The sequence below is a fragment of the Homarus americanus genome, unplaced genomic scaffold (assembly GCF_018991925.1).
Source record: "Homarus americanus isolate GMGI-L3 unplaced genomic scaffold, GMGI_Hamer_2.0 scaffold39155, whole genome shotgun sequence".
Taxonomy (NCBI): domain Eukaryota; kingdom Metazoa; phylum Arthropoda; class Malacostraca; order Decapoda; family Nephropidae; genus Homarus; species Homarus americanus.
The window spans coordinates 11,883,752-11,939,835 of NW_024737042.1; the positions used below are offsets into that span (position 1 = coordinate 11,883,752).

General features: G+C 39.2%; 1 protein-coding gene across 1 annotated transcript; it reads left to right on the forward strand.

Annotated features, from left to right (window-relative positions):
• The first annotated feature begins 15,729 nt into the window (after positions 1 to 15,729).
• On the forward strand, positions 15,730 to 52,795 carry LOC121872725 (2-oxoisovalerate dehydrogenase subunit alpha, mitochondrial-like). The gene is made up of 9 exons (XM_042375739.1): positions 15,730 to 15,910; positions 21,314 to 21,478; positions 22,887 to 23,082; positions 30,080 to 30,241; positions 34,760 to 34,904; positions 38,369 to 38,572; positions 43,480 to 43,651; positions 49,384 to 49,478; positions 52,100 to 52,795. Exons 1-9 carry the CDS (start codon positions 15,806 to 15,808, stop codon positions 52,182 to 52,184), a joined length of 1,329 nt encoding a protein of 442 aa, XP_042231673.1. The 5' UTR covers positions 15,730 to 15,805; the 3' UTR covers positions 52,185 to 52,795.
• Positions 52,796 to 56,084: the final 3,289 nt, after the last annotated feature.

Sequence of the window (56,084 nt, forward strand, 5' to 3'; positions counted from 1 at the left end):
ACGAAATTCTCAGAGCTTCATATCCTTGAAGTGAAGGGACTTCTGACACAGAAGCGTATGCAAGGAATAGATGAAGAGTGTGACAAATTCTGTGATGAAGTAGATAATCTGTACAGCAGGTGCTTAGAGTATTTGGATAAATGGATTCAACCCCTGGAAGACTTCTCTTGTTTTAAATGGATGACCCTGAGTGAAACACCGAACTGGACTGATGTGGAATCATGTATCAAATATCTGATTGATAAGGGAGTACCAGTTTATGACGTGAAATGCTTTGATCAAGTTAACAATCTGAAGAAACTTACAGAAAGTCACAAGAGTGATGAAGAATTCACTTTATTGCTCGCACATCAGAAGTGGACCAAATATTTAGAAAAGTTTAAAAACATTGATTACCATTCAGAGCTGTTGAAACTTGCACAGTGTTTCTTTGCTATACCTGCTCATAATGAAAATGTAGAGAGGATTTTTTCACTAATGCAAAGCCAGTGGACAAAGGAGAGAAATAAGTTGACAGTTGAGTCACTGAAAGGACTTCTGCTTGTACAGTACAACTTAAGAGAAATTTCCTGCAAAGACTTCCATGCCTTCTTAATGAGCAATCAACCACTGCTGAGAATGATGCGATCTACAGAGAAATATACATGGCTCATCAAGGAAAAGAAAATTAATGCTCAATCTGCACTAAACATAACGTAAGCTACAGAAATTTTTGAGTAATTACTATATACCCGGTAATAATTTTTTGCTGTTTCTTTTCGGTGATAAGCAAGGAATAATTTCTGACAAGAGCCTCGATTTTAGTATGATCCAGAAAATTTAAGCCTGGCGCGAAATCACAAAATTGTTCAATGCATCTGGCATGGGTGTGCAGTAAACGGAGAAGCAACTCAGGAATACAGAAAAATACACAAACACATATCTAAAACCAGTCTTATTACTTCTTGGCGTCTTATATTTCCCACAACATTCCTATTACCAAAAGCTTCTGGTCGTGGAGATGATGGCCACAGTACAGCCCAGTACTCCTGGCATTCCACGAATTGACATGATATCTTGTTTGATTCTGTTGATATGAGCTCAAGAAGGGAATTTTATATATTTGTTGCTTAGTCCTCCAAACAGCCTAGCTATCTCTTGAAAGACATGCTGGCAAATGCTTGGGACACCTCTTAACAGTCAGAGATGCTGATTTGGTGGCTTCCACTTAGTATATATCACAATGCTATCAGAACATGAAGGTGTGGTGGTATTGAACAACCTGTACAGGAGATATTAACCTAATTACTTTGCAAAGAAAGAAACAAAAATAAGTAAATATTGTCAGAACCACAAAGAGGGTAAAAGTTTGTGTGAGGTCAAGTACTGTAACAAAGGAATGTCTGACAATAACATGTCCTTAGCATTGAACAGACTAGACACTTCATATTTACTTTTTTCTAATGAAACAATGGTTTCTATATTATTCAAAATTCAGGCTACAATATAAAAATTATGATTACCTCTCGGCTAAGAAAACATTAAAAAATAAGACAAACATTATACGTCCATAATTTTCATCATCAAGTGGACCCATAAATACTACTACTACTACTACAACAGCCACACCTTCGCCGCCATTTTATTACCTTAATATTAAATATTATAATACATAAGTAGCTCTCCTATCTGTGTTGAATTAGTTGAGCCGCAGATCTATGGGGCATTCAGTGATCGTTGCCTCATAGTCAATATCTGCAGCTGTTGTCGGCGTTGGGGCCGAAGCTCTCGTTCCCCTAAGGCAGAGCAAAGCCGGCCGAAGGAGAGAGAAGGACAGTCGACATCTCATCCAGGCTGTAACATAACTTCTGGGCTGCTGCTTCTGTTCGGAGATCACCTCCGCGAGTCTGGCGTAGAAACATCTTGCACTTGGTCCCATCCCACCAGAGGTTGTGAACACTAAAGGAGTGAAGCTGCCTTGATCAACGTTTTGAATTCTCTCCCCATATGCCCTTATCTTGTCGTTCTCGTTCCTACTGCATGCAGCATCGAGAGCTAAGTTACGGTGACACGCGGCCATGGGATCAAAAATCCTGATGTCGAAGAAAGCTCGCTGTCCCCGCGTCCAGAATCCTCGAGCGCTGACGTCAACACGGGCTTCGTTAGATGTGTTTGAAGTCCTATGTTGGAAGATCTCACCGTCCAAAGGAAGGAGGGTCGGTTCTACCATGACATCCCGGCAGATTTCCTTCAACATATTTGCTGTGAGATCCCTTACTTCGTCATGCCTCATGCATATGAAGCCCCCTTTCTTGCACACCATGGCGTGATCGACGTCATAGAAAGAGCCACACACGCATTGGGAGGGCAAACCCTCTACTGGCCTACCGTACCTTAGAGCAATGGCATCTGTAAATTCTTGTTTATTGAGACTGAAACCATTTGCCTTTATCGGTAACGTAGTTAACCAGTTCGAGGCGCCCACCTCCTGCGCTATAGCTACTTTTTTTCAAATTCTACTACTACTACTACTACTTTTTTTTTTTTTTTTTTTTAATAAATGGCCTCCAGCCTCCCCCAATAGCCACACCTTCGCCACCATTTATTTACCTTAATATTAAATATCCTAATACATAAGCAACTATCCTATCTGTGTTAAATTAGTTGAGCCGCAGATCGATGCGGCATTCGGTGACTGTAGCCTCATAGTCGATATCTGCAACAGTTGACGGAGTAGGGGCAGAAGCTCTCGTTCCCCTGAGGCAGAGCAAAGCCGACCGAAGGAGAGAGAAGGACAGTCGACATCTCATCCAGGCTGTGACATAACTTCTGGGCTGCTGCTTCTGTTCGGAGATCAGCTCCGCGAGTCTGGCGTAGAAACATCTTGCGCTTGGGCCCATCCCACCAGAGGTTGTGAACACTAGCGGAGTGAAGCTGCCTTGATCGACATTTTGAATTCTCTCCCCATATGCCCTTCTCTTGTCGTTCTCGTTCCTCCTATGTGCAGCATCGAGAGCTAGGTTACGGTGACAAACGGCCATGGGATCAAAAATCCTGATGTCGAAGAAGGCTCGCTGTCCCCGCGTCCAGAATCCTCGAGCACTGACGTCCACACGGGCTTCGTTAGATGTGTTTGAAGTCCTGTGTTGGAGGATCTCGCCATCCAGTGGAAGGAGGGTCGGTTCTACCATGACGTCCCGGCAGGTTTCCTTCAACATATTTGCTGTGAGATCCCTTACCTCGTCATGCCTCATGCATATGAAGCCCCCCTTCTTGCAAACCATGGCGTGATCGCCATCATAGGAATAGCCACACACGCATTGGGAGGGCAAACCATCTACTGGCCAACCGTACCTTAGAGCAATGGCATCTGTAAATTCTTGTTTGTTAAGGCTGAAACCATTTGCCCTTATCGGTAACGTAGTTAACCAGTTCGAGGCGCCCACCTCCTGCGCTATAGCTACTTTTTTTGTCAGATTTTCTGGAACCTGCAGCAATAGTTGCTGCAACATGTCATTTTGGCAGTGCTGCCGATCTGTTGTAATGGATCTACGGATCTTATTAACTTCGCTGGTGTCCACTTCCCCTGTTGCATTCTGGGCTATTATGTGGTCAGTGAGGGCTGCCGTGAGCTTAAGTGAATTTTGATGTTCAGAGTCAGCAATCTCCTCTGGATTAGTTAGTCCCATCCCTCCCAGTCTTGGTGGAAGTGCAAGAAGTGTTCTTTCTACTGGGGTTAAGTCGTGGTGTTTCACTAGTTTGGGAATGAACTTGACACTGATTGCTTCTTCCAAAGGGTGGAGGAGGGGTCGGATCTCAGGGATGGTACGCATCAGGTAGTTCCAACGATGCTTGACTCCATGTGTGAATGCTGCAAAGGCCGCATGTGGCTCTGTGTTAGCAATCTCCGATAGAGCATGGATTTCGCTAACCCACTCGTTCACCTTTCCCCCTACGTACTGGGTCTTGAAGTCCGTAGTGCCAATTACTGCGCCTAGATGTCTTTGGCCGTCCTTAGTTATTTTGACCTCACTTTCGCCGAAAACCTCCACAGCCCGATCATAATGATCTGGCTTCACGATGAGGAAGGATTTGCTGGCGTTTGGGTGGTACCCTATTTGTGGACCTCGCGATGTTACCAGGTCCCACCACTTTTTGATGTCCTCCACTTTTCCTGCTCCTGTGAGGTCATCAGCATATGCCACTTGTTTGACCCCAGTTGTTTCATACTTTATTTCTTGTTGGAGCACTGATAGGCCTATTGCATACATTGCCATTGCAACGGGGTCCCCCTGTGTTGTTCCCTCGGTCGACTGTAGGATGGTATCACCTCGTAGAGCCTTGTTGTTTACTACGTAGAGGTCTGAAGGATTCCTATACGAATTTTCAACATACATCGCAAAGCTAGGACACTTGATCTTGATGTTGTGCAGTGCCGCCTTGCGGTTAAGTATGTTGAATGCGTTTGAAGCATCCACCAGGAGAACGGCCTCACAATCACGCTGCTCAAATATCAATCTCATGGCGTGAATGGCCGCCTCCCCACCAGCCTGGTGGCCAGCACACACTTGTAGGTTCCCTGCTGCTGCCCTGACATCATCCTTTACCACCTCCATTATACACTTTCCGATGATCCGCCTCAGCACTTCCCCCACCCCTATAGGTCTACATCCTGGTTTCTTTTCCAGAGGAATAAGGCGGCAGGCCGTCAGAGCCTGGAGGTGATGGCAGCAAGAGGATGCAAGCTTTCTTGCAAGGGTGGCAATGGCAGTGCAGAGATCGCTTGCTACAGGGCCAAACTTGTTTGTGCTGAGGATGACTCTCCAACCGTTTGCATCCAGACCTGAAGGGCCGGCTCCGCCTCGAGTCTTCAGTGCCTTTTTCCACACCATCTCTCCTGTTATTTTCTCGAACAGGACAGCGTTTGGTGGGATATAAGCACCCTGGAGCCTGATGCCTTCATCTTCGCTTGCAGGGGGATGTTTCTCTTTCAATAGTTTTAATGTCGCTCTGTTTATTGGCATCACTCCACCGGAGGATTCATGTGTGAGAGATCTTACCGCGAGAGACACTTTTCCCACACGCATTTTGTTTCCAAATTGTCTTGCCACGTCATCGGTGTTTTGCTTTCCGTCACCCGTAGATTTTAGTCTCTCCTGCAGTGTTCTTGCTTCACATAGGAGATCATCTAGGGCCCCAGTCTGCCACATTGTCAACCTTCTCTTCATTGCTGCCACATTTTCTTTGTGCTTAGCCTTTGTGTGTGTCCTCTGACAAAATAGATGTGGTATTATTGCCAGTATTTGAAGAGCTAGGGGGGCGAGGAAGCGGTCCTGAGTGTAATCAGTCATGAAGTGAGTCATCTCCCGAATCATTTCTTTGGTGGCCGCACACTTGGGTGGTTCAAATAAGTTAGCGGGCGACCACTTGACAATTTCTGAGTAGGTTTCTTTGACCCATACGCCTGCATTTTCCATCGACATGCCATTCCACTGAGGCGGCTGTCTCTCATTCTCCTCGTGGACACCTGCTACTGAGGGAGCAGCATTTATTAGTACTACATTATCGGGTTGAGTAGACTCACTGCTATCATTTCGGATATCATCGGGTAGTTGGGTCCCGGCGATATCCACTGTGGCCGCCTGTGTCGGCTCCCTGCGACGTGGGTTCCGACACTGGTCTAGCTTCCTGCAATTCACACATGGTCGGTTATTTCTCGCACAAACACAATTTGTGCAGTTTTGGTTCGGGCTAGCACAGACGCAGCAAGGAATGTTACCAGGCATAGTGACCAGCACCTTGGGCGACGGTAACGTCCGCCTCCGGACATCTGATTTAGTCCCAGGCACAAGATTATACTGGTTCTTATGAGGGAAGGGCGGAGAGGTGACAGGCTGGACTGGTGTGTCCAGGTAGTAGGGGCATACGTGCGCGCGTGGGTGTGTAGGTTACCCCCCCTAATAGCGACCATCCATACATCAGAATGATACACTATGGACAAGAGTTTGTCACACCAGGCACTAGTTTATATTTCCTTGGCACAAATAACCACTATTTATATGGTCTCACTGGTGTAATATCAGTTATGTATACTCACTAGGTTCGTCGAGACCCTACATTAAGAGTCCGTTACTATGGTGGTGGGGGGGTGGGGGCGACCGCATGGGCAGCACTCTCGGCCCCATAGGGGCGATAGTCTCGGGACCACCCCTGTCACAGTAGGCCTAACGACACTGACCTTGGCGCCGAGCCTTCTCATTATCCTACCACTGACCCAGCACAGGTCACCACTCACTTGGTGAACGCCGGTGAACACACGGAATATTTACAATTTATGCCGTAAGGGATGAGGAGAAACCTTGGGTGGCAATGCTTAGGGTGACATCCGATATTCACGGACACATTGTCAAATTCCCGCTCCCACACAACGAGTATGTCCCCACCAATAACACTTTAGATCAGGAGGGACGGTCCACGACACCCACGCCGCGCTGGCCGCCTACTACTACTACTACTACTACTACTACTACTACTACTACTACTACTACTACTACTACTACTACTACTACTAATAATAATAATAATAATAATAATAATAATAATAGTAATAATAATAATAATAATAATACAGTAATACTAAAATCTGCTAGGATAGTGCCATTAATGCTGACTTTCTGTTTCCTGCCCTCTAACCACGCTCTAATCCTTTTCAGAATATCTCCTCCAATTCCATGAGCCTTCGCTTTACTTATTAGTCTTTCATGGGGGAACTTGTCGAAGGTTTTGCTAAAGTCGAGGTTAACCACATTATAATCGTGTCCGTCATCCACTGATTCGAAAACAGTTGAAAAGAATGATAATAGATTTGTGAAGTAATGCTGGGAATCATTGATCAATTGATGTTAAACTAACTGGACGGTATTACAGCGCTATCTTCCAGGATTTTGACATGTTCTTGCTATGATTCTTTAAGCTAAATAAGATACTCTGTTGCATCCTGTATATTTTCAAAACACGCCTGCTATCATATAATAATTATTATAATATACTATGTTAGATATTTCGTCGTTAGTTAAAAATATGAATCGAGTGTAAAATTATTTCAAGGATTGTCTGTCAGCTTACTCTACGGCGGCCAAGCAGTGTACAGCTTCCCAAATCCCGGAGGATAAACTTGTGATCAATAAATAACAATAATAATAATAATAATAATAATAATAATAATAATAATAATAATAATAAATCGCCCAATATTCAGGGATTCAACATATTTTCTACACTTCTCGCAAATTAGTCCCACATTTTCCAATGCTATTTCTTGTGTCCCGTGCCGTGGGGGGCGACAATTTTATCTTTATTTTTTTATTATTATTACAGCTCAGAGGTCGGAGATGGTGGAGCGGACCACCCCACTTTTATCTTTAATAATATGGCCAAAACGGCCAAATCTTAGCTCTCTATCTTCATAACTGTGGAAATACATAAGGAACGAACACACACACACACACACACACACACACACACACAGGAGTGATAAGACCAGACAAAAAATTCTTATCTTAATACTAATTACCAAAAGTTATCTTTTAAAAAAAAAATTGGTCAAAGGTTGGTTGTAAGGAGTGATGGCGTGACGGGTGGTGTATGAAACCCAGTGACGCTCTCTCTCTCTCTCTCTTAGTACTGCTGGAGTTTTATTTCATGCTGTGGTTGAGGGTCTTATTTATTATAAAACATTTTTGCAATAACTCTGCCTTTACTTATTAAATGAATGTGTGTGTAAATAACCCTGTCATTATACTGCACATGCATCTAGTTATTATGATGTGTGAACAAGGTTGCTTAACTTAACAGTTTTCCTCAGGTAGCGAATAACACCGGGATCTGAACTTATTTTACCTTTATTTATTTCTGCGTATGTATACTTGTGTATGTGCGCGAATATATGTAGACATTAATGTACATATACATATATGTATTTGTATATAGGTGTGTATTTTACACAGTCGCGAACAAAAGTCCTGTCGCCTCTTATGTTACTCCACTAACCCCGAGATTCAGACTCGTGAACCCCGAAGCAATAAACACTGAGGCATTAATTATTCTCTCCATAAATTCACGATCTCGGGGTTCATGGAGTAACATAAGAGGCGACAGAACTTTTTGTTCGCGACTGTATATATGCTGGAAAATATGTATGTCTGTATGTATGTATGTATGTATGTATGTATGTGTTTATGTATGTATGTATGTATCCTATCCATTGTCTTGCGGATTAACCTCGGTAGGCATAAGACTATAGGAGTAAATCCCGAACGAAAAAATTGCGGTGGAGCCCCACATCAGGCAGACATATTTACAGAGCTCCAGTAAGATCTCAAGGGCAGAATAGGCACTATTTCTCTGTAACCTTTCGCTTTGTTTACCAGCGCTCACTTCATCCTCCTCAATTCCCGTGCCCACATGTTCCCCTACCGATTTAAAGACTCCGACATCTTTTAAACAGCCCTCTCGAGAGAGCCAGCCAAGGTTGCCACCCCAGCTCTAGATAAATATATAGTCCCTCTCACTAGTTCGTTTACAGGAGCACGTCAAGTTTTGTGCGGTGTAGCAGCACTGTATTTGGTTATAGAAAACACGCAATAGTAAACACAGCGTTATGTCGAGGCATAATTTCGTATTACAGTTTTGTAAACTAGGTGTTTGATTGTTTTCTGTCCCATGCAGTAATGAATTATTTTGGAAAATTTAGTAAAATTTCCGTGTATATATATATATATATATATATATATATATATATATATATATATATATATATATATATATATATATATATATATATATATATATATATATATATATATATATATATATATATATATAGGTGTAGTGATGTATTAGTTATGTAAGGATATTCTAAAATGTATTGCATTATTTTTGTTCTGATTTACTTATTATTGTAAGCCTCGATCAGAGTAGAACGTTCTAGAACTCCCAGACGTCTCTGGTTGATTCTGGGATGTTCGAGAAGCATCTGACGAGGCGTATATAAGCAAGACCCTTCACCGCCAAAGCCAGCCAGCCAGCCTTTGTCCTAAACTGTTGACGACCGTTGGAACGCAAGCGACCATTACTTGACGCCATTAACCACAACCCAAACATTCGGGAAGCTTGCTCCAGACAACGCTCTCTCTGTGTCTCCCCACTGATCAGGGGAGTCTCCTGATCAGAGACGGCCCAGATTGGGTGCTCTGTAACGGGTTCCTTCAGCGGAGTTGGGCCGCGATCCTACTGGTGTTACTTGCACCAGTGGCTATTCTTCCTTTGATCTTCCTTCTATCTCCCTCTGGCCTGGGGACCTGCATCCTAGAGGTGTATTCGTCCTTGGGTCCTCCCTGTGACTGTTCACCTCCCTCCCAGGAGTTTGTGAACACGAAAGGGAGAAGGAGCAGAACCCATCCCCCCCGCCGAGCCTTCCTGGGTAACCGTGATAGTACAGGTCCACCCGAGAAGGGGGTCGCATATTCCGCATCCCCCCCCAATGTAGGTCCACTAGGGCTCACGCCTATAAGTGAGCAGGTAATATAATCACTAGGGAAGTAGACTCCACTGACGGGGCTCTAGGAGAGAGACACAGGAACCACCTTTCGACCATTCTACCGACAAGAGGCGGTGGAAGGTGTTGTAATTCCTGTGGTAGGTTAACTCACCCAGACTAGGTAGGTGATCTATTATATTTCAAAAGGTGGCTTGTCCACCTTGCCCCCTCCACAATGAGGGCACATCGGGTAAGGATACTCTCCCTTGACAGAGGTGTAGCTGAATCACGAAAAAACTCACGAGCCGAACTGCTCGGAGCAACACTACTCATAAAGATCACGAGCCTCTTTACCACTAAGGATTCATTCATCGCCCTCTGCCTGATTGAGGGAGACGTTGACGCCCTGCTATCGAACGACAGCATAAAGCAACTGAAGAAGCAGCGATTCGAAGTCGTAATTCCACCACAACTAAGAGCCAGGAAGACCGTGGTAGTTAAAAGACTGGACAGGACCAGCACAGAAGAAACTAGTGAACAACAACTGAAATTAGACCTGGAACAAAGAAACCGATGGGCCAAAGTAGAGGAGGTAGTTAGACTACCTAAACTACCATCTATGCTGAAAATTAGGTTTCAGGACATGGGAATGGCACAAAAGGCAATACAGGGGGGATTCTGTCTCTCCTACTACCAAGTTGAACAGGAAGAATTTTTTCCCATCACGCCTTGCTGGAACTATTACAAATATACACACTTAGTCACGGACTGCCCTAACAAAAACACTAAATACTGCTCCGAATGCGGGGAAGTGGGATATACATTTCGGGAGGCCAAGAGTAGAGAAATTCCTAGGTGCCTGAACTAACAAGGAGACCACAGAACACTGGCAACACGCTGTCCAGTAAGAAAAGAGTTAGTAAAAGAAAGGAAGGAAATTGAAAAGGAAAGGGCACAGGAAAAGCAAAACAGGACCTACTCGACGGTAGCTAAATTGACAAAGGAAACAACTAAAGTCCTTGAAAAGGTAGCCTCACAATCCCTAGCCCAATAACCTATAGTGCTCAACCTGGGAAGTCAACTGTCGATTAAAATCATGACGGCAATAAGACACGCCCACCTCTTGAATATAGCCAAACCAGGATGTTTTACTAAAAAGGCAAAGGAAATGTTCGCGGCAAATATCCTCCCAGACATGGAATTCCCCAACGACGTTCCCTCCTCAGAAATCTTCAACCTGATCTACAAACCAGCTGAAACCACCAGTCAGGCGCAAGCCACCCAATCATAAGCCACTTCCGACATAATCACCCAACCTGAACAAGCGATCATATATAGCACCCCTATAAAGAACAAAATGGGAAACGTGGCTCCACCGCCGTCACCAAGAAAGATTACTGAGAATCAGGACCTCAGTGAGGAAACCGGTATTAGGTTTTACACGTGCTCAGCCCCCCAAATAGTCTCAACCGAGAGACTACCGACAAAGATATGGGAAGGAAGAGTAAAATATACATATGAGATAAAAATCTGGAAGATCACCACATAGAAAAATTATTTAAGAGAGGGAGAATCCTGGCCAAATATAACAATAGAAAAGGTGGAGCAATCCAAGTACAGAAAAATCATATTAAATTCTCACGGCAAGGGTAATTTAAATAAAATCAAGATATTCAATTACACAGTATACCCAAAAAAAAAAACCCAGCCCAAATCCATTACATGATGGAATAGCCATAGCAATTAAAAGAAGCATAAAATATAAAATCCATGATACATTTCAAGAAAACTTTCTGCCAATTGAAATTAACAGCACCACGGGTCCAGTCATAATCGGTCCCTGCTACCTCCCTCCAAGAAGACCTATTTTTCCAATAGCGGACATGCTCAGAGTGATGAGGAGGAATATACCTGCTTACTTTCTGGGTGATCTCAACGCTAGACACCGCATACTTGGACACCACACCAACAACGCAGTAGGCCAGGTGCTGAACACACTAGTGAGCCACGGCAACGTAGTACACCTCGGACCGGAATTCCCCACGTACATCAGAGCAGGCCACACAGGATACCCAGACATCGTGTTAACAAATCAACACCACCACTTAAACATTCGAACCCGGCCCAATATCCACTAGTGATTATCTCCCTATCATAGCCACACTCTCCACAGCCCCAATACAGATCCCGGCCAGGCTAAGATTCAACTATAACCGGGCTAACTGGGAAAACTTCAAACAAGAATTAAACTACCCGCAACCCATACAATTACACAACAGGAAAACTTCTCTAATAGACCGATCACTGGACACATGGTACGAGCACGTCAGCCAGGCCATGGAACACAACATACCCAAGACCACTTACCGAACATTACCACACCCTCAATACTCATACCAATCAAGAATCATAGACACAATTTAGCAACCTAGTTAAACTAATCACACAACAAGGATGGACACCAGAACACAGACGGCTATACAACATAATACACGAACAGCTAAAAAACATTTCAAAAGAAGTATACAACAGGAACTGGCAGAAGCTGATTTCAGAAACGGAAGAAAACTACCATAAACCGAAGCAGTTCTGGCAGAAAATAAAGGATTTAATGGGAATAATAATAAAAATTAATAATAATAATAATAATAATAATAATAATAATAATAATAATAAAAATAATGATAAAGGCTAACGTGACGAGCACTCATTAACATAACAGGAAAAACATTTTACAACTTCAAAAATGATTTTGACAGCAATTATATATATATATATATATATATATATATATATATATATATATATATATATATATATATATATATATATATATATATATAATAGAGAGAGAGAGATAGACAGCATTGTAAAAGATATTAATATGAATAATTAATAGTTCGTAAGCAAGGAAAAAATGGAATAAGTGAATGAAAAATTGAAGGACGGAATTAGGAATGATAGTGGGTTGACACCATCTCATATGTAGTTAGGTAGATAAGGAAAAAGAGAAGAGGGTGATGACACGAGGTGCAGGTCAACAGCAGATTGGGTCAGGCAGAAATAACAACCATCTTGAGGTTGGTGTATAATAGGGAGCGTAAATATACAGATAGGGAGGTTGGTGATATGACATTGCCATAGTCTGATAAGTACGTGAATGAGTTTTGTTGATAAGTATAAGTAGACAAGATGTCTAATTAGTATGTAGACGTGAGTTATAGAAGTAGGTTCATCAGTTACGTTAAGAAGGCAGAGACAACTTTTGTTAATTTAGTAGGTAGACAAGTTATGTTAAGTATAGGTAGGTAGACGAGTTATGTTAAGTATAGATAGGTAGACGAGTTATGTTAAGTATAGGTAGGTAGACGAGTTATGTTAAGTATAGGTAGGTAGACGAGTTATGTTAAGTATAGGTAGGTAGGTAGACGAGTTATGCTAAGTATAGGTAGGTAGACGAGTTATGTTAAGTGTTGGTAGGTAGAGGAGTTATGTTAAGTGTTGGTAGGTAAACGAGTTATGTTAAGTATAGGTAAGTAGACGAGTTATGTTAAGTGTTGGCAGGTAGACGAGTTATGTTAAGTATAGGTAGGTAGACGAGTTATGTTAAGCATCGGTAGGTAGACGAGTTATGTTAAGTATAGGTAGGTAGACGAGTTATGTTAAGTATAGGTAGGTACACGAGTTATGTTAAGTATAGGTAGGTACACGAGTTATGTTAAGTATGGGTAGGTAGACGAGTTATGTTAAGTATGGGTAGGTAGACGAGTTATGTTAAGTGTTGGTAGGTAGACGAGTTATGTTAAGTGTTGGTAGGTAGACGAGTTATGTTAAGTGTTGGTAGGTAGACGAGTTATGTTAAGTGTTGGTAGATAGACGAGTTATGTTAAGTGTTGGTAGGTAGACGAGTTATGTTAAGTATAGGTAGGTAGACGAGTTATGTTAAGTATAGGTAGGTACACGAGTTATGTTAAGTATAGGTAGGTAGACGAATTATGTTAAGTATGGGTAGGTAGACGAGTTATGTTAAGTATAGGTAGGTAGACGAGTTATGTTAAGTGTTGGTAGGTAGACGAGTTATGTTGGTAGGTAGACGAGTTATGTTAAGTATAGGTAGGTAGACGAGTTATGTTAAGTATAGGTAGGTAGACGAGTTATGTTAAGTATGGGTAGGTAGACGAGTTATGTTAAGTATATGGGTGTAGACGAGTTATGTTAAGTGTTGGTAGGTAGACAGTTATGTTAAGTGTTGGTGTAGACGAGTTATGTTAGTGTTTACGAGTTATGTTAAGTGTTGGTAGGTAGACGAGTTATGTTAGACGAGTGTTGGTAGGTAGACGAGTTATGTTAAGTGTTGGTAGGTAGACGAGTTATGTTAAGTGTTGGTAGGTAGACGAGTTATGTTAAGTGTTGGTAGGTAGACGAGTTATGTTAAGTGTTGGTAGGTAGACGAGTTATGTTAAGTGTTGGTAGGTAGACGAGTTATGTTAAGTGTTGGTAGGTAGACGAGTTATGCTAAGTGTTGGTAGGTAGACGAGTTATGTTAAGTATAGGTAGGTAGACGAGTTATGTTAAGTATAGGTAGGTAGATGAGTTATGTTAATTAACACAATTGACAAGTTATTTTAATTTATAAGGTAGATAAGTTGTGTTAATTTATGAGGTAGACAAATCAAGTCAATATACAACTTGAGATGTGGATGAGGGCGGCCAGACTGGACTGTATGTTGTGTCGTTCTCCAGGGTGATCTTGACTTCCCGTCCATCACATGCGCACCTCTCGATAACAGTTATCAGCAGCTGCTATCATCCTCACCTGGTTATAACATGACCACCATTATGTCACTCGTAACGTCACTCGTAACGATTCATTGCCAGCTCATGGAAGAACTCTGTGTTTAGCATGATAAAGGCACTCAGCTTCTTAACACACACACACACCCACACACACTACTACTACTACTATTACTTTTTTTTTACGTGGCCTCCATCCTCCCCCAATAGTCACACCTTCGCCGCCATTTTATTACCTTAAAATTAAATATCCTAATACTACTACTACAACTACTACTACTACTTTGCTGTCACCAGTGCCGGATTTATACCTGTGGAGGCCCCCTTCATTATAACTACCCAAGAGGGTGGGGTGGCGAGTGAAGCGAGCCTAAACATCTGGGAGTTCCGGAATTCTAAATATATTATTAGCAACACAAACAATAGCATTCATTTAAAATATACCGTTCATAGGAAAACCAGGTATTCATGAATTTCAAGGAGTAGCTAGCCTAATTTCTATCATGCTTCTTGCTGAACATAGTTTTACGTGATGGAATAGATAAACATGAATTTTAAAGAATGAAAATAAAAATAATCCAAATGAATAAACAAATAAATAAAATATTGTAATATGTGGAGGCCCCTGGGCAGCTGTCCACTTAGCCCACTCCTAAACCCGGCCCTGGCTGTCACTCGGAATCGTGTATGATGATCATCCAGCCCATCGTTTGACCTAACCCAAGCTTTGAATTTCTGGGTTTTCTTCTTTGTCGACCGCCACATGGTGCATGTGTAGTGGTCTCCTTGTATATATTTCTCGATCAAATGGTCCACTTTATAACCCCAGTTAATACAATTAAAAAAAAATGTTGAGCCCAAATAAACTCTTGTCCCACTATTCAAAATCAATGAACACCATTAGTAATCGATCATGTGAGGGCAAACTTTTCGGAGTGAGAATTGTGAACTCTTGGAACAATTTGCCAGAAAGTGTTGTGGCGGCACCGAGTGTGAGTTCTTTCAAGACCAGACTTGACCAACACTGGAGCGGGTTCAGGAGCCGGTGCATGCCCAGTACAGTACCTGCCAACAGTGCGTAACAGAGTGCCAGTACATGTCTAGTACTTGTAAACAGTGCTTGACAGAGACGTGATCGATCGCCCAATCGGTTAACTGGCCAATCATTGGTGAAGAGGATAAAAGTGAAAGTAAAAATGTCCCGTAAATATTGTTTCCTCCATTTTTTTGTGGATTTACACTCGAGTTCCATCACAACTAAAGTTTATAGGGGGTTTAAATATAAAATATAAAAGTTGCTCATGAAAACAATACCCAAATCACTAAATTTTTTTCTTCAACTTCAAATGAAAATGGATCCAGGCACTTGACTATGATGAAATAAATTTATAGTTGATGGTAACATTGTGTGCCGGTAACTGTGATCGGCAACACAGGACTGGAGGTGTTGACGGTGATCAGCTGTGTTGCTCCTGCCCGCCTGCAGCTGACTACATGGCGACGGTGGCCAAAATGAGTTACCGGTCTGCAATGAATTTTGTCCGACGAGGTTTATTGGGCCAGTTTCAAAGGAATTCTCATAGATTTTTAAACTTAAGAGTAAGTAATGAAACTTATACATGAACAAGTTTAATGTTGAAATTCAACTTTTCCAATATTATCCTCTGAAAGCTTGGTTGTAATATTTAGTTAAAGTGTTATTAGGTAGCTAGGCACCTATTCAGTTAGATTGCTACATAATATAAGTTTAATTTGATTCAGCATGTATATAGGCAATGCTGGTATATAATATAGCATAAGTGAAGGCATACAATGGTAAACAAGTTGATTTGACCAAGGATAGCTAATAACGTCACCATATGCCTATTTCCAGTAGGGCACTTTGCTAAAGTAACTGGTTGTTTAGGCCTTTAAGGCCTAAACCTCGTAAGGCGAAAACGACCATTGTATTCATAATAATAATAATCATAATAACGTAGTGGATATTTTGCTGTGACCGGGCAAGTTCCTATACTAATGCCAATTTAACGTGAGTGCAATCTGATTGGCTAAGTACTTTTTGTTTAATAGGAGAAGCTAGGAAGTTAGGTAAGGTTAGGTAAGTTTCTATGGTTAGTTAGGTTAGGTAAGTTTCTATGGTTAGTTAGGTTAGGTTCTATTAGGTTCTAGTAAATGTCTCCTTTTTTATGATGATACAAACATCTGTGGAAAAAATTAATAAAATAAACAACTCCTTCTGGTTAGATATGTTTATAGCTACACAATGATCTACTCGCGGCAAAATAAATGCCAAATGCCTCCAGAGTCACGATCAATTATAGTTCTTGCGTTGTTCGCCAGTAATACTTATACTTTTTTTACTTTTATCCTCCTCACCACTGATCGGCTTGTTAGCCGTTTGCAGGGGTAGAAATTCACATGTGCCCTCTCGCTCGTAGGCGACCAAAATATCATAAGCGCGACAAGATTTTACTATTTTGTTGGTCTGGGATCGCCCGATGGGTAAGTGGGCTTATGGCAGTGGTAAGACACATTCAATGTTTATAAGAGCTTCATATAGAGAATACACTATTAATGCTAGTTATCTTAATTGTATCACTGGTATTGCAAGCAGAAGGGATACCCATTTTTTGTTTATAACATTTTATATGAAAATGAAAATAAAATATATACACTCTATGATATAATGTAGTGATAAAACTGGACAAATGAGTTGGTGCAATGCCACCTAGAACACCAGGCCGGTTCAGGGATTGTACGATGTCACATACAGATACTACCGCTATTCACGTCGGTGTATGGAAACCGTGCATTGTAATGAATAAACGCAGTCTAATTATGTAGATATACAGTTATTATTGAGGAATTAATTTCTATACATAATACAGTATATAAAAGCAATGACAGCAAAATTTAATACCTGAATGTATAATAGGCAAGAATAAAAACAATTGACATGTGATGAAATCTGCCTTTCCATCAACAATCACACCATTTATTATCAAATGCTGTGACCATGCTGGAACAGCATGGTCAAACCAATATTTCTGCTATCGTTAATGAAATTCAGACTGCAGTTGATTTACTTAACAAATATTTGACTTGGCCAGGACCCAGCCTGAGAAGGATTATAGAAGGTGACACGACCATGTTCCAAGGAGAGAAGCTGAGTGGTAGAAGCAACACTTTCAAGACTGTAAGGTGTGATATGCTGACATCACTGATTTCAAGACTAAACAAAGGATTTATTGACAGGGCCAGTACGATTCTCCAGAACGCAAGGATTCTGAATTTCAAATTGTGGCCTGCAGAGTACAGTGGGAATGAAGATTTCGGGGATAGCGCTGTGCAAGCATTGGCTCAGGCTCTTGAGAAAACACTGATGGAGGCAGAGGTGAATCCTACTTTGGTAGAGGATGAATGGACTGTGCTCAAAAGTAAGACATCACTTGTTTCAAGACTGTCTTGGCAACAAATCAATCAATCATATGGAGAAAGGTGTGCCTCATTTCTCCATCTGGTTGACCTACTGCTTTCCATTCCAGCTAGTTCGGCTGATGCTGAATGTGGTTTTAGCCAGGTCAAACGCATTAAGACAGACTGGCGTAGTCGTCTCACTGATGACCACCTGACGGATCTCGTGGTGGTTCAGTTGCAAACAGAGAGCGTTGGCAACTTCAATCTGGACAAACATTTGCATCCCCTTATTAATTGTAGCAAATGCCTCTGCCATTTGCTTCACTGAAAATTTTTTTGGGGGGTGCAGGTGCTTCTTCTACATTTCAACTCTCTTCTTCCTCTGCATTTTTCTGTGCTTCCAATTCGATAAGATCCTCGTTACTTAGCTCTTCTGCTACACTTTCAACCAACTGTTCAACATCTTCATTATCAATTTCTAACTCAAGCTGTTTACCCAACCCCACTATCTTGTTACTAATCTTAGAAATTATTTCATCTTCATTAAATCCTCTGAAACTGTTCACATATTTTTTCAGGACTTTCTTCCATAGTCCATTCATGCACTGTCCTGTAACCTCATCCCTTGCTGCAATATTGTTCTTTATACAATTCAAAATGTTGTTGTCATTCCAAAATTCTCCGAGCATTTTCTCACCTTCAGTAGCTGCAACAGCCTGAGCGAAGGTCGTACATAAACAATTAGCTTTAAAAGCTGCAATAGCACCTTGATCCATGGGTTGGATGACAGAGGTAGTGTTAGGTGGAATGTACACTACCTTAACATCAGGGTGTATGTCGTCCAGGTGTGGTGGGTGTCCCGGAGCATTATCCAAAATTAACAAAATCTTGAATGCAATCCCTTGTTGCAGACAATACTCCTTGGCTCAAGGAATGAAACAAGTCATGAACCAATCCTCAAACAGTACTAGGGTCATCGAGGCTTTCTCGTTACTTTGATAAAACACTGGCAGTGTGTGCTTGCTGACATGTTTAAAAGTCCTGGGGTTCTCTGAATGATAGATCAGGAAGGGCTTTAGCTTGAAACCAGCTACATTCCCCCCCAACAGAAGTGTAATTCGGTCCTTGAATGCCTTGAATCCTGGGATTTTTTTCTCCTCTTTGTGGATGTATGTCCGTTCAGGCATGCGCTTCCATAATAATCCAGTTTCATCCACATTGAATATTTGCTCAGGCAAATAATTTCCCTCCACGATGACATGATCTAGCTCCTCCTTAAAAGCTTCGGCAGCACCAACATCAGCACTAGCTGCCTCTCCACTCACCTTAACATTGTGTAAACTGTAGCGGTTCTTAAATCTGTCAAACCAGCCATAACTTGCTCTGAAGGTTTGGTCGCACTCATCTCCTGCCTGCTCCTTCAGGCTTTCGAAAAGGCTTCTTGCCTTAGCCTGTAGGGTTAGAAGGCTTAAGGGTACACGCTTTTATATCTGGTCTTCCCTCCATATCACAAGTAATTTTTCCATCTCATGAATAGGACCTTGTCTTTTCTTCGTTATTATAGTTCCCTTTATAGGTGCTGATCCTTTCACTACCTCACGAAAACGTTCCTTGTCCTTCAAAATAGTAGATATGGTCGAGTGCGAGAAACCGAGGTCGCGTGAAATGGTTGCTACAGTTTTTCCATTTTCATGCTGCATTATTATCTTCATTTTCGTCTCAAAAATAATTGACTGTCTCCTTTTCTTCTGAGCACCACCGACAATATCACTTCTACGCTTTCCAGTCATTCTAAAGTGAATTAGATACGAAAATAATGTCAGTACACAACGCGATCATTTGTGGATAAAACGACAGCCAAACACCAACTAAGCGCTCTACGGCGTGGGTTCTGTAGCCACGAGGTGACCCAAGCCACGTGACTCTCTGGTACGGGACAGAAATGTTTCGGTATAGAAAATACGCGCGCCATTTAAAAAAAATTTTGGTACCGACTGCGGCAGTCGTATGTGCGGGTGGTCGTATCGACTGAGGCAGGTCGTAAGTGCGGGTGGTTGTAGGTCGGGTAGGTCGTAAGTCTGGGAGTTGCTGTACTTATCATAAAGGTTGAAGTAAAAAATGAAATTCGCTTTCAAATGAAGTCTTTTCATATTTCTTTGTTTTATACCATCAATAAAGCAAATAAGCAAATGATACCCAAAAATATAGCACAATAGGTAATTTACTACAGTTTGTCCAGCTGTAAATATCCCAAATCATTTATATAACTGATAAAACTTGATATAAATACACGCTTATATATGTGCAGTCCGGGGAGGTAAAACGTTCAGAGGAACAGCCACTGGACTTCAGGCTAGATCAGCTGGACACTTGATTCATACTGCAGTATGTTAGAGCTCACATTAGAATACTCTGACACACAAATTAACTGTACAGTACCTCGTTCATCAGATTTATTGGCCGAGATTTTCGTTTATTTGCACCAAATTTCTTGATACTTGATGACAAAACGATGAAAATGTTAAACTTCTACATCGCTTCATAATACTTCGTAGCATATATTATTCCAGGGGGCCCCCCAAGCTCGCGGATTTTTACTTCGCGGTTCTCGGTCACATTTTAAATAAATTGTTTCCGATTATTTGTGAGAGGATTTTCCAATTACAGTGATCCCTCGGTTAACGAATGCCTCGGTTAACGAAATCCTTACGAAATCGTGTCAACATGTTTTCGCCTGCTCGCCAGCTGTAGTATAATTTTCCAAGTCTATATTAAAATTTTTAGTCATTTTAACAATTATTTAACATAATTGAAGTACAGGGAACTACTGTAGTTTTTAGCGCGCCAAACAGCCACTTGACTCACCCAGATTGGCGTTAGTATGTGTCTCTGCTCAGTGGAGGTAGCATCTTGCTTGAGACTCTCTTCAACATAAACTATTTTTACGTTTTTACAGTACAATTATTGGTCATTCTGAAATTTATTTTACATATTGACAATATATAGTGCAGTGCAGTGTAGTGTTGATTTAAAGAAAATAATCTTGAATTACACCAAGTGAACTAAAAATTTTATGGGTGAAATGGTGGCATGAAGCATGGGGTGACTTCTCTTCCTCCTCCACTGCCTTCTCTTCTCCCTTCTCCTCCACCCCCACTTCTACATGCACACCTCAAAGTAAGTGTACTTTACTGCATTTATTTTTAGTTTGTATGTAATTTTCGGTGAGCTGGAACCAATTACCCAAAATCCCATTGAAACAATGGTTTCGGTTAACAAAATTTTCGGTTAACGAACGACCTTCTGGAACGAATTGTGTTCGTTAACCGAGGGACCACTGTACAAACGAAAATTTTGTCAGTACACAGCGTAATCACTGACGTTGGGACTCGAAAATACATAATTTGAAAAATTTTTGGTACGACAGAGGCAGGTCGTAAGTGCGGGTGGTTGTAAGTCGAGTAGGTCGTAAGTCGGGGAGGAGCTGTATAGTTTGATACAGTACCATGTTAAATATTAGTACAGTTCACAGCTGTATATCACTGATTTACTTCTTTTCTTTGTAATTTGAGTATTTTTTTTCAGGGTTTGAGCTCTAGCATTGGTGAAGAACAACCTAATTTCCCTGGGTCACGCTCCAAGTGGACGGAAAAGCTTGATTTTGTACAGCCAGATCTTTATGATGGCATACCAGTGTATCGTGTCATGGACCGCAAGGGCCAAATCATCGATCCTGCATATGATCCCAAGGTTATTATCAGAGAATTTATCTTATGATGATGATATATTAGTTTTGTTTTTGGTGTAGTGCTTGTTATTATAAGGAATAGTATTATTTATATGAAAAATAAATCAGTTCATTCCTTATAAGCCAATTGAGAAAAAAGTCCTTAGATATATTGGAACTAAACCATGGAATCCTTGATCATGTGGGCTTGTGATGTGGCTCAGTTGTTTATCTTTCTGCCCACGCGCAGCTCTGGCGTGGGCTTGTGATGTAGTGCTATGTGGCTCAGTTGTTTATCCTTCTACCCACGCGGAGCTCTGGCGTGTATCTTATTTTTCCCCCTTTCTTGTACTTGGAGGACCTTAAAATGTTTAAAATTACTTCAAGGAAAAGGGGAGAGAATGTTACTATTACAATATGAAAAAGTCTTGAAGTACTGTATTATACTCACTTCAATTGACATTTTTTGTTATTGATAATTTTAAGGTTTAATATAACACATATTTCAGGTACATATTAAATATCACTTGTGTTGGTTTTTTCATATTTTACAATGGGCATCACTTTTTCTTATTGTGGTAACATCAATAGGTTTGTAAAGTATTTCCTGTGATACTCCTCTTCAACTACCTTGCATTAAAGATTATTATTCTGCTCTTTGTCCCTTTCCATGACTACTTCTTTGCCAACCACCCGAATGAACACACTCCAGGACTTAAAATTTCATGATAAATTTTATTCTTTTTCTGTTATAGTTTTTCGTTGTGTAATTTTTTTTATGTAATATTTAACACACCTTTCATACTACCTATAAATATGTCAGACCTGTAACACCATCCTGTGTAGAGTTCACTTCACTTCTTCAGTTTCCTTGATATTGTTCGCCATTCCATGTTGTATAAGGTATATTTACAGTCGTGTTTGTTTTTCATGTTTCCTACACCACATCTCTCTGTTGCTGATGAAGCTATCACAAACTGTAATGGTATTATGTTGCAGATTACTGAATCAATCCACAACAAATTACTCTTGAACAATGGCAGCAGGTGTGATTATGGTACCAGGGCTTCTGTGGTTGCATATCATTACAGTACAGTATCTCTAAAATATACAGTACAGATTTCTTAAAGATGCTAATTAAAACCTCTACAGTTACTGGTAAAATTTAATGGCAGTTCTTTGTATTAGCCTTTAATGCAATTAATTTTCAGTAATCCTTTATTTCCTAATGATAGTACTGTAAAAATTATAGAATAAGAGAACACAAAAAATACAATGTCTGAATACAGAAATACTAATTTGGCTACAGAAAATACTTAAACTTGTCTACAGAAAAACAAAATACCAGGGGAAGCCTTGAGTGCTCTTGTGAATTTAAAGCTTTGAAACTTTTGGCATAGAGTACATAATGACCCTCTTGTCTTACTTCAGCTGGATGAGGAGGTTGTAGTACGTATGTATCACAAAATGACACTGCTCAACACAATGGATCGCATTATGTATGAATCCCAGCGCCAGGGTCGCATCTCATTTTACATGACCAACTATGGTGAGGAAGGAACACACATTGGCTCAGCTGCTGCACTAGATGACAGAGACCTTGTCTACGGTCAATATCGAGAAGCAGGTAGGAGAGTTAAAAACAGTAAATTTGGTACAGTATATTTAATCAATAGTTTGCAAGTACAGTACAACTTATAACATTTGAATTGAGGAGATCCTAAAAGAAGACTTGGTCCCAGGTAATGAGACAACATAAATATGTAGCCGGATGATTATTTGTGGTGGACCTCGAAAGAAGTTAACCTATTCCTGGCAGTATCATGGTTTCTAGACTTGCTCTCCTTACTCCATGTGTAAACTGGGTAGCCCCACTTCCTCTTGAATTGTAGTGAGGTGTAGCATATTTTATACTGATTTTGTTTTATTGGCTTAGTGTTATAGTTGTGCAGAAATATTGATATTTACCCTGCTGTTGCCATCAGGTAGTAGCAGCTAAACTACACAACTGTGGAAAATGGCTGTAAAATGTTATTGATGATGAAAATAATGATGCCTAGATGAATAATGTTGAATACTCCAAGGCAGAGTTATGAAGTATTGGAGGCACAATCACAGCCAATTCTTAGTGTTTTTCTGTTTTCAGTGTACAGGTATTTAGATATAATAAATATACCTACTGTACAGTACAGTAAGATCTTGTATTTCGTGAGTAATATAGACGGAAAAAATTGCGCCAAATTCAAATTCGCCAAATGCAAATACATGTACTAATGTGAAAAATAACAATATAGACTGGCCACTCTATATCAACTTCTGATTTTCCCATTTATAACCTCCAAATGATACAAATTCTGTATTTAATGATCTGATTGTGCATTCCAGACACTAGTTTTTAGGCTTTTCTCAAGTAACTTAATCACACGCTGCTTATCCTGCATCGAGTACTTGGCAAACTTAACTCCCTTATGATAGTCCCGCTTCTCATTTTCCTTATTTGGCTGCATAGGTGGGTCTGTCCCACCCCCACCAGCACCAGTAGGGCCCCAGTAGAGGTAGAGGCCATTATCTTGACTCGACAGGTGGTAGCACCACCCAAAAAAGCACACAATAGCAGCTCGGGCGGTCGCTAGGATGGCGCAGGCTGCAACGCGATAGTTGCGTTCTTGTAGACCTCTTTTACGTTCACCACCGGCAATTTGATCACCAGAATGCTTGTTGGAAACATTCTTCTTACCTTGTCTTTCCGTATTCATCGCTGACACAACAAAATTGGAGAAAATTGCGAAAATCACGGAGTAATTAACAGAAACCGCACAATTCAACTGATCATGTGATGTAAACAGAGAGCGCTGGTGTAAACCGTTATTAGTCCTCACTGCGAAACATTCTTTTTACTTATTCTTTTCATACAGTATTTATAGGTAACCGCTAAATGTGCAAAAAAAGAACAAAATTTACAGTGTCTCAAAAAACACTTCACAAACAATAGACACGAATCAGTTGAACATGTCATGTCGAACGTAAACTGTAAACATTGCATAACCCCGCACCACACTTAAAACGTTAAGGATGGAATCATGCTATAGCCAACATTCGTATGCAAAAGTTCGTGTTTTACAAACAGCGTTCCCCTATTTATCAATCTCGTTACAACCAATTCACATTGACAAAACACGCGTTGTAGTAGAAATGACTGTAACTGGTATGAGGGCTGTGATCTCATTCAAGATGGTGGCCAGCATTCAGCTGCCTGGATCTTGCGAAACTCATGATATTTTATGCAAAATATAAGACTTGGTTACATTAGGTAGTGCTCGCGAAATGTAATAGCGCGAAATATGAAATCTTCCTGTACTACATACAAATCTACTGCAGTTAGTTTGTCTGGTATACTTTGTTAAGATTTTCAATTGATGTTTTATATTCTTATAGATTATAAGAGGTGCATGAAATAATACTGTAGTAAAAAAGTGTCAGTGGTGCCTCCTTTCCTCTGTAGGGAGAAGGCTAGAAGGATATTAGGGATGTGCCTTTTTTAACCTTTACGTATATCTCGGCTTATAAGACGGAATTTGAACATTAAAAAAATCTGCCCAAAGTTAGGGGGTCGTCTTAATCACCAAGTATAAAATTCTTACCTCTTAAATATTGCGTGTCAAGAGTGGTGATGGAAACATGGTAAACCACTCACAAAGTCCTACCAGGGAAAGTGACCTTGACTGTGACCGCCTGTGGCTATTTTTAGCCGTCCTTGTGTTCGGAGGTGGTCAGTAATGCATATCTGTATATTTACTGATCATAATACTTATCTCCTATAAATAATTAATTTAAAATTAATTTTTTTACAAAGAATATTCAGTAAATGACTGCGTTAATTCTTGAAACTACCGACAGTGGTAAATTTAGGATATAAATGATGAACAGAAGTCACTTCATGGAGTCATGGATTCGGAGTTTGGTCCTTAATGATCACCTACCAGTTATAATGCTAGCCTCCCTTTTTCGCGAAACAAGTATATAAATTAAAGAAAATACTTGCAGTGTGTTTAATGTATTACAGTATATTATAAATAAATAAATAAACAAATAAATCGGCAAATCTATTTTAAGTAAATGGAAATATTTTACTCACACCAACATTAGTTCCAATTAAATAACTGCCGCTTAAGTGAGTCACTAGTGTACACCAGCCGGTATAATTTGATGCCAATACTTGAAGTGAATTGGCATTATTTTAAATAACCAACAATAAATAAATGGAAAAAAGATCAAAGGTGAGAAACATTATATTGTATGTATGTTGTGTTGTCAAAGGAAGAGAAACAATTGAAACTCTGCAATTGTGTGTAAATGAGACAGAAAGATAAATCAGCAACCTAAGACTTGGTCACAATTTTCGTGATGCCATATGGAAGTAGGGTCTACCATTAGACAATACTGTACATTGTGCTTCCAATATCTTCCCAGGCAGTAGAATCTCCCCATTTGGTAGCTGCCTAAAACTTTTAGTAATATTACTTTGATACAACATGATAAATTAGACAAACAATGAAAATAAACAAACAAAAGTTATTTACCAAGACCTCTCTGAGAACAGAGGGATGGAGGGGGAAGGAAGGAGGTTGAGATAAGACGGCTATTTATAGCCTGTCTTTGTGTAGGAAGTCGACCACACTAGAAATAATTAATTTTATTATGGTAGTGTTGTGAGGATGTGTGAGTGGTGTGGGGGTTGTGGTAGTGTTGTGAGGATGTGTATGTGGTGTGGGGGGTTGTGGTAGTGTGATGTAGTGGTGTGGTGTTGTGAGGATGCTGTGGTAGTGTGGGGGCTTTGTGTTCAGGATGTGTGAGTGGTGTGGGGGGGTTGTGCAGTGGTGGTGTTATGTAGGAGTGTTGTGAGGATGTGGTAGTGGGAGGATGCTGTGAGTAGTGTGGGGGCTTTGTGGTACAGTTGTGAGGATGTGTGAGTGGTGTGGGGGGGTTGTGGTAGTGTTGTGAGGATGCTGTATGAGTAGTGTGGGGGCTTTGTGGTACAGTTGTGAGGATGTGTGAGTGGTGTGGGGGGGTTGTGGTAGTGTTGTGAGGATGCTGTATGAGTAGTGTGGGGGCTTTGTGGTATAGTTGTGAGGATGTGTAAGTGGTGTGGGGGGGTTGTGGTTGTTGTGAGGATGTGTGAGTGGTGTGGGGGGGTTGTGGTAGTGGGAGGATGTATGAGTAGTGTGGGGACTTTGTGGTTCAGTTGTGAGGATGTGTGAGTGGTGTGGGGGGGTTGTGCAGTGGTAGTGTTAGGAGGATGCTGTATGAGTAGTGTGGGGGCTTTGTGGTTCAGTTGTGAGGATGTGTGAGTGGTGTGGGGGGGTTGTGCAGTGGTAGTGTTAGGAGGATGCGGTATGAGTAGTGTGGGGGCTTTGTGGTACAGTTGTGAGGATGTGTGAGTGGTGTGGGGGGGTTGTGGGAGTGAGTCATAACCACACACCACCCTCAACACACTACCTCTTTCCTGCATCACCATCCAACACTACCAACGTGCAACACACCTGGTCACCTCTACATTATTAACACCTATACTGGAGTTGATTGGGATCATGTGCTGTGTACATCGATGTATTTCTGCCCGACACTGAATACGTCATCAACCTCTAGGGTCCAGGATAATATTAAGCCCTGGCACGGTGACTCCTCTCTCTTAAAGTGCATTTAGGTGATTGTATTTGGCGTCATCTAATCCCTAACTTCATAATGGAGTTGTCAAGGCTTCACTGTAATTACAATCTCCAGTTTTTTAGTTTCGTTTATTCAACTGGTATTATATCTACAAGAGTTATTTAACCAGACGTGGACATTTCTTTTTGTAAAGTCATATGTAGTATGAAATACAATATTTCAGTATACGAGTGTCATGTTGAGATGGGAGTGGTGACATTAGTGGGGCAGCTAAATGCAATTTTTCAAGAGAATCATGAAAATGGTGGTACAAGCACCAAATTTGGCATGGTAATTCTCTAATGGTTACTAGTCAAGTCTGCCTGATTGGCCATTTAAAAATTCAAGATGGCGACCATTTTTCAAGGTGACCGCCATATTGACCTTCAAAAGTTGATTTTTCTTATAGAAATTGATGTAGTTGGTCAATCTGGGTGATCTTGGTGTCGATATGTATGTTTTCAAGCATGCTTAGATGATTTTTTATAGTTTTAAGTCCATTGTAACATTTTTATCCACATAAAATAACACTTTTAGTAAAAAATATAACAAAAAAGAACTTACTAAAAAAAAGTACGGTAAACAGTGGGAACACAGTCCCACCACCGAGACGAGGTAACACTCCCACCACCGATCGTCTCGTGTGAAGCAAGCATATAAATTAAAGAAAATACTTGCAGTGTGTTTAATATGTTACAGTATATTATAAATAAACAAATAAATCGGTAAATCCATTTCAAGTAAATGGAAAAATTTTACTCGACACCGACATTAGTTCCAGTTACCGGTAAATAGCAGACGCTTCAGTGACGTCACTAGTGTTTACACTACACCAGCGGGTAACATTTGATGACATTACTTGAAGTGAATTGGCCTTATTTTAAAAAACCAAGGATGGTTGGTAGAGGACTACTGAGTCAGTGGGTAAGTGTCACATTTGGGGTACTGGTCTTATACAGCGAATAGAGCTCAAAAACTACTTTTTAAATGGAAATTTGGGGGGGCCGTCTTATGCACCCCGACGCCTTATAGGCCGAGATATACGGTAAGTCATCAGAGCCACATATTAGCGCTCCTCACTTTTACATATATCTGTCAACTCCCAAGCCAACACCTTCAGTCTGCTTAACTGCAAATTTTTCTTATATTGCATGTTTTTAAGGGCCTGAAGATAATGTTATGGCCCATGTCATATGTGTGCGTGGTGTCCATTCGTCCAACTTCTTAAAGATTTTGTCTGCTTCATTGTGTCACCCAGGTATTAGAACTCAGGAACACCATTCAAGGATATATCCCCAATGTTGAGTTTCTCCAGCCTTGCTAAGGTATATAGGACACTTAAAGTTAACAGTCTGCTATCTACTCCGCTGCATCTATTTTGTATCCACCTTCCACACTCACTGCATATTGTTGAGTTTCTGCATACACCTTTCTTACAGACAGCAAATGGTCATTTTCCACATTCCACTACATCATATGGATCCCTCGCTCATGGCCACTAATGAATACAGTACTCTTGTTTTTACGACATTCACTCTCAAGCCCTTTGACTCCATTTCAAATTTCCATTTCATAAATGTTTTCCACTACCTCTTCAACACTATCAGCACTAGATTATCAATATACTACAACTCCCATGGTATACCAGTTCTAAAGTCTTATGAAGTTGCCTATAGCACCATGACAAACAGAAAGGGGCTCAAGGTATACCCCTGGTGAATCACTACTTTTACCTTAAATTCATCACTTTCCTCACCATTTACTCTCATATCGGTTTTTCAGCCCAACTATAATACCATTACCACTTGAACAGACACTCCTTAACCTCTAGCTTTCTCAATCATACTTTATTACTTTATGTGGTACCCTGTCAAATGCCTTCTCTAAGTCTACAAATATGAAGTACAGTACATTCTCTCCTTCCCTATATATTTCTTTTGCTGTAGTTGCCTGGTTATAAAGTAATGCCTCTGTAGTCCCCATACTTGCATTTCATTAATGTCCACACTTCCATATCAATTTCTTGATCACTTTTTCTACAACTTTCATAACATGGTCTAACAGCTTCAGGCACCTGTAGCTTCCATTTTAAGTGCATCACCTTTTCCCCTTTTAAGTTTTTACAATCACACTTCTGCAGTCATTTGGAACAGTACACTCCAATCTCCATCCACACTACTGTATTTAGCATATCTGCTAATCCATCCTGTTCTTGCTTCATAGCCTTGTAAAACTCTTCTGGCCTTTTAATTTGTCTCCAGGTTTTCTTCCTTGTCACCACCCATCCCACCCATCTTCCTTTCTCTCTGTCCACTGCATCATTCCACCACAATGCTACTGCATACCTGGCTGGGCCTTTTGTCCAGCCACATATCTTGTCAGCCACACTCAATAAAACATTCTTTCATATGGCCCAGCATCTTGCTACTACCCCTTACACCGTCACGGCTGATTCCTCTCTTTTCAACTCTGCATAAAATGCTTCCTGAACATTCTATTCCTTCAATTTTCACTGTCTCCTTGGAACAAACACATTCTTCCTTTCCCTGCATCTATTAGGCAATATGTCACACACATGTAATCAGGACAAATAAATAGCTTAGTCTGACCAGTAGATGGTAATTTAGCCACCAGTCATTTGAAAATGAGAAAGCTGAATGTAATTTGATTCACTGTACTGAACAGTAACAGACTGAGACAGGTAAATACAGTGTTAATGTACTGTAACTACCAGGAAGACAGTGCCTTGGAGGAGCTCAATAAGATACTCTCAGAATCCTGTTTTTACAAACCCACAAAAGTGACTCGCACGGCCTTATTCCTTTCTTTATAGTTCAGTCAGTTTGTTGTCTGAAGATTCGAATTCCATTCTGAATACCAAAGCAAAAACTCCAAAGTATGTTTTTTTCTGTTATCAGGTGTGCTGATGTGGCGAGGGTTCTCTCTGGATCGCTTCATGAACCAATGTTATGGCAATGAGAGGGATAGTGGAAAAGGGAGACAGATGCCTGTTCATTATGGTTCTAATGAGCACAACTTTGTTACTATTTCTTCACCATTAGCCACACAGATGCCTCAAGGTATGTATATCATGCTTGTGTGTACAGGGTATGAGGTGCTGTGTGCAAAAACTCTACAAGTGCCAAAAAATGAGTATAATTTTATCACACCCAACTAATGTACAATGCTACCCCCGTCAGCTGGTGAATGAAGGTACCAAGTTTTCAAACGGCGGGTGGCTCTACCAATCGACTTGCATTACACATGCCCCACTGACAATTGACTTTTTAACATTATTATTTTACATTATTCCTATATGAAGTTATAATCAATAATGTATACCGGCATATATTTTAAGGTTTGTAATATACAAAACATAATTATGTTTTCATAATTTCATGTCATAACATAATTTTGCCTATTACTGCATGCTTCTTCACATACAATGCAATTCTTTAGTTCAAAAGTTATGACATTTCAGTGTTGCCAATAAGAAATTATGTACAGTATTAACTGGGAATGCACTTCTGGCCAAAACTTTTAAGTTTACTTGGGCTTAAATTTTGTATGGAAACAATTGTAAATCAATAGAAAACTTGAAATACATAAAGATATACAGTAGACCCTTGATATTTGCAGAGGTTAGGTTCTTGTAAAACCTCTCAGATCAGAAACCATGAATGTATACACCTTAGTTCAATGGGAGGAACTTGGTTAGGTTCCTGGTCAAGATGTATCTGGTGCTGCTCTGGCAACAGCCAGGTCAACTGTTATGTTGGCACATACCCCAACTTACTCCCCTTAACCCCCTCCTCCCCACCGGAATATCAGCAAGTTCTTGACAGAAGTTACAATTTCATTTGGGAAAGGAGTTGAACCAGTTTTGAACAGTGGTGAACAACGCAACAGTAACAGCTGAGCGTCGTCCCCAAGTTTACCTTCTCACAGTGATGTCCCAAGTACCCAGTGATAACTGCTCATGAGACCCAACAACAAGCACTGATGTGTTAATCTGTCCACGATAGAGACGCCTGGTGCCACACCTGACTGTACACCACTTGATTGAGTTGCTACAGCATCATGCGAGGTCCCCCATAACACCATCTGTGAGAGAATTACTAAACCATTTGAGGTCCCTCATAACACCATCTGTGAGGGAGTTCCTACACCATGTGAGGTCCCTCATAACACCATCTGTGAGGGAGTTCCTACACCATGTGAGGTCCCCCATAACACCATCTGTGAGAGAATTACTAAACCATTTGAGGTCCCTCATAACACCATCTGTGAGGGAGTTCCTACACCATGTGAGGTCCCTCATAACACCATCTGTGAGGGAGTTCCTACACCATGTGAGGTCCCCCATAACACCATCTGTGAGGGAGTTCCTACACCATGTGAGGTCCCCCATAACACCATCTGTGAGAGAATTACTACACCATGTGTGGTCCCTCATAACATCATCTGTGAGGGAGTTACTATACCATGTGAGGTCCCTCATAACACCCTCTGTGAGAGAATTACTACACCATGTGAGGTCCCTCATAACACCATCTGTGAGAGAATTACTACACCATGTGAGGTCCCTCATAACACCATCTGTGAGGTAATTACTACACCATGTGAGGTCCCCCATAACATCATCTGTGAGAGAATTACTATGCCATGTCAGGTCCCTCATAACACCATCTGTGAGGTAATTACTACACCATGTGAGGTCCCTCATAACACCATCTGTGAGAGAATTACTACACCATGTGAGGTCCCTCATAACACCATCTGTGAGGTAATTACTACACCATGTGAGGTCCCCCATAACATCATCTGTGAGGTAATTACTACACCATGTGAGGTCTCTCATAACACCATCTGTGAGAGAATTACTACAACATGTGAGGTCCCCCATAACATCATCTGTGAGGTAATTATTACACCATGTGAGGTCCCTTATAACACCATCTGTTAGGTAATTACTACACCATGTGAGGTTCCTCATAACACCATCTGTGAGAGAATTACTACACCATGTGAGATTCCTTATAACACCATCTGTTAGGTAATTACTACGCCATGTCAGGTCCCTCATAACACCATCTGTGAGAGAATTACTACACAATGTGAGGTCCCTTATAACACCATCTGTTTGGTAATTACTACACCATGTGAGGTCCCTCATAACACCATCTGTGAGAGAATTACTGAGGTCCCTCATAACATCATCTCTGAGAGAATTACTACACCATGTCAGGTCCCTCATAACACCATCTGTGAGAGAATTACTACACCATGTCAGGTCCCTCATAACACCATCTGTGAGGTAATTACTACACCATGTCAGGTCCCCCATAACATCATCTGTGAGAGAATTACTACACCATGTCAGGTCACCCATAACACCATCTGTAAGGGGATTACTACACCATGTCAGGTCCCTCATAACACCATCTGTGAGGTAATTACTACACCGTGTGAGGTCCCTCTTAACACCATCTGTGAGGGAGTTACTACATTATGTGAGGTCCCTCCTAACACCATCTGTGAGGGAATTACTACACTACTTATTTGCCGTTCAACACCTCAGTCCATGTGACCTATGTAACCTCCACTGTAGACATTAATTTGTATTTTCACTGTATGTTCCTTTTTCTTTCTCTAATGAAAGCTTTTGTTAACACCCCCCCCCCTCATGTTTTGTATGTCATAAGTAATTTTTGTCCAATGTATATTTTCAGCCTTCAGGATGCTGAACTTTTTTCAATAAACCGTTAATTATTATCATTATTATTATTATTTATTATTTAATGTTTAAGAACAGTGACTATAATAAACACTACAGTAAACCCTTGATAATTCGGCATTTGATAACTCGGAATTTCATATAACTCGGCATGGATATGGTCTTCAAATGTATTAGTATAACTCGAGAAATTCCTAGATATGTATAAATTGTCGAGGAAATCTTGGCATAACTGGCCACCTGCATCACCTACCATGCCTCTGTGTTAGAGCCCCATTTGTGCCGAGTTATGGAGGGTTTACTGTACAGGAGGTCCCTCGAGTTACGAATGGTTTCCGTTCCTGAGGATGTTCATAAGTCTGATTTGTACGTACAGTAAACCCTTGATAACTCGGCACACACGGGGCTCTGGCTTTGCCGAGTTATCCCAAATTCCGACTTACAGAGCCATTTCTCCCCCCTCCTACAAAAATACAACAATAAAAAAAATATCGACCCATATATGTGTACGATCAAAGACAAAAGTCGTGTTGCGGTTTTGTCCCAAGATTAAATATAACTCGTGAAACATTTTGAGAGCCCCCTACCACAAGGCAGAGCACACCAAAAGCTTAGCCCTTTGGCATATGTTTTCACCAAATTTCACAACACGACTTTTGTCTTTCATTGGACAGTAGCTAAAAAAAGTATCTGTGCATACGTTGTGTGAAACAATACGATATCACGGACGATGGGTATTGGGATAGGCATGTTGTCTCCTTATACTAAGAGAAAGTAATCACTTAACTGTTTATTTTATTCCAATATGCCAACTCACCCCCAGTTTTGGATACTAAATGGTGGTGGGTGAAGACACACATACCAACCTTCCCAAGACATTACGAGTTGCATGTACAATTTAGGAGGTCATCAGATCCACCCTGTCAGATACTTTTTTTAGCTACTGTACATGTAATTACTGAATGTAAAAAATTAACTCTTACTAGCACTGCAGGCAAAGAATGAAGCAGCATAGTAGGTGACACAGATGCATGGTAGGTGACACAGATGCATGGGAGGTGACACAGGCATGGTAGGTGACACAGATTTTTCCCAGATAATTTTATATATCTCGGCATTTCCCAAGTTATACTAATACAGTACATTCTGAGACCATATCCGTGCCGAGTTATATGAAATTCTGAGTTATCAAATACCAAGTTATTGAGGGTTTACTGTATTTTGGTTTTAAAAAAATATACGAGTACAGTCTCTCCTTGACTTATGACATATTCGACTCAATACAACCCAGAAATACGTCGGCCATGGTCGTATAAAATATTTTTCACATTACGTATTTTCGAGTCCCAACATTTGGTCGTAATGTGCATTCAGCTGACTACATTAAAGGTAAGTGCACAGTAACACTACACTTAATTAATTTTTCATTATTGATTACTTTTACTGTACAGTACTGTATTTCATTTTAGAACTTCTATGTATTATTTTTGCCTTTTCGACTTACGAACAAATCGACTTACGACCCGGTCGTCAGGGCGGAACCCTGTCGTAAGTCAAGGAGAGACTGTATATAGGACATTCCCGGTATGCAGTTCTGTATGGCATAATCATAAGTGTTATCCTGTTTGTTATTCTACAAATCCATACATCTCTCCGCAGCATCTTGTGACTAACCTTGCCTGCCAAATACTTATACCATTAAATCCTTCTTTAAAGAGTTTGACTTTTATAGAGACAGATCTAGGTTACAGTGGAGTCTAGTACTGTATGTAAGTCATATTTTCTCTTGATTGTCTTTAATTTTCACCTGCTTGAAGAAAGCATGATTAATTCCTGTTTTTTCACTGTTTCTCTCTTTAAGCTGTTGGAAGTGCATATGCCTACAAACGTGCTCAGAATGGTCAGTGTGTCATCTGTTACTTTGGGGAAGGAACATCTAGTGAAGGAGATGCTCATGCTGCATTTAACTTCTCAGCAACACTTGAATGTCCTTTGATATTTTTCTGGTTGGTGGAAGGCTATTGCTTTTATTTTTTACTGATGGTATATAGCTTACTTTTATGTCATTGGTATTAATATTTTTATATGCTTTTAAAATACTTGGCTTGTTGACTGTCCTACAAACATACTGTAATAACTTTCTAGGTTCATGATCTCCAATTGCACACCTTTGATCAAATAACAGGATTTTAGGAGCTGCTTCTCATTTTGTTGTACAACACTGTAGATAATAAAGTGATATCTCTGTTATCCGGAACAATTGATGCAGAGCTTTTCCGGGAATGAGAGATTTCCGGTTTGCAGAGCACTTCCGGGAATGAGAGATTTCCGGGTAACGAGACGACTTTCCCAAAGCCAAGAAATCCCTCATCCCCGGAATTTTCCGAGTAACGGAAAAATATTCTTGGAAGTTCCAGAAATTGCCCATTACATCTTCTCTTGAACCCGGAAAAATATCCCCCCTCCCAGGAATTTTCCGGGTACCAGAAAATATTTCTTGGATTTTCCGGAAATTGCGCTTCATTTTCATCTCTCAAACCCGGAAAGAACTCCCCCATCCCCAGAATTTTCGTGGTATCGGGAAAATTTTCTCAGAATTTTCCGGAAAATTTGCCCCTCAGAAAATCGTTCCCAAAGCCTGAATTTTCTGGAAAATTCCGACTGGGAATGATTTTCCGAGAAAATTTCAATTCCGGCTATGGGAGAGTTCTAGGTTTGAAGGATTCCAGCTCAGGGAGATATTACTAACAAGTGCAGTGTATTTTAAATTTTGTTAGCATACAACAGTGGAGTCATGATAATTTTTGGGTTAGCTACCAGAAGACATCGTGAATTATCAAATTGCGAATTATAGTTTAATTGATTTAAATGGAAATAATTAGCTTGGATCCAAAGGCCAAAAATACCCATAAACTGTTCCAAAACTACTTTAATAAACACTGAACATTGTAACATTGTACATTATATAAAAAGAATATACAGTAACATGTGGATATTTAACAAAAGGTAGCTCTGCATTACATAAACAGCTCCTTCCCTTCTCAAAATCAGCCTGTGGGTTACGCCATCGGGACAGGCAGGTGCTGGGCTGGCTGTGACTGCGTTATGTAAAAAGAAAAGAAAAGAAGGAATTTAATACCATAATAACTCTTCTGGGAGTTGAATGAGTGATTTATCCATGAATATTGATTACTTTATGATAAAGTTTTATTAACCTGATACCAAATGAACCTAAATAATATGGTAATTGTAGTGAAATCGAATAATGTTGTATTAACACTCTTGGGGTTTTCATACGTAATATTGCATATAATCTAAATCATCGCTTTAGGGTATTCATACACAAATTTGCATATGAAGTAAAAAATTGAAATAAAATACAATGATATCTGGAGATGTTCAGGGTACTTGGTTCTAACTACGGGGGCGAACATAAACACCTGTAGAGTTCTGTAGGTTCTTATTAACGGAAATATACAGGAGTGCGCTTACAAGCACAGGTAGTCCTTACACTCCTATAGGGTCAACTGACCTCACTCTGACCTCTCGGGCGACATGTGGTAAGTGGTATACTAGCAGCTTCCAGATGTCGCCAGGCACATTTATCTAAGCGTGTGGTGACATGAAACGGGCATTGCCACACGCTACTGACTAGAGAAATAATGTGTATATATAGAGTACACACATGGTATACATACAACATACATAATATACATACACCTCCCCCCCCCTATACGCTCATAGCAAAATCTTGAGCGGACCTTTTCCTGTGGATCCATTCTGAGCATCGAGGGGCTTAATCACTGGGGTGGGATATGGGACTCAGCACTGGTGACGGGGTCAGCGGGATGCGTTACGGGGCGGAGGAAACGGCGGTTCCTCCACCACACCCGACCGCTGGGTAACCGCACCTGGTAGTCCCGTGACCTGCCGAGACCCATGACTAAGCCCACTTTGTCCCAACGTAGGGAGGTCGGGTCCTGGACACGGACTTGGGTGCCGACACTCAACCTGGGGAGAGGACGGGCGTGGTCGTTGTGGCGGGCGACGACGTCTTGAATACGTTCGGCGGCTCGGCGATCAAAATCCTCTGTCTTGGCCTGCCACTCCTTGGAGAAGGATTGAGGGTGAGCAGGGACACAAGAACGGAGGGGGCGTCCATACAAGACCTGGGCAGGGGAGCGTCTGGTGTAATTGGGTGTGTTGCGGAGCTCAAGGAGACCCTGGTCAAAGGCCTCGCAGTCAATATTCCCAGAAGGGGCCACTTTGAGGATGAGGTGCTTCAGGGATTTGACAGCAGCCTCAGCGTGGCCGTTGGACTGCGGGTAATGAGGCGGTGACAACACATGCCGGACTCCCCATCGGTTGAGGAACGCGGCAAAGTCCCGGCTTGTGAACTGGGGCCCTCCGTTGGTTCGCAGGCGCGCAGGAACGCCCACGTAACTGAAGTAGTGGCGGAACTTGCTGATGGTGGCGGCAGGTCAGTGTTATGAGACCAACTAATCCCCCACCCTATCTTCACCTGACATTGAGTCAGGTTAGGTCAAGTCCCCCCCCCCAAAAAAAATACTTTAACTTTCATCTTCATTCAAGACATTTTCAGAAAATTCTCTCGATTTTCAACCTCGGAAAATTTGTTCCTAAAGCTGGAAATTTTTGGAAAATTCTGGCTTTGGGAATGATTTTCTGAGCAAATTTCAATTCCGGTTATCGGAGATTTCCGGGTTTGAGGGATTACTGCTAACGGAGATATTACAAATTTTATGTTTGTGTACGAATGCTAGACACCCAAGATGCACATTTGGTAACGTCATCATGATCTGCCAGCTTTGTAGACTGCACCACTCTCTCTCTTGTGTTTAAAGGACCCAGGATATAATGTTGACCCACTTTTCCCACTCATTTTCTTGTGGCTTGTGCTGATTACTCGTGTACCACAGCGATTTAATTTATTCATAACAGTGTTGAGAGTTTTGAACCATGCCTTCTGTTGTTGGGGAGGGTGGAAGGGTGGGAAAATGTCAAAAGTGCAAGGAGATTGCACCAGGTTGTGATAGTGTGGTGCCTCCTGATGCCTCTCCCTGTTTCCATGGCCCTTCTTACGTAAGTGATAGTTTTTCTGGCCCTTCAACAAGCAGTCCTGGTGCTATGACTCGATATGTACAATTATCTTTTGCTCCCGGATCAAAAAAAATGAAACCACTGTGGCAGCCGATGCTCAGCTGGGAATCATGAATATTTAACCGCAGAATTAAAAAGGAGGTAGTAATGAAGGTGCCTGGAAATTATCATGACTTCACTGTACTATACATTATGGTCAATATTGCACTGTAAGATGGATAGAAACTTTTTTCATTGATATTGAAATTGAAATATGCATACAGTACCACATTTAAATTCTCACCCAAGTTAGTTTACTCATACTATTTCCCGCTTTAAATCTAAATAATTCTTTAAACACTATTTTTAGCCGTAACAATGGATATGCCATTTCAACACCTACGAGTGAGCAGTATCGTGGAGATGGTGTTGCTGCAAGAGGTCCGGCTTATGGTATGGCCACCATTCGCGTTGATGGGAATGATGTCTTTGCTGTTTATAATGTTACCAAAGCTGCACGACACATTACTGTTACTGAAAACCGTCCAGTTCTCATAGAGGCTATGACTTACAGGTAATCATGCAGAAAGTTTCTCTTTTTATTTTGATATTACAGGTTGACAACCCTTTATCTGAAATTCTGAAAACCGAAAGTTTTTTTGTGGAGCAATTTTTTTTTTTTTTTTTTTTTATAACAGGGATTAGCTCACCCAGGCATAGATCACTGACCCACATCGGTGCCTAGGGGCGAAAATGTAATAGAAATACTAATTATAATAATAATAATAATTATTCATAGTACCGGTAAATAAAAATTTTAATAAAAAATACACCAAAATAAAATAATAATAATAATAACAATAATAATAAAATATAATAAAAAATTAATAATAATAATAATAACAATAATACTGTATTAATAAAATAATAATAATAATAATAATAATAATAATAATGATAATAATAATAAAGAAATACTGTACAAGAATGAAAAAAGATAAAAAGTGAGAAACACGACCTAGACCTATGAATTATTATTATTATTATTATTATTATTATTATTATTATTATTATGATTATGATTATTATTATTATTATTATTATTATTATTATTATTATTATTATTATTATTATCATTATCATTATTATTATTATTATTATTATTATTATTATTATTATTATTTATTATTTATTCATCATCATCATCATCATCATCATCATCATCATCATCATCATCATCATTACTGCCTCCCGGGCCCCAATGTGGGTCAGTGACTTGTGCCTGGGTGGGCTATTACACATAAAAAAAAAACTAACCATTCTGAAAACTGAAAAATTCCCAAATCCAAAAAGCCTCTGGCCCCAAGGATTTCGGATAAGGGATTGTCAACCTGCATTAATAATTCTTATGCAGAGTGGATCAGACAACTCCTGTATAGGTAAGTGCATCATCAGGTTTGACAACCCAGGATTTCTTGAACTCCCAACATACATGACGAGGACTAAATTCCAGAAATCCTAAAAACATTATTTCTCCTGACACAATCATAGTCCCCCAAAATGAAGTAGTCATTTGCCAGATAAGCCAACAAGCATGTGTTCTGTGATCTATGTTGCCAGTGAGTATTAACTAGCAACAGAACTAATTTCGCTTAGTTGCAGTCACCTGGCCTCACCAAATTTGCTCCTGGCTTGCTCTTAGTTTTAGGAATTTAAGTGGCTCCCTTTAACATATTTTGGACATTTATATGAGAGTAGACTAATTGCATTGCAGTCATAGGCATTGTTATTATACAGGAATACCTCAATTTATGATAGTTGTGTTCTGAGAAGTGCTATTGGAAATTGAAATATCATGAAATAAATCATATTTATCCATTTATTACCATTACTGTATACGGTAATTCCTTCAAAACCAAAACCCTAACATGTAATAAAATGTTACAGTACTTTACAACACAACTTAAATATCTGCATGTATAAAAATTTAAAATGTCTTATATATAGTCAACAATTTAATGCGAACAAAATTAATTTACTAACTACGTACATAAAGGACTACTGTAGTGGACATTGTGTGAGGTGATGCAGTGGAGGAGTGGAAGAGGGTGGAGGGGTTACTGGGAGGATAAGGGAGTGGCAGTAGGAGCATTTGTCACCCTCTGGGTCAACTCCATCTTTTAACTTAGGCAGAGTTACCACTAGAATAGGTCTTGGTCTGAAGTAAAAGTCCATTGTTGATTATCCTGCTCTTTTCTTCTCCAGAATATAAAGCTCCTTGTAATTTTTTCAGCATTTTAATTTTTGTTTTTTGTTGGATCTCACTTGTTAGATACAGGTTAGGTATGGGTTTCTGCTTCTTATTCTGAGTCTTGTCTCTTTACATAAGACCTCTCTTGTCTTTCTGACTTTTGTCTTATGTGAGACTTTATTTCCAGTCTTCCATTCAAGGTTTGATAATGATTGCAGAGTCATTTGATATATCTAATATTGCTTATGTCGTTGTGGTTCTCTTGTTACTTTGGAGCACTCTAGAACAGTGGTACTCAAACTGGGGAGCATGAGGTTGGTACGGGGGGGGGGGGAACGTGAGGCCATGTGATAAACATACAGCATAGTCTCTCCTCGACTTACAACGGGGGTTCTGTCTCGACGACCAGGTCGTAAGTCAAAAAGGCGAAAATTATACATAGAAATTCTAAAATGGGTGTCCCTTTTTCTTCTCAGCACCACGAGAGCTCTCACTTTTATGCTTGCCAACCATTTTAAAGGGAATTACAAACAAAAATTTTGTCGGTACACAGCACGATCACTAACGTCAGGACTTGAAAATACGTAATGTGAAAAATATTTTGTAGGACCATGGCCGTCATATGTCCGGGTTGTCGTAAGTCGAATGTGTCGTAAGTCAAGGAGAGACTGTATAATTAAAACATTCTTAATCCTTACTCTTTTTATCCAGATTTCTGTTTTATCCGGATTGGCAAACCACTCCGGACAAATTTATGTTACCGGTATTCCGGATTAACATGAAATAGTTGGCTCTACCCACAAGGTCGCAAAAATAAATAAAATTTTTTGAATTACATGAATCACTAACCTGCAGTATAATACAGTAAAACCTGGGGAAGATTAAATAAAAAATCTGATAAAATGAACCACACTGACTGAATACTGTACAGTAGTCTAATCAGATTTGCTATAGACCTACTGAGAACTAAGACACTGTAAGCAGGCTGGGGCTGATCAGGTGTTGCCACATTCGTCAGGTTTATTTATTTATTGATTCAGTATTATATTCTCATATGATTGGCCACTTACAGTTTTTCATCAAGATTAATATAACATCTTCAGTAATAGAGAAAAATACAATACTTTATTTAATTTGTAATATGACTTGAAAATAAAAAGATAAGCTGTATCACAAGGTTGTTTACTCAGATGTGCTCGTGTGAGCCTTCAGTAGACCAGCTTACAACAGGGGTCACTAAAACACACTGTATAGTATTTACTATGAAGATACCTTAAAAGTGTTATATACTACCTTTGAGTGATATATGATATCTCAGTTTGGCTACTTGTACTTCGACAAATGATTAATGAATAAACCAGAGTTTATCCAGATACAGTACATAATATTTTAAACTACAATATTACTTACTAGTGATGATAAATACACAACAATTGTGTTTATTAAGTGGTGATAAATACACTGCAATAGCATTTATTTAATAATGAAAAATTCACAACTGTACTGTACTAATTTACTAAGTGTTGAAGACAGACATTGTGGTAAGCCAATCAACTGTTTGCTCTTTGTAAACAATGACTCATGGTGTTCAGTGTGGGATTCTTTTTTCAGGAAAGTTGATACTTTTAGGATAATATTTTATCAACCTGTCACCAACTGATCCTAAATTATATGAGAATTGTGGTGAAGTTGCATAAAGAAGTGTTAAAGGAATCTTGGGGGAGAGAGGGGGATGGAGCCACCCACCCATGCTACCCCGCTACCCCAATGCCAGCTGCTCACAGATAAACATCCGTTTTTCACATACAATATACTCGTACACTTATTTGTTCCTATTTTTATCTTTATAGTACTGTGCAGTATAAAGTTTTCTCTTTATTCACAAGACAACTTGTGTGGTTACTTACACATAACACTTTATAGTGGTCCCTCGGTTAACAAAATTTTGGTTAACGAATTACCTTCCATAAGAATCTTCAATTCGGTTTTCGAAAAAAAATTTGATTAACGAAATCCTTACGAAAATCACGTTTTGTTTTGAACATCAGCTGATAAGCTGAGGAGGTACTCAGCTAATTCAGTAATCTCTTCTATGTTTACATTCGTTTCCAATGGAGTAAATATAAAGAAAATTGTGCTCTTTAATATTTGTGCATTTTTTTATACAGTATTAAAATTATTGGTCATTCTAAAATTTAGCCATCCAAGCTGTCTACATAAAGGTTTTCAACTATTATTTTTGGCTTGATATATGTAACTTTATTCATTTATTGAAACTCATTTACATGCATACGCTGTCCTAAGGGCAAAGCTGAACTGTACATGTAATCAGAATAATGTACAAAATGATTACTAAAATTTTTGTCTAGTGCAAACTATGGCATGTTTACCTTCAAATTAATCACTATCTTATAAGAATTCCAGCAACGTAAATTATATTCTCCTCCGGTCACGTCTATAAAATTGTATAAGCAAGAAACAAATACTCAATCTAAAGGACATAAACAAATTAATACTTCACCAGACCTTGGCACTAAATGTCAAACCTGTCACTGTCATCCCCCCCTCCCAACCCCCTCCTCCTCCCAGCGAAGGTTTCTGGTTATACAATAGGCTTTAATCTTATATAATATCTCAGACTAAAGATAAGGAGAATATAATTTGCATTGCTGGAATCCTTGCAAGACAGTGAATAATTTGAATATAAACGTCATATATTTTGCACAAAAGAAAACAATTTTGCACTCTAATAAAATTCTTAAATTAGATCTAAAATTTGTATGTACGTATGTCTAATGCAAATTTTAGCTTGTGTATATTCAAATTAATCACTATCTTATAAGAATTCCTGCAATGTAAATTATATTCTGCCCTGGTCATTTCTATGGAATTTTATGAGCTTAAAACAAAACTCAAGTAAATAAACAAATTAAATACTTCACCAGATGCGTTATCTACACCTCACCTCCCGCTCCCCCTCTCTTCTCACGCTCGCTGGCTCCCTCCCTCCCTCCCTACCCCCGCTTTCCCAGACAAAGGTTTGGTGTTTTCACCCCCAGGCTCTGGTGTGGGTCAGTAACCCGTGCCCAGGTAGGCTAATCCCCGTAAAAGAAAAATGGATTCGTAATGAGACTGACTTATTTTTTAGAATTCAAATTTATATATAAATATATGCAATTTTGTATGCCATACATTGAACATGCTACATAATTATTTTTATCTCAAAATAGAATTGGCCATCATAGCACATCAGATGATAGTTCGGCATACCGCTCAGTAGATGAAGTGCGACAGTGGGATTCTACCCAGCATCCTATTGCCCGTCTGCGTGCTTACATGGTTACTCAAGGATGGTGGGATGACGCTAAGGAAAAACATTGGAAAGATGAATGCAAGCGCCAGGTGAGGAGGACTTGTACTGTATTGTTTAAGTGTATGTTATATACGGGTTTCTTCTTATTTCAGATATTTTCTAGTAGATGATGTTCTACTCCTAAACAGTAAATTGTATTCTACAAGGCCTGTTCAAATTTTATGGTTATCAACTTATGATCCACATTCATGTGAAGCACTAGAGTAATCTCCCTGTTTTCTTATAAGTTCATCCAATATGTTTTTGTCTTTAGGGCGTAGATATACATTTTGAAAATTTTAATGATTTTTACAATACAGTAATTGTCATTTTGAAATCTAATATTTGACTGCCATAGGCAGGGCTTTATGTGACAATGTCACCATGTTTTTCCATATCCTTAGCCAACAATCTGTTATATTATTATTACTTGCACCATTACATTCTCTCTTACTCCCTGTCATAAAGCTTTCACGAGCTTATTCATTTTGTTCATAAATCTTAGCAATATTTGTTTCAGCTATTCCTCTTTTTTACATTACAGTATTGTGCACTAATACAATATGAAAATTAGGGATAAAAAATTTGATTTATGAATACAGTACCAAATCCCAATTATAAAATTGTCAAGAACACATTTTATAGCATGTGCCACATAGTTTGCTTGATGCTGTTTCATACTTTATTTACACTGTATCTTAGGCAGAGATTACCATCATCTGTGGTAAGTGCTGATGTACTTTAAATTCTGTTTGACTTACTTCAAGATTACAGTAAATTGGTCACTTAATGTCATATATATATATATATATATATATATATATATATATATATATATATATATATATATATATATATATATATATATATATATATATATATATATATATATATATATATATATATATATACATTACATACATACATACATACAGTGACCTCTAAACTAACTCAATCCGCTCCAGAAGGTCGTTGTTAACCAAACCATTGTTTCAATGGGTTTTTGGTAATTGGTTCCAGCTCAACGAAAATTGCCTAAATTCAACAAAAATGGTAGAAAAGTTCACTTACTTTGAGGTGTGTATGTAGAAGGCTCCTGGATGATGATGATGATGGGAATTAGAATGGGGGTGGAGGAGAAGGAAGAGAAGGCATTGGGGTGGAAGAGAAGTCACCCCATGGCACCATTTCACCCATAAAATTTTAGTTCTCTTGGTGTATTTCAAGATTATTTTCTTTAAATCAACGCTGCACTGCATTATATATTGTCAATATGTAAAACATATTTCAAAATGACCAATAATTTGCTTGGAAACACAGAAAAAAGCATTTAGTTGAAGAGAGTCTCAAGCAAGATGTTACCTCCAGTGGAAACAGAGAGAGACTAACGCCTGTTTGCTGTGTTAAGAGGCTGGATGCCGCTCATTAAACTAGTCACTTTACCTTCAATTATGTTCAATAATTGTTAAAATGACTAAAAAATTGAATATTAAACTTTTAAAATTATTGAATAGTATAAACTTCTTGATATTTACTAAAATAGTAAGGAATTTAAGCCCTAGAACCGATTAATGTATTGGCGGACTGATACTAAAGCTGGTTGCCTGGTCAGTGCAAGCGAAAACATGCTGAGGTCGGTTCGTAAGAAATTTGTTAACCGAATTTTTGTTCGTTAACCGAATTTAGCTCATAAAATTCATACAAATTACCCGGCCAGAATATAATTTACATTGCTGGAATTCTTACAATTTGGTGATCATTTTGAATATAAACATCATATATTTTGCATTAGACATACAAATTTTAGATAAAATGTTTTCTCTGAGTAAATATGTTATCTTTTGTGCAAAATATATGACATTTATATTAAAAATATTCCTGGTCTTACAAGGAATCCAGCAATGTCAATTGTATTATCCCAACTTTAGTTTGAGGTATTATTTATTAAAATTTAGTGGTTTTCCCCCAAAAATTTCTCAGAGAGGGAAGAGCCAGCAGTGTTGTGTGAGAAGAGGGGGAGGGAGTTGAGTCCATTATTTGAATGGACATTAACTTGGCGACTGTATTTCTCTATTTCTCTAAGTATTAATTGTGTGCATGTACCATCATAAAATTAAGATGTTATTTTTACTAGAACATAGGTATTGTGTCGGAAAAAGTGGAGTTTGGGGATGGGCCAGTTTCTATTGGAATTAATCCCATATGTTCTGTTGTTCACTTAGCGCGGTTTTCACTTAACACGGTACCCTGTGGGTTTTATTGACCGCGTTAAGCGGGGTACTACTGTATAATTAACATAGCTGGGATTCTTGTAACATACTGATTAATTTGAATATAAACATGCTATAATTTGCACTAGACAAAACAATTTTAGTACCGTAATCAAATTAGTACATGTGCACTCCAGCTTTGCACTAAGGTCATTTATTTCTATTACGTTTCTTTTAGTATGGTGTGTGCATGTAAATGGATGAAAATAAATGAAGAAATCTATGTAAATCTACCCAAAAATACAGTTGAAAAACTTTTTTATAAAATGTACTACATATATATATATATATCAGTGTTGTACGCGTCAACGAAAAAAAGTGGTGCCGCCAGCGTCTGCGTAGACGGCCGAGAAAATTTATGCCGTCAGCGTCGGCGTAAACTATTTCATAAATTGACGCTGTTATTGTTAGCGTGAACGTTTTTTCAGTGCCGTACAAATGCAGCCCCGAAACGTGTATTCTCTTGTGTATGCCAGTAACATACAGTATGCAAAATCAAAAAATATTAATTCATTTTTAATCATTTATTATGATTTGTATTATCTAATTTTAATTATTCATTGGTTCCCCCGCAAGAATACTCGCATCTCAAAATGCTTGTCGCTCATTCTGCTGCGCTTGGGCCTCAAGACGTCCTTCCCCAGGGAGAACATGTGCTCCACGGCAGCACTAGAGGGGATGGGGTTGTTGTATTTGATGAACAACTCCCTCATGGCCTTGTTGGGGAAGGTGTTCTTGTCGAAAGTTTTTCGAAGGTTTCTCCCCCAGGAAATGCTTGAAATGATCACTGTCTTTTTCATTCCTGCGGGGGTCTCGTACAGGGCCTGGAACAATTCGTCCTCCACGTCATGGTCTTTGTTGTCTCCCTCACTGCTGCTGCTGCTCTCAGTCTCATGCACGGACTTCTCAACCAACCTGGACAGCTGGTTGGTGGCCTTTTTCCTGACAAACAAATTGACGCTTGATGCTCTGCTCGGGTGAAAAGTTGACTGCATCACCTGTAGTGTCACCTGCCCCAAAAATTTATGGCGTCAGCGTTAACAAAAAGTTGACGGCGTTAAATTAATGGCGTCAACGTACATCACTGAGTAAACGTAATCATAAGGTCAAAAACATAAACGGAATAAACTTTTCTTATGTGCTCAGCAGTTAGCTCACAGTGTTGGGGAAGGGAGTGCGGCGTGGGAATCTCCCAGCTATTTGCTGTCTCGTGTCCTGTGGAACGATTGCCATTTGGCAAAACGAGGGAAAATACGTGGAGTTTATTATTAAAATAAGCTACAGTGCATTACAGTAAAGTAACACTCACAGGCCATGGCAGAAGCAAAGTAATAAGGAAGACGAAACACCTGTCTGCTCTCCCGACATTATCACAAAGTTCACTCACTTTACACAATATCAAAATAATACAGGGTATATGAATTCAATAACCTGTAAAAGTCACAACAATAGGGAGGATGCACAACAATAGGGAGAATGCACAACAATAGGGACGATGCACAGTGATCGATAATGTACGAAGCGATAACAGTGAAGACCGATCGAACGACAGGCAGTAAACACTTGTGGTACGGTGGCATGAGGTAGCATACCCCTATGTGGTTTCCATATAATAAATCTAGATATGCACCCCGTCTGGTTACCAAAATGCTAATTTCTGTTTATTGCTGGAATAGCTAGATAATGATTTCTAAAATCATTTCATATCTTTAGGTTGGCTGAATTGTAAGTACAGTCTCTCCTCGACTTACGACGGAGTTCCGTCCCGACGACTAGGTCGAAAGTCGAAAAGTCGAAAATAGTACATAGAAATTCTAAAATGGGTCTCTTTTTCTTCTCAGTACCACGAGAACTCTCACTTTTATGCTTGCCAGCCATTTTAAAGGGAATTACAAACGAAAATTTTGTCAGTACACAGCGCAATCACTAACGTCAAGACTCGAAAATACATAATGTGAAAAATATTTTATACGACCATGGCCGTTGTATGTTCGGGTTGTCGTAAATCGAATATGTCGTAAGTCGAGGAGAGACTGTATTGTTGTATAGCGTCTTCGAATCAGTCTACGCCTTGAAAATCCAACAATGCCACGATCTCTGAGTGGGCCAGGAGACCTATCACACTCTGCATTTATTTTACACTACAGTAAATCCTCGAATAACGACGGTAATATTGCAGTGTAAGGTGAATCATCGTATCGCGAATCATTAATTACCATTAAAATAAAGCAATAATAATGAGATGCATTCCCAAGTGTGACCTTTTCATATCTTTTGTGTGGCTTTTTACCCTCTTTTCCCCCCAAAACAATACAATTAATGAAAAGTTCAAACTACATTCTTTAAATAATGTTTCTGACTGCACCTTATACAATATACATGAATAATAATATGGTCACACAAGAGGAGATGGGATGCCATTGTTTTCGTTTGTGTTTGCAGTCAGGAGTCCGGGATGATAGTTCTACACGAGAAAATTAAGAAAATAAGACCCTGGTTGTAGCTGTAGTAAAATTAATGTAAAAAAATGAATACAGTATACTGTATATGTTTTAAGTAACGTTATTTAATGTTAATAAATGGAACAATAGAAGTAGCTAACCACTAATGGCAAAGAAAAAAATAGATGGATTGGGAACGCCAACATATATGTGCGCATTTAAGGATACTGCGTCATTTATCTTAAAAATATGTACAAAATATTCATTTTTATTTATTACTGAATATGTATTTGATTGAATTAATCTATATATATTCGAAATGAACAATGCAATTCATTAATAATAAGTAGAATATTAAAACACATAAGAGGATAAGAGACGGCATTGTTGTCAGTGTTTACACACATAATGTCAGTTATCCACCTGAAACTGAAGAAAATAAGACCCTGGTTGTTGTTGTAGTAAAATTAATGTAAAAAATATGTATGTTTTAATTAGTGTTATTTAATGTACAGTAGAAGTAACCACTGATATTAAAGAAAAAGGTGAGACTGTTAGTGGAATGCCAATGTATACGTGCGCACTCAAGGAAACGTAGTCATTTATCTTAAGAATATGTGCAAAAGATTCATTATTGTTTATTACTGAATATGTATTTGATTGAATTAATGTTTATATACGGTACACGCCCTATTTTAGTGTCATCAGCAAATTTACTTATGTTGCTGTCTACGGGGCTGTATGTAGTCTGTAAGTTATGGTACCGTATGTCTGCTGCTGTATGTAACTGATGAGGCGTTTTGAGTATGCGGCCCCAGGATCAATCCCTCATTTTAGCATAGTGCCTTCTTCTTGCATCATCTCCTTCTCTTATTATATCAATTGTACAGATTCCCATTTCACACTCAATACTTATTATTGAGTAGATCACCTTTCACAATCTGTAATGATAAGTAAATGAATTATCCATTAATCACTCTTCAGTGAATCTGCAAATTGTGTTCATTGCTTTGTTGAACTAACTTCTCTGAAACAGTTCTTTTTGTAATCCTTTATATATGTAATCTACAGGTGATGCAGTCCTTTGCCAGGGCTGAGCGCCGTCAAAAACCTAGTTGGAGAGAAATGTTTACAGATGTATATGATGTGATGCCTCAACACATTAAGTGAGTCTAACAAAGTTCTGAATGCAATAATATTTTGGTTTAATATGTATTTTATTTGATTTCAGAACTATTGGTGATAGTATCTATGTAATGTACAGTACTGTACAGTCTTCCCTTGCAAATTCTAACTTCTGTAATGTTGCATTCAAAGGTGAACAATTTACTTTATAAACCTAGAATGAGCAAATACTGTGGGTGCTTTGCACTTGATCAATTAAGAAAAAATAAATGGAAAATTTTCAAATTACGGTTGGACACTAAAAGTAAACAATGCAGTAAAAATTTTTTTTACCAAAGGCCCAATTTTACCTTGTGCTACACAGCCTGCCTGAAGCTGTTTTGTATATTATTTACACTAGTTATGCAGAACGGCTTTGTTCATACTTGTCATGAGTGGTGTAGTGATGTTTTGACCACATGTCATTATTTCACTGTTTAATTACAGGGCAACATGTCAGCAAAAAGGCATCTAAGTTGAACTGGTAAAAGTAATAAGTGGAATGGGTGGCAAGGACATTGGATGTGAAGTTTGAAGTGGGAGAAAAAATACACAAATAGACAGGGCAGTAATCCTTTCTCCAAATACAGTGGCAGTTATTTGTATAAACTTATATCATTGTTTATATTAACCACCCAGAAATGGCATCAAAATATTCAAATATAAAATTATACAATATTTGGTTTACCATTTGTTCATTAGAATTGTATTTGTGTACATACTCACCATTGAGCTTATGTAAGGTTCTTAACTGATTACTATCCCCTCCAGTATGTTTGTATTAGAAAAATATTACCATTGTACAGTAAACCCTTCCAATACTGTATCAGACTAATTCTTGCAAGTCCTGTCTGTTATTGGGAGGATTGAGAGGGTTTTCTTTTCCATTTCCCACCATCAAAACACACATCACATATGGTAATGAATATTGTACAGTACACGTACTGGTATACAGTGAGTTCTGCTATAACGCGTGTTTTGATAACGCGAATTTGCTCTAACGCGATTTATGAATTAGGAACGATATTTGTATAACGCGAACGCTTGTTTGCTATAACGCGATTTTTGCTTACTATTTCTCCAATTTTGTGGTACAGTGGGGTATGCTATAACGAATCTAATTGGTTCTAGAACCTTGTTCGTTATAGCATTCGTTCGTTATAGGATTAATCCGTTCCAGGCCCCCAAATACAACCACTTAACACTGAAAAATATAATATAAAATTGTAAAAATTGTAAAAAAGTGCATAAATATGCATCTAAACCCCTGAAATAAAGAATATCATTAATATTTGTAATAAAAAAACAATAAATTAGAAGAAAAAAAAATTAAATAATGTTCGTTGTAGGAGTTTCGTTCGTTATAGCATTCTCAATTTTATAGGTAAAACCGTTCGTTATAGGAATATTCGTAGTAGGATCCGTTCGTTATAGCATACCCCACTGTATTAACTGTGAATATAGTAAAGAAGAATATCAACAAGAAGCGTTCTGGTGATAGAATTCCCGGTGATGATCGTAAAAGAAAGGATATAACACTTGAAGAGAAGCTCGATTTTATCAACCTCAAAATCACCCTTCTCCCCCATCAAGTAAAGTGTTACATTTACTGTATGATTTCATTATTAGATATGAATGTAACATTTATTTAGACTGTGCTATCCTTTGTGTTAGGCTAACTACTAAATTTTCTCGATTTCGAGTAATCTGCACCTAACCCTATTTTCTCCATAAGCCCTGTTATTTCTATTACGCGATTTTCTATAACACGATATTTTACAAGAACACAATTATCGCGTTATAGCAGAACTACCTGTATACTGTAGTACCTTGCTATATGCTGGACGTGCATTCTTGAAAAGTGCGATGTTACCACTCGCGGTCTTAGTCCCCACTATCCAGAACCCCCTTCGTAGTTGTCCTGAATTGGGGATATTGGCTGTCCTGAATTTTTTTATTTTCACTGAAGCAATTTTTCCTACTGCGCATTGACATTTATGATATTTCAACAATATCTATACAGTATATGCAAAATCATATAATGAATCACAAGAGCAAATATAAAAAATTAAAAACAAAAAACTACAGTACAGCATGTCCTGACAATTTGTGGACCTCGATTATTCGTAGATGACACCCTGGATGTACCCAAGAATGTCTAAGGGGAGTTGTGTACAGTACTGCAGTGTCCCTCAGGACTCGGTGGGGAGACTCGGTGGTTGGGGGCCCGTAAAACATGTGTAGCACAAGGACCCTGACATGTTTCTCACGGGTCCTGGTAGTAGAGACCTAAAATTTTGACTGGTTGTTTAGAGTCATGTGATAAGGCAGGGATTCAACCTTGTAACCATTTGACTGACTTTTGAGGCAGTTGATGTGGCATGTTTTCAGTTTGTTTCATAAACAGTACCTTGGTTCAGCTGGACGATTACAGTGTGTGCATCCCCAGTAGCATTGATCGATAAGGACAGTTGATTGTCTTAAAATACATAGTGCCCTCAAGATAAAGCAGGGTCTACAGGGGGTCTTGGCTGGGAAATCTCACATTTATACTGACTCTTCCTTTTGTCATTAAAATGGGATTGCCAAGTTCAATCCTAAATAGTTTTTTCTTTTATTACAGAGAACAGTGTGAATACATGCAAGCCCATGTTCAAGAATATGAAGAGCATTATCCTGTCAAGAATTTTGCTAAGGACCAACATTAAGATTTTATTTTCAAAATTACCTGTACAGTATGCCCGGATAACTCTTGGATTTTTATTTGGCGGTCTTCTATTATTCGCGGATAACAACCTGGACATACCCAAGAATGTCTGTGGGTAGTTTTAAAGTTGCCGGCATTTTTGCAGCTGGGACAGGGAGCCATTCATTCTAGAGACAGTAATTTTCTTTACCTGTATTGTATATACAGGGTATGTGTGTGTGTGTAGACACACACACAACACATACAAATACATAATAATGGGAAAATCCTCTCAGAAATAATCAGAAACAATAGTATTAAAATTGTTGAGTCTGCCTTCAAGTCTACTTCGTGCCATATTAATAACAAAGCACGAACAACAACAATAGTACAGTTTTTAAATTAGTGTATTATTTCTTAAAAGCACTGGTTCTTTTTCTAAATTATAAAAAAAATCATTAGCACTAACTATTGTACAGGTTCCGTTCCAGAGGACGTTCTTAGGTTGGATTTGTAAGTAAGTCGAAATACATGCTATGTGCATACCTTATTTACAGAACAATGTTTAAAATCCCACTACAGTCAACCCTCACTTTACGCGGTTAATGTAACCCACAGGGTGCCGCGGAAAGTGAGGAACGCGTAAAGTGAATAACATAACATATGGGATTAATTGAAATAGAGTCCGGGCCGACCCCCAAACTCCACTTTTTGACGACACACAACTATGTTGTAGTAAAAATATTATCTTAACTTTATGATGGTATGCACACACAATTAATAATTAAGAGAAATATCAATAATATTAGGTTTTTTAACACTTACATTAGTAGAAAAGATGGCTGGGCACACGGGGATGGGGGGTTGGTTCCGAGGCAGCTAGTCCCAGAATTGTCTTTTATTGCAAATTTGTAGTATCTGGTAGTCCATTACAGTACTGTAAAGAACAGTATTAATTTTCTAGGTAATGTTACTCATAAGGATTTTCCTGTACTTAATTAGTTTAATGCTCAGCCAAATCTCACAAAAAGCATCTCTTAATACTGTATTAGTAATTACAGAAAAACTTCCTTGTTAGTTTCTCACCGGCAGAATTATGGCTTGAAAGTTATTGTATATCTTGTCAGGAAAGCGAACTCCCAATCTTATCATTAATATGTATATAATGTTTCATAACATAAGAATTGATAAGGATTGAATTGTACAAATTATATTGGATATAAATTTGTGTACGTACTTTAGTTTTAGAGTGAGTGCAGTCTGTGTATCAGAGTTGCCAACACATGTAGTAGTTGTCAACAGTAGGGTGATGTAACCGAGGTGTAATTTCATAATTTTTTAGATAGAAAATCTCTTGAGATTATTTTGTTAAATAAATTGAAAATTTCAGAAGATTTATTTCTTCCTAATTATTATACATGTACTGTACATAGCTACAGTACAGTACCATACACTACCTTCATGGGAACTAATCAGAGCTATGTAGCCCTTCAATGCCTCCATTTTATTTTTTGTACATCTTAAAAAAATTAGGTACAGTACTGTATGAATTATAGTTGGTTTAGGTGATGAACATTAAATTGTACTAATCTGCACTTTATTAATAAAATTGCTGAAACATGCCCATATACAGTAGCCCCATTTGGTGTTAGCTCTCTTCTAAGTAGAAGAGCAAACTGTTAAATCATCATCATCATCATTATATGGCCATTTTTCATGCTTGTGTGGATCAGCTGTGATTACTTGATGGCAGCTCCCTGAATTCTTTAATCATCATGTACAGTCGGGATCAAAAGTCTTGAACACTTATTAATACTTCTGAGTTATACATATATGATGGGGATATACTAATAACACAACTTGTCATCACATATTATGCCTGAACCACAAAATGGGATAAAACTCTCCTTAATACCAAAGATCTTCGGGTACTTACATGCCAAATATTGTCAAGTGTTCAAGACTTTTGAACCCGACTGTACCTCTCCCCATGCCATTCTTGGCCTACCTCTGGCTCTCCTCCCCTCCACATTCAAACTTGTGCATCTTTTGACCTAATTGGCCTCTTCCAATCTTTCCACATGCTCAAACCATCTCGGCTTACCTCTGTGCAAAACATCATCAATATTGTACTTTCAGTAATCAGTCATCTTCTTACCCCTCAAAAGAATTTCCTATCTTTCTTTGTCACATCTCACCATTACCATTTTAGTTTGCTCAATTATGTTATCCTCTTAAACTGTGCATGTTTCTCACTGGTTACATACATCTTTCCTTTCAAGTGAAGAAATTTTTCTTTTGCAATCATTGAAGGCAACAGATGCTTAATTTAATTCTACCCACTTCTGACTCTTGTAGCTGAGCTAGCTTTGTCACTTTTCCAGCACTGATCATGTCACCCAGGTGGCAGAACTCATTGAAACAATCCAGGTATATGTCCCCAATGTTAAGCTTTTCCAGCTTTGCTTCAGTCACACCTGTATGTACAGCACAATTAAAGTCTGCAACACCAGGAAGTGTAAGTCTTATGTACCCATCTTCCACATTCACTGCGCATTGTTGAATTGCTGCGATCACCCTTCTTACAAACATCACATGACTATACACTCATACAGTTTATAACTTTTTATCAAGTCCTTCATCCACAACTAATCATTATTTTTGTTTTCACCACATTCACTCTCATACACTTTGTCCTTCTATTTCTTAAGTTTCTCAGTTTTCTTTTCAGTGCTATCTGTTATCAACACTGGTGTCAGCATACACTCCCAAGGCAGGCCAGTCCTGAAATCTGACAATAGTGCATCTCATACAGGGTACCATAATAAATTTAAGGAGGCTCCAGATAGACCCTTGATAGATGCCTTTCACCTCAAATTCCACACCTTCGCATCATTTGCTCTCACAGAGGTCCTTGAGCCCCCATAAAATGCCATAATTACTATCCAGAACTTGTACAAGACATTCCATGACCCTCCACTTTCTCATTGCCACTGCACAACCTCAAAAGGCACCCAGTAAGTGCATAAATGCAAAGTATGGCTTTCTCCCTTCCCTTGGAACTTTTCTTGTACAGGTATATTGCCTTGCCATATATATTGCCTCTATAGTCTCCTTACCTGTCTTGAACCCAATCTGCATATCACCAATATCCACTACACACTGAATATACTTTTAGCTGCATCACCCAGTTATCGCTATGAACACCAATCCTGACTGACCGAGTTATTCACTGAATAAAAATAAGATGGAAGAAGTCTGGTTATAATAAATACTGACATACACACAGTATTCTGTATAGTTTCTGGTTTTCATCATTCACCAAAGGTAAATTCCTAGGATGGGTGTTCTTTTTTTTGTCATTTTAACCCTTAAACTGCGGCAAACGTCTATAAACACTCATTTCCTGCCATCTTTTAAATCCATTGTTACGAGTTGGGGATTTAGAATATAGTTATACATCTACCCAGATCCCAACAGGTAACAAAAAAAACAAAAACAAAGACAATCGGACTATAAAGGGTAGACAAAGGATGCGAGTTTTCGTTGTGTATAATAAAGTACCATAAATTCCTTAACAAAATATTCAGCTTCCTATAAATTACCCTTAACCATACTTAACCTAAACATTAACAGTATATACATATTAATAAAACATAAAACAATCGTGAAGCAAGGTGGAGGTGGGAGAGGCAATACAAGATTACAAATACTTAAGTGAGGAGCTGAGATGGCTGACGAGTAAGGCTGAGTATTGTAGAAGACGGTAGGTAGTCACTGTGCCGTAGGTTTCCAGGATAGGTGATCCTGTGGTCACTTCCCAGAGCCAAGTTGTTGCGTCACTTCCTCCAAGTCTTATTTGTCAGCTCGAGTTCGAGGAGGCTCTGGGAGTGACCACAGGATCTGTTTAATTAATATGGTT

Coding starts and splice junctions, on each gene's coding strand:
- LOC121872725 (XM_042375739.1), top strand. CDS start 15,806: ATGGCGACGGTGGCCAAAATGAGTTACCGGTCTGCAATGAATTTTGTC. Junction 43,652..49,383: donor AAGATGAATGCAAGCGCCAG/GTGAGGAGGACT, acceptor TGTAATCTACAG/GTGATGCAGTCCTTTGCCAG. Junction 49,479..52,099: donor GTGATGCCTCAACACATTAA/GTGAGTCTAACA, acceptor CTTTTATTACAG/AGAACAGTGTGAATACATGC.